General features: G+C 38.7%; 2 protein-coding genes across 2 annotated transcripts; one reads left to right on the top strand and one right to left on the bottom strand.

Annotated features, from left to right (window-relative positions):
• The first annotated feature begins 761 nt into the window (after positions 1-761).
• LOC110122254 (putative selection and upkeep of intraepithelial T-cells protein 1 homolog) lies at positions 762-33,123 on the top strand. Its single transcript, XM_020869688.2, has 9 exons — positions 762-955; positions 3,931-4,011; positions 15,858-16,205; positions 19,647-19,925; positions 22,333-22,443; positions 23,405-23,497; positions 24,535-24,642; positions 28,422-28,544; positions 32,821-33,123. The coding sequence occupies exons 2-9, from the start codon at positions 3,936-3,938 to the stop codon at positions 32,835-32,837; spliced, it is 1,155 nt and encodes a 384-aa protein (XP_020725347.2). The 5' UTR covers positions 762-955; positions 3,931-3,935; the 3' UTR covers positions 32,838-33,123.
• Positions 33,124-45,224: 12,101 nt separating this feature from the next.
• On the bottom strand, positions 45,225-56,404 carry LOC110122249 (selection and upkeep of intraepithelial T-cells protein 9-like). The gene is made up of 5 exons (XM_020869679.2): positions 56,129-56,404; positions 54,110-54,229; positions 51,861-51,956; positions 46,424-46,546; positions 45,225-46,058 (listed from the first exon to the last, which is right to left on the bottom strand). The coding sequence occupies exons 1-5, from the start codon at positions 56,355-56,357 to the stop codon at positions 46,030-46,032; spliced, it is 597 nt and encodes a 198-aa protein (XP_020725338.2). The 5' UTR covers positions 56,358-56,404; the 3' UTR covers positions 45,225-46,029.
• Between the last annotated feature and the right edge of the window lie 15,685 nt (positions 56,405-72,089).

Consider the following 72,089-nt stretch of genomic DNA (forward strand, 5'->3'; position numbering starts at 1 on the left):
CAAGAATACTGGAGTGGGTAGCCATTTCTTTCTCCAGGGGATCTCTCCAACCCAGGGATTGAACCTATGTCTCCCACGTTTCAGGCAGAGTCTTCACCATCTGAGTCACCAAGGAAACACACATGTATATATTTATGTATATAGCTATGTATTATAATACCTAACTATTTGTGTTTCCTATATTATATGAGATTTAAGTATATATATATATGTGTCTACATACACTTAAGTATGTATTATAGATATTTCTTAAAATGACAAACTTTATAATTTTACTTTTGTTTCTCTCTACAGTTCATTTCCCATCAATTTCACATCATATCTCCCATTATGGCCACAGCAAACTACTTCAAGTGTTCTGAATTTGCCATTTCTGCTGCTCCCTCAGCCTGGAAAACCTGCTCTGCTCCTTTTCTTCACATGGCTAACTGTCCATTTTGTCTCAAGAATCTTCTCTGAACCTTTGTCACCTCGGTGAAGCTTCCTCGATGCCTAATCTGAATTTAGTGTCTCTTACTTGTGCTTCCACAGCTCCCTTCCTTTCCCCTCTGGGTGCAGGTATGGCATTCAGAATAAATGTCTTTATCATGGCCATTTTACTCAGCACAAATTACTGGGAATGTCTCAATCAGATCATGTGTTGCTTTCAGAGCGAGGCGGGTCATGTTAGTACTTGCAATGCTAGCAGTGATGCCAGGAGCAGTCGCTGAACGTGAACAAAGACTTCTACCCACAGAGGGAGGTAGCCAGGCTCCTCGGAATTTCCCTTGGAAAGGAACGTCAGGATCAGGCTGACAGCATCAGGAGCTGGGAGTGGGATGGGCACAGTGAGAAGGGACTTTGGTGGGTAGTTTGCCAGGTGCCCATCAGACTCCACACTGAGGGAGCCCAGGTGACCCGGCAGGAGCTCTTTCCCTAAGGACAACGAGGGCTGACTCAGGATCTCCAGGCTCAAGTAAGTGGAAGATTCAGGGACAAGGTCCTCTCTTCACAGATGGTTATCACTACTTCCATCCCTTCTTCTTCCTTGTGTCTTTCAGGAAGTCTTTGATCCCTGCATTTCTAGAGTCTTGACAGACCTATGTTTGAAGACTATGAGATTAGGGGGCTCCAAAGGATGGGGTGACCAGAGAAGTCTCAGTCACCTCTAGGGAAAATCTTTTTTCAGTTTTTAAAAATCACCATAAATATTCCACAGTGAGGTATTTTTGTTTGTCTCTGTTTTTCCTTAATTGTGTGTGTGTGTGTGTGTGTGTGTGTGTGTGTGTGCCACAGCAAATGCCAGGCTCAACTGCTAGAGTCTGTTTTGATTAGGAGCAAATAAAATATTATTCTTATGCATGCCATTTCTTAGTCATACAGTAGTAGTGTGAGCAGTCCCCATTGCACAGTACTCTTTGCAACTAACATTCCTCTTCTCTAATATTACTAGTTAGGATGAAGAAAAATAAATATAAACAGAAACACCTCACTGTGGAATATTTATGGTGACTTTAAAAAATTATATCTGTAGAATTATTGGCTTTCAAAATGTAACACGAATAACCTTCATAAAAATATTTTCACTCTGTCACCCTAAACAGGTAAGGAACATATATCAGAAACACTTGATTTAGCTTAAAAAAAATTTAGGAGAACAGGGGTCAATTTTACCGCTTCTATAATATGGGAAATTTTCCTATGATCCCCCTGGCTTAAAAATCTCTTTTTCTGTGATCTGATTCACTTTCCTGGCAGGTTAAACATGATTTATGTTAGATTTATAGTCTTTTGTTGGCCTATTTGCTTTTTGTTTAAACATTTAAAAATCTTTTTATGTTAGTAAACTATTACATAACATAAAATTTACCATTTTAGTCATTTTTAAGTGCACATTCAGTGTGCATTTAAAGAATTGATTGTCTTGGCAAGGATCTACAGTCTGGCGTATGGAGCAACAAGCTCTCCTGGTTGACCATTCAAATGTATTAAAGCCTGAGACAGTACTTTAGTGCACCTGGCTGAGGTGATTTTACCTGCTAGACATTTAATCTGTTGCTTTAATATTCTATTTTTTCTTTTTACTAACCCTACTGCTTGTGGGGTTTAAGGAAGGTGGAATCTCCGTTCAATGTTATGGACTTTTGCCTAGTCTTGCATAACATGACATTTGAAACATGATCCCTGATCACTGTTCAATGAGGGTATCCTGCATGGTACTGTTTTCATATTGCCCTAATGGTGACAGCCTGGCTTCCACAGGGACAGAGGAAAGCTTGGGTTAGGCCAAATACACTGCTACATATAGCAGGGCAAACTTAGAACCCTCATCTGGAGGGCAGGAGCCAATATAGTCAATTTACCAATCTCTTACCAGTTGGAAAGTCTGCTGGAATACCCCAGACTCCTTTGGCAGTTGCCTTGGATATTATTTAGAATATACAGGATATAAAATTACTACATTAACAATGTCTCTGTATTTCATTTTTGGCAATGTGCCATCCTACCTGACCACTCTTTTTGTGCACCCAATCTGCTCTATCTACTGAAAGATCAGTTGCCAGGACACATACCCAAGCTAGGGCATCAGCTTCTTGTTGCCAGGGGGTGTCAGCATATTATAATCAGGGACATGGAAGATACTGAGGACTACCTCAGGCTCTTGAAAGTAAATCCAAATATCTTTCTACCAATCCTGACCCCATGAGGGCTTATTCATGACCATCCGCTCCTCGGCTTCTCATTGTCCAAGCTAAGGAGTTCATCCCTTCAGAGCAATCCAACTGTCAGTGCAAAGGGTGAACAGCCCAGGGTCAACCTGAGTGATCACCAACCAAATTGCTCTGAATTCAGCCTACTGGCTTCTGTGGCTCATTTCTATTTCCAGACATCTGTATATCAGGCACATAGCATGGCATTTTCACATTACTATAACCATTCACTGTTCATTTTATTATAATCCCCTAGCATTTAACAAACCTTTTTTTTCCCCCTGAGGGCAAAAAAGATGACTATCACATTTGTGTGCTGAGTCAAAAGCCAAGTCATTATAGAACTGGCAAAAAGCTTTCGTGATTGGCTGAGAAATACCGTTTCATTCTTCCATTGCTTTTACCGGCCGTATAGGTCCACAAATAAGTTTCTAACTGTGAGTCTTCCAGGAACAGAAAATTCAGAGGGACTGTGCCAACTAAAGGGAAGAAAGTCATATTCCCTTCTAAAATGGCCACTTGGTTCATCACTCCAGACAGGCTAAATCTGTCTTTAGGCTTTCCTTTGTAACTAAATGTCATGGACTGTGTCTATGTTTAGAGCACTGGGACCTTGAGGCTAGGACCTACTCCATAAACAGACAGCCACTTTCCCGGCTTCCTTGGTGGCTCAGACAGTAAAGAATCCATTTGCATTTCAGGAGACCTGAGTTCGATCCCTGGGTCAGGAAGATCCCCTGGAGAAGGGAATGGCTACCCACTCCAGTATTCTTTCCTGGAAAATCCCATGGACGGAGGAGCCTGGTGGGCTGTCGTCCTTAAGGTCACAAAGAGTCAGACATGACTGAGGGACTAACACATTTTCCCTGGGGAAGCAGTTCACCAAACGGAGTTTACAAACCAGAAGACCAATGACATCTAACCTGAGAGGAAGCAATCTTTTAACGGGAAAGAAACCAGTGGCTGGACTTGGTGATTACAATGGCCATTCTTAAGAGCAAGGTTGCTAGATTTAGTAAATAAAAATTACAGGATGCCAAATGTTGTACTGAAAGTATGTATACTAAAAAACTGTCACTGTTTTATTTGATATTAAAATATAACTGGGAGTCTTACATTTATCTGGCAACACTATTTGGCAGTCCATTACTGCAGAAAAAAAGATGTAGAGATATGTGATTTCTGCAACTTCTTGCTCCTCTTAACACTGTCTCTAAACTGGCCTCATTTCTTATCACAGGCTTAATGGAAATGACAGGACAATCTTTCTCTAGATCCTTTGTTTCCATGCTCCTCCTGCAGATGATAACACCAAGTTCAGGTATGAAGTTTTCTCCTACTTTTCTGAGCCACACCAGTATCAAGTATGTCAGGGAAAACAAGAACCAAACAAAAGGGACCATTGTTTCTAGATTTAATATGTAGTTATGATGATGTGTATGGTAAGATCCAGTTTATGGTTAGAAAAACTAAATATTTCTAATCAGCAAGTCTTCTTTATCATGTCCCCAGATTTTCCTTACGTTCCATGGAGAAGAGACAAATAAATACCTAATACTTGCCCTTGAGAACTAAAATTCATATTTAGGAGACATTTAAGTACTATTTATACCTTGAGGAAGTGGTCTAAGTCACAGATCCATACTAGAATCCATGTGAATTATTAGCAAAATAAGGATGGGATAGGTTGGTGGAAACTTGACAGGTGATGAAAATTCACATTTGTAAAGGGATATATACAAAGCAGAAATAATAGTATACTTCAGTTCAGTTCAGTTCAGTCGCTCAGTCATGTCTGACTCTTTGTGACCCATGAATCGCAGCATGCCAGGCCTCCCTGTCCGTCACCAACTCCCAGAGTACACCCAAACCCATGTCCATCAAGTCAGTGATGCCATCCAGCCATCTCATCCTCTGTTGCCCCCTTCTCCTCCTGCCCCCAATCCTTCCCAGCATATAGGGTCTTTTCCAATGAGTCAACTCCGTGTCAGGTGGCCAAAGTATTGGAGTTTCAGCCGAAGCATCAGTCCTTCCAGTGAACACCCAGGATTGATCTCCTTTAGGATGGACTGGTTGGATCTCCTTGCAGTCCAAGGGACCCTCAAGAGTCTTCTCCAACACCACAGCTCAAAAGCATCAATTCTTTGGCACTCAGCTCTCTTTATAGTCCAACTCTCACATCCATACATGACTACTGGAAAAACCATAGCCTTGACTAGACAGACCTTTGTTGGCAAGGTAATGTCTCTGCTTTTAAATATGCTATCCTGGTTGGTCATAACTTTCCTTCCAAGGAGTAAGTGTCTTTTAATTTCATGGCTGCAGTCACCATCTGCAGTGATTTTGGAGCCCCCCAAAAATAAAGTCTGACACTGTTTCCACTGTTTCCCCATCTCTTTCCCAAGAAGTGATGGGACCAGATGCCATGATCTTAGTTTTTTAAATGTTGAGCTTTAAGTCAACTTTTTCAGTCTCCTCCTTCCTTTCATCAAGAAGGCTCTTTAGTTCCTCTTCACTTTCTGCCATAAGGGTGGTATCATCTGCATATCTGAGGTTATTGATATTTCTCCCAGCAATCTTGATTCCAGCTTGTGCTTCTTCCAGCCCAGCGTTTCTCATGATGTACTCTGCATATAAGTTATATAAGCAGGGTGACAATATACAGCCTTGATGTACTCCTTTTCCTATTTGGAACCAGTCTGTTGTTCCATGTCCAGTTCTAACTGTTACTTCCTGACCTGCATACAGGTCTTTCAAGAGACAGGTCAGATGGTCTGGTATTCCCATCTCTTTAAGGATTCTTCACAGTTTATTGTGATCCACACAGTCAAAGGCTTTGGTATAGTCAATAAAGCAGAAATAGATGTTTTTCTGGGATTTTCTTGTTTTTTCTATGATCCAGCGGATGTTGGCAATTTGATCTCTGGTTCCTCTGCCTTTTCTAAAACCAGCTAGAACATCTGGAAGTTCACAGTTCACATATTACTGAAGCCTGGCTTGGAGAATTTTGAGCATTATTTTACTAGCTTGTGAGATGAGTACAACTGTGCAGTAGTTTGAGCATTCTTTGGCATTGCCTTTCTTTGGGATTGGAATGAAAACTGACCTTTTCCAGTCCTGTGGCCACTGCTGAGTTTTCCAAATTTGCTGACATGTTGAGTGCAGCACTTTCACAGCATCATCTTAATATATTTAGAGATAGATAATAGAAAGCCTATCTAGTCTTTGGCAAAATGCCAAAGAATTGATGCCTTTGAACTGTGATGCTGAGACTTCTGAAAGTCCCTTGGACATCAAGGAGATCAAACCAGCCAATCATAATGGAAATCAGCCCTGAATATTCACTGGAAAGACTGATGCTGAAGCTGAAGCTCCAGAATTTTGGTTATCCAATGTGAACTCACTGGAAAAGTCCCTGATGCTGGAAAAGATTGAGGGCAGAAGGAGAAGAGGGTGTCAGAGGATGAGATGACTGGACAGCATCACCAATGCAATGAGCATGAACTTGGGCAAACTCCGGGAGATGGTGAGGGACAGGGAGGCCTGGCCCACTGTAGTCAGTGGAATCACATAGAGTTGGACACAACTGACTAAACAACAACAACAATAGAAAACCTGAGACATCAAATGGAGTATAAGATCTAAACATTTCTAGCAAAAGCTGCTTATTAACTGACAGAAATCTAAGTGATCCACATTTAGGTGGGATCCAGCCTTTGCTGATAAAATAGTGCTGCTACCAATGTCTTTAAACATATATTTTTTAGCATACCTGTGAGTACAAAGGTAGCAAATATTCCAGTGAATAGACCTGCTGGTCAAAGGTTATGTGTTTTTTTAATTATGGTATTGAATATGCCATTCTGAAATCATTACTAATCTACATTTCCACCAACAGGTAATATCACTATTACAGATATTACAGGTACCAGAGTTTTTTTATCTTTTCCAAACTTACAGATAAAAAATAAATTCTCATAGAGATTGTATTTTACCTTTTTGTTAATGAGTGAGACTTAATATCTTTCAAACAAAAATTGTATTTCATTTTCTCTGAACCACCTGCATAGGTCTTTACTCCACATCTTCTTTGTACTGTTGGTTTTCCCTCACTGCTGTTTAAGAATGCTTAAATATTGGGATTTTTTAACCTGTTATACCTACCCCACTTATTTCTTACCAGTTTATAATTTTCTATTGACTTATTAATTATATTTTGAATATGCAGGGAGGTTTTTGCTTTGGATTTTTATTTTATTTTGTAAATTATGATGTTTCCAAAGTCCCCCTTTATCTTGTCCTACTTGTTATCCTCATTGACTTTTTCCATTTTACTACTTTCTTTTCTAAAGCAGTTTTATCTTTACAGACAAATTGTGTAGAAACCACACAGAGGGACTTTCCTGGTGGCCCAGTGGCTAGGACTCCATGCTCCCAAGGAAGGAGACCCAGGTTTGATCCCTGCTCAGGGAACTAGAACCCATATGCTGCAACTAAGAGTGTGCATGCTGCAACTAAGAGCATGCATGCTGCAACTAAGACCTGGCACAGCCAAATAAATCGATAAATATGTGTTAAAAAGAAATTTCATAGCGTTTCCATAAAACCCCATTCTCCCTTCCTCTCCCTGCCCCTCCAAAGTTTCCCATACTACGAACATCTTCTATAGTGAAGTATCAATACATTTACTACAATTGATGAAAATGAACCAATTGGTTCATCAATTGTAGTAAATGTACTATTAAATCAAGTTCACATTAAGGCTTGCACTTGGTATTATAAAATTCTCTGGGTTTTAACAAATTATTATATAAATGAAGGAAAGTGGCCTCTGCATACTGGTCCTCCATTGCTTACTTCTTTAAGCCTGAGACCCTCTCACTCGAAAGCTTGCCAGTGTCAAACTCAAATTGTGACACATTTGTTTTAAATATATAAAACATGAGCATACTTTTAACTATGTAATGCCTCTCTGCTTTGTATGTCTCTTGGAATTGCAGCCAGCATCTGCTAGCCATAGGTAAGATAAGCCCTGTAGCTAGAGAGACCCCAAGCCACTGCTGTCCTACAGAGCCTTTGACTTCTCACTGTGCTGTGGAGTGACATTTCTAGACGCACAAAACTTCTCCCTAACTCGTCTTTCAGCTGTGAGTTCCCTTGCCCTTCTCCCCTTTTTGCACGCTGCTCCCTCTGCCTCTAAATGGTCGCATACTGTGGGGACTGTCCCCATGTGTCTGTCAAACTGCTTCTCAAATACAGGTGCTACTGCCACCTTGTGGTTGTATCTTTCTCATTGCTCAGCTCTTAAATCCTCAAATGTGCTGTATTAATACATGCATAATGCCACGTGTCTACCATTACAGTATCTCACAGAACCATTTTACCCCATATTAAAAATATCCTACGTTCACTGTGTTCATCAATCCCTCCTGCTGAAGTTCTAGTAGCCACTGCTGTTTTCACTGTTCCCATAGTTTTGCTTTTTTCCAGAATGTCGTGTAGCTGGGATCATACAATACATACATAGCATTTCATAATGACCTCCTTACTTAGCAATATGCATTTAAGTTTCCTCCATGTATATTCATGATTTGATGGCTCAGTTCTTTTACCACTGAATAATATTACATTGTCTGGATGTACCAGAGTTTGTTTATTCATTCACTTATTGAAGGTTATATTGTTTGCTTCTAATTTGAGGGCAACAACTGAGTGACTGAACTGAATTAAACTGATAAATAAAAATGCTAGGAACATTGATGTGAAAGTTTTTGTGTGGATGTAGTTTTCAACCAATTTGGGTTGCATACCTAGAAGGGTGATAGCCAAAACATATAGTGATTACATATTGAGCTTTGTATGGAATTGCCAAACTCTTCTGTTAAGTGGCTATACCATTTTGCATTCCTACCAACAATGAGTGAGAGTTTCTTTTGCTCCACATCTTTGTCAGCATTTGATGTTGTCAGTGTTTGAATTTCAGCCATTTTAATAGGTTTTTGGTAGTATTTGATTACTTTAATTTACAGTGACTAATGATACATGATATTAAGCTTCTTTCATATGTTTGTTTCAGTTCAGTTCAGTTCAGTTGCTCAGTCATGTCCGATTCTTTGCAACTCCGTGGACTGTAGCATGCCAGGCCTCCCTGTCCATCACCAACTTCTGGAGTTTACTCAAGCTCATGTCCATTGAGTCAATGATGCCATCCAACCATCTCACCCTCTGTCATTCCCTTCTCCTCCCGCCTTCAATCCTTCTCAGCATCAGGGTCTTTTCAAATGAGTCAGTTCTTCACATCAGGTGGCCAAAGTTTTGGAGTTTCAGGTTCAGCATCTGTCCTTCCACGAATATTCAGGACTGATCTCCTTTAGGATGGACTGGTTGGATCTCCTTGCCGTCCAAGGGACTCTCAGAGTCTTCTCCAACACCACAGTTCAAAAGCATGAATTCTTTGGTGCTCAGCTCTCTTTATAGTCCAACTCTCACATCCATACATGACTACTGGAAAAACCATAGCTTTGACTAGACAGACCTTTGTTAACAAAGTAATGTCTCTGCTTTTTAATATGCTCTCTAGATTGGTCATAACTTTCCTTCCAAGGAGTAAGTGTCTTTTAATTTCATGGCTGCAGTCACCATCTGCAGTGATTTTGGAGTCCAAAGAAATAAAGCCTGTCACTGTTTCAACTGTTTCCCCATCTATTTGGCATGAAGTGATGGGACCAGATGCCATGATCTTAGTTTTCTAAATGTTGAGCTTTAAGTCAACTTTTTCAGTCTCCTCCTTCCTTTCATCAAGAGGCTCTTTAGTTTTTCTTCACTTTCTGCCATAAGGTTGGTGTCATCTGCATATCTGAAGTTATTGATATTTCTCCTAGCAATCTTGATTCCAGGTTGTGCTTCATCCAGCCCAGTGTTTCTCATGATGTACTCTGCATATAAGTTAAACAAGCAGTGTGACAATATAAGCCTTGATGTACTCCTTCCCTTATTTGGAAACAGTCTGTTGTTCCATGTCTGGTTCTAACTGTTGCTTCCTGACCTGTATACAGATTTCTCAAGAGGCATGTCAGGTAGTCTGGTATTCCCATCTCTTTCAGAATTTTCCACAGTTTATTGTGATCCGCATAGTCAAAGGCTTTGGCATAGTCAATAAAGCAGAAATAGATGTTTTTCTGGAACTCTCTTGCTTTTTCAATGATCCAACGGATGTTAGCACTTTGATCTCTGGTTTTTCTGCCTTTTCTAAAACCAGCTTGAACATCTGGAAGTTCACAGTTCATGTACTGTTGAAGCCTGTCTTGGAGTATTTTGAGCATTACTTTGGTAACATGTGAGATGAGTGCAATTGTGTGGTAGTTTGAACATTCTTTGGCATTGCCTTTCTTTGGGATTGGAATGAAAACTGACCTTTTCCAGTCCTGTGACCACTGCTGAGTTTTCCAAATTTGCTGGCATATTGAGTGCAGCATCATCTTTAGGATTTGAAATGACTCCTTGGAAGGGAAGTTATGACCAACTTAGACAGCATATTAAAAAGCAGAGACATTACTTTGTCAACAAAGGTCTGTCTAGTCAAGGCTATGGTTTTTCCAGTGGTCATGTGTGGATGTGAGAGTTGGACTAAAAAGAAAGCTGAGCACAGAAGAATTGAAGCTTTTGAACTGTGGTGTTGGAGAAGACTCTTGAGAGTCCCTCGGACTGCAAGGAGATTCAACCAGTCCATCCTAAAGGAGATCAGTCCTGAATATTCGTTGGAAGGACTGATGTTGAAGCTGAAACTCCAGTACTTTCGGCTCCCTGATGAGAAGAGCTGACTCATTTGAAAAGACCCTGATGCTGGGAAAGATTGAGGGCAGGAGGAGAAGGGAATGACAGAGGATGAGATGGTTGGATGGTATAACCAACTCAATAAACGTGAGTTTGGGTAAACTCTGGGAGTTGGTGATGGACAGGGAGGCCTGGTGTTCTGCAGTTCATGGGGTCACAAAGAGTCAGACACAACTGAACAACTGAACTGAACTGTAGTGTATTGAAATTCCATCACCTCCACTAGCTTTGTTCGTAGTGATGCTTCCTAAAGTCCACTTGACTTCTCATTTCAGATGTCTGGCTCTAGGTGAGTGATCATACCACTGTGATTATCTTGGTCATGAAGATCTTTTTTGTATAGTTCTTCTGTGTATTCTTGCCACCTCTTCTTAATATATTCTGCTTCTGTTAGGTCCATACCATTTCTGTCCTTTATTGAACCCATCTTTGCATGAAATGTTCTGTTGGTATCTCTGATTTTCTTGAAGAGATCTCTAGTCTTTCCCATTCTATTGCTTTCCTCTATTTCTTTGTACTGATAACTGAGGAAGGCTGTCTTATCTCTCCTTGCTATTCTTTGGAACTCTGCATTCAAATGGGTATATGTTTCCTTTCCTCCTTTGCTTTTTGCTTCTCTTCTTTTCACAACTGTTTGTAAGGCCTCTTCAGACAGCCATTTTGCTTTTTTGCATTTCTTTTTCTTGGGGATGGTCTGGATCCCTGTCTCCTTACAATGTCATGTACCTCCATCCATAGTTCATCAGGCACTCTGTCTTTCAGATCTAGTGCCTTGAATATGTTTCTCACTTCCACTGTATAATCGTAAGGGATTTGATTTCAGTCATACCTGAATGGTCTAGTGGTTTCCCCTACTTTCTTCAATTTAAGTCTGTATTTGGCAATGAGGAGTTCATAATCTGAGCCACAATCAGCTCCTGGTCTTGTTTTTGCTGACTGTATAGAGCTTCTCCTTTGGCTGCAAAGGATATAATCAATCTGATTTCGGTGTTGACCATCTGGTAATGACCATGTGTAGAGTCTTCTCTTGTGTTGTTGGAAAAGGGTGTTTGCTATGATCAGTGTGTTCTCTTGGCAAAACTCTGTTAGCCTTTGCCTTGCTTCATTCTGTACTCCAAGGCCAAATTTGCCTGTTACTCCAGGTGTTTCTTGACTTCCTGCTTTTGTATTCCAGTCCTCTATAATGAAAAGGACCTCTTTTTTAGGTGTTAGTTCTAGAAGATCTTGTAGATTTTCATAGAACCATTCAACTTCAGCTTCTTCAGCATTACTGGTTGAGGCATAGACACGGATTACTGTGATATTGAATAGTTTTCCTTGGAAATGAACAGAAATCATTCTGTTGTTTTTGAGATTGCTTCCAAGTACTGCATTTCAGGCTCTTTTCTTGACTATGATGTCTACTCCATTTCTTCTAAGGGATTCTTGCACATAGTAGTATATATAATGGTCATCTGAGTTAAATTCATCCATTCCAGTCCATTTTAGTTCACTGATTCCTAAAATGTTGATGTTCATTCTTGCCATCTCCTGTTTGACCACGTCTAATTTGCCTTGATTCATGGACCTAACATTCCAGGTTCTTATACAATATTGCTCTTTACAGCGTAGGACTTTACTTCCATCACCAGTCACATCCACAACTGGATGTTGTTTTTGCTTTGGCTCCTTCTCTCCATTCTTTCTGGAGTTATTTCTCCACTGATCTCCAGTAGTATATTGGGCACCTACTGACCTAAAGATAGGGAGTTTACCTTTCAGTGTCCTATCTTTTTGTCTTTTCATACTGCTCATGGGGTTCTCAAGGCAAGAATATTGAAGTGGTTTGCCATTCCCTTCTCCAGTGGACCACATTTTGTCAGAACTCTCCACCATGACCCATCCATCTTGGGTGGCCCTACACGGCATGGATCATAGTTTCATTGAGCTAGACAAGGCTGTGGTCCATGTGATCAGATTGGTTAGTTTTCTGTGACTGTGGTTTTCAGTCTGTTTGCCCTCTGACAGAGAAAGATAAGAGGCTTATGAAAGCTTCCTGAATGGATAGAACTAACATATGTTCTAGCAATCCCACTTCTGGATATATATCCAGAGAAAACCATAATTCAAAAAGATACATTCACCAGTTTTCATTGTAGCACTATTTACAATAGTCACGACATGGAAGCAAACTAAAGAGCCATTGACAAATGAACGGATAAAGAAGATATGGTATGTATATGCAAGGGAATATTACTCAGCCATAAAAGTTGAAATAATGCCATTTGTAGCAACATAAATGGACCTGGAGATTGTTGCACTGAGTGAAGTTAAGTCAGACAGAAAGAAAACTATCAGATGATGTTGCTTATATGTGGACTCTAAAAAAATAGTAAAACTTATTTTTAAATCTAAAACATATTTACAGAACAGTCCCAGATGAGGAAACAAGCTTATGGCTATCAGGGAGGAAAGGATGTGGGGGGTGAACTGGAAGATTGGGATGGACATATGCACAACACTGTATCTGAAACAGGGGCTTCTGTGCTGGCTCAGGTGGTGAAGAATCCACCGCAATTCAGGAGCAGGTTCAGTTTCTGTGCCAGAAAGATCCCCTGCAGAAGGAAATGGCAACCCATTCCAGTATTCTTGCTTCAGAAATCCCGTGGACAGAGGCTACAGTCCATGGAGTCACAATAGTCTGACATGACTAGTGACTAAACCACCACCACATGTGTGAAATGGATAAATAGTTAAGGACCTGCTGTATAGCAAAGGGAACTCTTCTCAACACTGTATCATTATTAAGGACAGAGTATTAATACTCTCTCCTTTATTAAGTACCTAGCCTGGTGGACTTTTAGCTGGTCTCTGCTTCTCTATTTTCTTGAAATTTATGTCTTGATCCTATTCAAAGGGAAAATTTGGGAGTATCTAGAAAGATACTAGAGAAGACTACACATGGACATCACCAGATGGTCAACACAGAAATCAGATTGATTATATTCTTTGCAGCCAAAGATGGAGAAGCAAAAACAAGACCAGGAGCTGACTGTGGCTCAGATCATGAACTCCTTATTGCCAAATTCAGACTCAAATTGAAGAAAGTAGGGAAAACCACTAGACCATTCAGGTATGACCTAAATCAAATCCCTTATGACTATACAGTGGAAGTGAGAAATAGATTTAAGGGACTAGATCCAATAGACAGAGTGCCTGATGAACTATGGACAGAGGTTTGTGACAATGTACAGGAGACAGGAATCAAGACCATTCCCATGGAAAAGAAATGCAAAAAAGCAAAACAGCTGTCTGAGGAGGCCTTACAAATAGCTGTGAAAAGAAGAGAAGTGAAAAGCAAAGGAGAAAAGGAAAGATATTCCCATTTGAATGCAGAGTTTCAAAGAATAGCAAGGAAAGACAAGAAAGCCTTCCTCAGCGATCAATGCAAAGAAATAGAGGGAAACAACAGAATGGGAAAGACTAGAAATCTCTTCAAGAAAATTAGAGCTACCAAGGGAATATTCCATGCAAAGATGGGCTCTAATAAAGGACAGAAATGGTATGGACCTAACAGAAGCAGAAGATATAAGAAGAGGTGGCAAGAATATACAGAAGAATTATACGAAAAAGATCTTCATGACCCAGATAATCATGATGGTGTGATCACTGACCTAGAGCCAGACATCCTGGAATGTGAAGTCAAGTGGGCCGTAGAAAGCATCACCATGAACAAAGTGAGTGGAGGTGATGGAATTCCAGTTGAGCTATTTCAAATCCTAAAAGATGATGCTGTAAAAGTGCTGCATGCAATATGCCAGCAAATTTGGAAAACTCAGCAGTGGCCACAGGACTGGAAAAGGTCAGTTTTCATTCCAATCCCAAAGAAAGGCAATGCCAAAGAATGCTCAAACTACTGCACAATTGCACTCATCTCACATGCTAGTAAAGTAATGCTCAAAACTCTCCAAGCCAGGCTTCAGCAATACGTGAACTGTGAACTTCCAGATGTTCAAGCTGGTTTTAGAAAAGGCAGAGGAACCAGAGATCAAATTGCCAACATCCACTGGATCATCGAAAAGCAAGAAAGTTCCGGAAAAACATCTATTTATGCTTTATTGACTATGCCAAATCCTGTGACTGTGTGGACAACAATAAACTGTGGAAAATCCTTAAAGAGATGGGAATACCAGACCATCTGACATGCCTCTTGAGAGATCTGTATGCAGGTCAGGAAGTGACAGTTAGAACTGGACATGGAACAACAGACTGGTTCCAAATAGGAAAAGGAGTACGTCAAGGCTGTATATTGTCACCCTGCTTATTTAACTTCTATGCAGAGTACATCATGAGAAACGCTGGGCTGGAAGAAGCACAAGCTGGAATCAAGATTGCCAGGAGAAATATCAACAACCTCAGATATGCAGATGACACCACCCTTATGGCAGAAAGTGAAGAGGAACTAAAAAGCCTCTTGATGAAAGTGAAAGAGGAGAGTGAAAAAGTTGACTTAATGCTCAACATTCAGAAAACTAAGATCATGGCATCCGGTCCCATCACTTCATGGGAAATAGATGGGGAAACAGTGGAAACAGTGTCAGACTTTATATTTTTGGGCTCCAAAATCACTGCAGATTGTGACTGCAGCCATGAAATTAAAAGACACTTACTCCTTGGAAGGAAAGTTATGACTAACCTAGATAGCTTATTAAAAAGCAGAGATATTACTTTGCCAACAAAGGTCCATCTAGTCAAGGCTATGGTTTTTCCAGTGGTCATGTATGGATGTGAGAGTTGGACTGTGAAGAAAGCTGAGCACCGATGAACTGTGGTGTTGGAGAAGACTTTTGAGAGTCCCTTGGACTTCAAGGAGATCCAACCAGTCCATCCTAAAGGAGACCAGTCCTGGGCATTCACTGGAAGGACTGATGCTTCGGCTGAAACTCCAATACTTTGGCCATCTCATGTGAAGAGCTGACACATTGGAAAAGACCCTGATGCCTCGAGGGATTGGGGGCAGGAGGAGAAGGGGATGACAGAGGATGAGATGGCCGGATGGCATCACTGACTCAATGCACATGAGTTTGTGTGATCTCTGGGAGTTGGTGATGGACAGGGAGGCCTGGTGTGCTGCGACTCATGGGGTCGCAAAGAGTTGGACACGACTGAGTGACTGAACTGAACTGAGAAAGATACTAAAAAAAAGTAGGGTGGTCCTATAGGTGGTATTTAGAGAGAATGTTAAAAGCCCATTGATACCTAGAAAGCTAGGAACTCAGCAGGTACATATATGAATCAAGTACATGGTGTGTCCTGGCTCATATCTCACCTTTTGGTTACTATCTCCCTTCCCAGAGAAGTTCACAGTGAATGGCATAGAGGAGCCAATCTTGGCTCCACTGGGTGGGAAAATGGAGCTCAGTTGCCAGCTGTCCCCACCACAGAGTGCAGAACACATGGAGATACGCTGGTTCCGGAACCACTACAAAAAACCTGTTCACCTGTACAAGGATGGTAAAAACTTGTATGGAGAAACCATCTCTAATTATGTGGAGCGGACAGAGCTCCTCACAGACGCCATTGGAGAGGGTAAGGTGACCCTCAGAATCTTTAGGGTGAATGCTGATGATGATGGGACGTACCACTGTTTCTTCAAAGATGGTGATTTCTATGAGGAGGCCATCACAGAGGTAAAGGTCACAGGTAAGGATGGATCCCTCTGACACTTCTATGCATTCATGATTCTCAGTCCATCTGAGGCTGAGTATTAAGAATATTCTCAATGTTTCTAACCATTTCATAGTCAGGGTTTAGTTAGCAAGTTCAGATTCATATATTTAGTCTTTAAATGGGGAAACGTGGAGGATTAAGAATGCAAACTTTGTCTGTGCACACATTACCTTTATCAGCAAGAACTGCCTATTTTCCCATGTCTATATACACTGTTAGATCTGTAAAGTATCAACAGAATCCTTTTAAGGATTTATTGCTATTTTTTCCAATTATTTTTGGCAACACTTTGGTAAAACCTGACTCTAGAAGTGACCTAACTCTTTATAATTGTCTTTTTAATGATCATTCTTCTTCCCATTTCTCCTTGACTCAATTTACTGACTACTTAGTTTTAAATCAAACTAATGAAAAGGAAAGGAGAAAAGGAAAGATATACCTATCTGAATGCAGAGTTCCAAAGAATAGCAAGGAGAGATAAGAAAGTCTTCCTCAGTGATCAGTACAAAGAAATAGAGGAAAACAACAGAATGGGAAAGACTAGAAATCTCTTCAAGAAAATTAGAGCTACCAAGGGAACATTCCATGCAAAGATGGGCTCTAATAAAGGACAGAAATGGTATGGACCTAACAGAAGCAGAAGATATAAGAAGAGGTGGCAAGAATACACAGAAGAATTATACAAAAAAGATCTTCATGACCCAGATAATCATGATGGTGTGATCACTGACCTAGAGCCAGACATCCTGGAATGTGAAGTCAAGTGGGCCGTAGAAAGCATCACTACGAACAAAGTGAGTGGAGGTGATGGAATTCCAGTTGAGCTATTTCAAATCCTAAAAGATGATGCTGTGAAAGTGCTGCATGCAATATGCCAGCAAATTTGGAAAACTCAGCAGTGGCCACAGGACTGGAAAAGGTCAGTTTTCATTTCCAATCCCAAAGAAAGGCAGTGCCAAAGAATGCTCAAACTACTGCACAATTGCACTTATCTCACACACTAGTAAAGTAATGCTCAAAATTCTCCAAGCCAGGCTTTAGCAAGAACTTCCAGATGTTCAAGATGGTTTTAGAAAAGGCAGAAAAACCAGAGATCAAGTTGTCAATATCCTCTGGATCATCAAAAAGCAGGAGAGTTCCAGAAAAACATCTGTTTCTGCTTTATTGACTATGCCAAAGCCTTCGACTGTGTGGATCACAATAAGCTGTGGAAAATTCTGAAAGAGATGGGAATACCAGACCATCTGACCTGCCTCTTGAGAAATATATATGGAGGTCAGGAAGTAACAGTTACAACTGTACATGGAATGACAGACTGGTTCCAAATAGGAAAAGGAGTACGTCAAGGCTGTATATTGTCACCCTGCTTATTTAACTTATATGCAGAGTATATCATGAGAAACGCTGGGCTGGAAGAAGCACAAGCTGGAATCAAGATTGCCAGAAGAAATATCAATAACCTCAGATATGCAGATGACACCACCCTTATGGCAGAAAGTGAAGAGGAACTAAAAAGCCTCTTGATGAAAGTGAAAGAGGAGAGTGAAAAAGTTGACTTAAAGCTCAACATTCAGAAAACTAAGATCATGGCATCCGGTCCCATCACTTCATGGGAAATAGATGGGGAAACAGTGGAAACACTGTCGGACTTTATTTTTGGGAGCTCCAAAATCACTGCAGATGGTGACTGCAGCCATGAAATAAAAGACGCTTACTCCTTGGAAGGAAAGTTATGACCAACCTAGATAGCATATTAAAAAGCAGAGATATTACTTTGCCAACAAAGGTCTGTCTAGTCAAGGCTATGGTTTTTCCAGTAGTCATGTATGGATGTGAAATTTGGACCATAAAGAAAGCTGAGCACAGAAGAATTGATGCTTTTGAACTGTGGTGTTGGAGAAGACTCTTGAGAGTCCCTTGGACTAAGGAGATCCAACCAGTCCATCCTAAAGGAGATCAGTCCTGGGTGTTCATTGGACAGACTGATGTTGAAGCTGAAACTCCAATACTTCGGCCACCTCATGCGAAAAGTTGACTCATTGGAAAAAGACCCTCATGCTGGGAAAGGTTGAAGTCAGGAGGAGAAGGGGATGACAGAGGATGAGATGGTTGGATGGCATCACCGACTCAATGGAGATGAGTTTGAGTATACTCCGGGAGTTGGTGATAAACAGGGAGGCCTGGTGTGCTGTGATCCATGGGATCGCGAAGAATCGGACACGACTGAGCGACTGAACTGAACTGAACTAGTTCTAAATCTAGTTCAAAAAGCCTTATCCACAATCTTCCATGTCCTCCAAAATTGCCTCAGCCTTCAAGTTTTCTGACTAGCACAGAAATGGTGGGGAAATGGAAGACTCGAAGTTAATTGAAGGGGTTCCCCAATGTGAGGGCATAAGGGTAGTGTCCAAGGCCCATTCACACATAACATTTTCATTGGCTATTGTGACACTCATCTGTATTGCCTAGAACTAACCTATCCAATGTGATAGCCACTAGCCATATGTGGCTACTTCAATTTTTATTTAATAAAATTAAAAGTAAAAATTAAACAAAATTGAAAATTAATTCTTTAATGTCATTGATTTCATTTTAGGTGCTAAAGTATCCTGTAGCAAAACACTACTGATTGGACCACAGATATATGGAATATTTCCATCACTGCAGAAATTTTAACAGACATTAAATTAAAATAACTTTAATATAAAGTAAAATGGAGTAATTTTTTAAATCTCTGCTCATTCTTTGTTCACAGTTTAGGCAAGTCTTACATCCCCAGCAACATACTGAAATTTTTCAAAAATTTGTTTATTTTCTCTAAACTGATACATAGAAATTTATTTTGATAATATTGGGTTAGCCAAAAAGTCTGTTCTGGTTGGCCAAATCAACTTTTCGGCCAACCCAATAGTAGTATGTGACCTATTTTATGCAAAGAGCACATAAATTAAAGTTTCAATTATAGCTGCAAAGTAGACTTTATGCTATTTACTATTTAATAATAAACTACTGTAGTGCATATGAGACTAATGATGAAAATATAAGAAAAATTTTACACTATAAATTCTATGAGGACTGAGATCTTGATTGTTTTTGTTCATCCATGACCTAACTCAGTCTCCTAGGTTTAGAAAATTATCAATAAATATTTTTGACTGACTAAATGAATAGATCAAACAAATATACTGTCCTGATTTTTTTAGGACTGGGGTGTTAGTTTGTATAGTACAACCCTTCAGTCTGGCTTAGCTTGTTTCCCTTTTGATTAGCTCGTAGAAACAATCAGAACCTTACAGTGCTTAGCAGTCAGTATATCTACAGGCATAAGATTTAAAGTGGAAAGAGGCTTTTCCTACTCTCTCGTATTTCCCCAACCCATCACCTGAATCTTGTTTTCCCTTTTCTTTCCAACAGCTACAAGCCTAGAAACACAGATTCTGGTGCATCCTCCTAATACCAAAGGTCTTTTAGTGGAGTGCAATTCAGGAGGTTGGTTCCCACAGCCTCAAATGGAATGGAGAGACAGCAGAGAAAATATCATCCCACCTTCCTCAAAATCCCATTCACAGGATACAGACAAATTGTTCAACATGAAGATGACCCTTCTAATACAGAGCACCCATGGGAATATCACCTGCTACCTTCGAAACCCTGTAACTGGTCAAGAGGAGAAGACAAGCATTGTCCTATCAAGTGAGATCTGTGTGTTTGTTCTTCAGGTGATGGCCATTGTCATCAAATTTATAAACTAACAAGAAAAATAAATATACTCTCTTCACTTGGTTTTTTAGGATACTATATTCTCTGGGCTTTGTTCACCTACTTGCTTATTTTCTTCCTTATTCTCTTCTGCTACTTCATCTTTTTAACTCTGACTTCTTGATAATACAAGTTTCCCAAGGCATAGTCTTTGAGCCTTTTTTTTTTTTTAAATTTTTATCTACTGTGGGCTTCCCTGACAGCTTAGTTGGTAAAGAACCCACCTGCAATACAGGAGACACCAGTTCAATTCCTGGGTCAGGAAGATCTGCTGGAGAAAGGATAGGCTACCCACTCCAATATTCTTGGGCTTCCCTTGTGGCTCAGCTGGTAAATAATCCACCTGCAATGCAGGAGATCTGGGTCCAATCCCTGGGTTGGGAAGATCTCCTGGAGAAGGGAAAGGCTACCCACTCCAGTATTCTGGCCTGGAGAATTCCATGGACTGTATAGAAGATGGGTTCGCAAAGAGTCGGACATGACTGAGCGGCTTTCACTTTTCTCTAGTGTGACTTAATTCCATCTCATGGTTTAACACGAAATCATAACAACTCCTCAAATGATATATTTTATCCAGACCTCTCTCCCAAACCCTAGTCTCATCTTTAAATTCAACATTTCAGTACTGACATCTAGTAAATATTGCGAATGAAACAGATCTATAATTAAACTCTTAATTACCTGTTAACTTGTGTGATTTACTGCCTTTCCAGTCACACTCCATATTTTTAGTTTCTTAGAAAAAAATCCTTGAAGTCATCCTTAACTCCCATTTTTCTCTTATATTCTATATCACATGTGTCAAGAGATAATACTAGTTTTACTTATAAAATATACCCAGAGTCTCACCACTTCTTACCACCTGTCCAAATAAAAAACACTATTGTCCATGGTCTGAATACTGGCAATAGCATCTATAAAGTTCTCCTTACTTCTTCTCCTGTCCACAATAGTATATTCTCATCATATGGATATCAGGACCCATTTAAAACATGAAATATATGTCACCCTTTGTTTAAAACCTGCAATGATTCCCCATTTTATTCTAAGTAAAATGACCCCAAATTCCCTGCACCACCTATCCTCCTGTTCCCTGCCTGACCTGTCTCTTACTGTTCTCTTGTGTCTCTTCTAGTTGAATCGCACAGACCTCCCTGCTGTTCCCCAACTGAGACAGAACTGTTCCTGCTTTGGGGTCTTTGCTCCCATTGTTCCCTCTTGCCAGAATGCTATAATTCCAATAAATTACCTGTCTCCTTCAAGTCTGTATTCGTCTCACCTTTGAATTCAATTTTGAATTAAATTTATTTGAATTTATTAAATTTATTTGAATTAAGTTTGAATTAAAGACCATTTTGACAAACCAATTTGAACAAAAACACAACTTGTACCACTCCCTCTATCTGGGATTTCCTATCACCTTATCGTCTTTTCATTTTTCTTTTTTATATAGTAGTACCACCTTTTAACCTACTATATAGATTATTTATTATGTTTTTTTTAATCACTTATCTATCTCCTTTTCTAAAACAGAGGTAGAGATCTTGGTTGTACTTGATATACCCCAGCCACTTCAAACATTTCATGGCACGTAGTTGATAAGCAAAATATAATAGATACGTGAAAGATTGAAATAAAACAAAATGCGTGCCTTGGAAACTGCTAAGTAACTGTACATGTATTAGTATTTGTATATGTCTGTGAAATTAATATTGGAGCCAAATACTGAGAGGGATAATCTCAATTAAAGAGAATTGAGACTGAATAATTGAATAATCCCAATTCAAGATTATTATAATAGGAATAAGGCCCTAACAGGTTTAGCAATTTACTACTTTTAGAATACTTTTGTGTTTATTTCTCTGGGGAGAAAAATATCACATTCCCAGTGAAATGACAGGTATCTATGTACAGTATGTGCAAATCAGCAAACAAAAGCAGATGCTTGTTCATGTGAATAGGAGAGAAGGAAAGTTTACATAATCTCTAAATGTATTCAAGAAGAATAATGCCAGACCCAGGAACACATTGGAGAACTCAGGACTACACATAAACTGGTTGCTTAAACAAAAAGACTAAAGGACTGAGTTGGCCTGAGGCTTAATGGGAAGAAACCAGCCCTACCTCAAGGGGAACATGAGATGAATGGATGGGAAGAATTGGAATGAGCAGTCTTCACTCACCTTTGCTCCAGTCTCAAACTAAATCATGTTTGGCTTAGTCCCACTTCAGACTCTTGGTCGCTTTTCACTCACCCAGTTATAACTGCCTCCCCAAACTTGCTTAGGTCTAATATCTCAGCATTGTGAGGTCTTGAATGCTTTGGATGAATCTATTTCAGATAAACTGTTTCTATGGAGTACGGTTTGGAAGTTGATTCTGGGCTTAATTCTGGCTCTACTGCTGACCTCCACCATGGTCTCCAGTGTTGCTCTACATCGTAGATTGCAAAGTAAGTGGGTTTGAAGGGTGGAAGATGTAAGGGGGAAGGGGGAGCTAAAGCTGCATGACCCTTGATTTCCAAGCCTGTGTCCTCAGAAAGTTCTGAATTCTTAGGTCCTTACTAGATGTATGCTCTTCACCATTCCTCGACCTTTTAACAATGCTGTGTGTCTGAAAGTCTTGGGTTTCTTGTACCTCAATCAAATTCAAATTATTTTGTTTCCTATGGTGATAGCTTTCCCAACAAACTGGGAGAGCTTTTAAACATTTAGCATTTAACACAGTTTACACGTTATCTCTCACTTGACTGCTTAAATGGTACAATGACTCTGTCAAGGCAGGAAATAAAGTCCTGATTGCACAGGGCAGAAACAGCTGCATAGAGGTCACTTAAATAGTACACAGCATCAGGAAAATAGAGCATGCAGGGAGACTTACTCCAGGTAGCTTACCTTTCCCAAGGGGAAAGTTTTCATCCATCTCAACCAAGCTGCTCTGGGGGAAATGGACTTGGAGGATTTAGGGGGAAATTTTAACACACACAAAAAATAGCTGTTCATGACTTAAAGGTGTACTCAGTTTTAAAACCTTCAAATTCAACATGTCCATTATCCTATGTAAAATAGATGACCAGTGCAAGTTTGATGCCTGAAGCAAGGCATCCAAAGCCAGTGCTCTGGGACAGCCCAGAGGGATGGGGTGGGGAGGGAGGTGGGAGGGGTTTCAGGATGGGGGGGGGACACATGTATGCCTGTGGCCCATTCGTGTTGATGTATGGCAACAACCATCACAATATTGTAATTATCCTCCAATTAAAATAAATAATAAATTAAACCTTCAAATTCACAGATCCTTTCTGGTATAGCTCTATCTTTCAAGACTACATTCTTCTGAGGTCTCTTTCTAGCTGAAAACTTGGACTTCCACAAAGCCTCTCTCTTTAGTAGCTCAGTGTTCTGCATGTTCTCTAGGAGCACAGATAAGAGCAGCCAGAAACAGCTCACAATCTCCACTACGTTCGAGAACCTGTACTGAATACTGTCTACCTGTTACCCGACACACAGGTGAGCAGAACTCCTCCCAGGTCCCTTGGTGTATGGTTCTGTGTCCTATAGAGGTACTTCTCTTTATGGCTGGATGCCACATTTTTGATGTTGATAAGGAGACAAAAATGAGAGCCATTTATGCCACCATGATGCTCATGAATCTTTGTATCCCAGATTTTAACATTAAGTTAGACTGTGCATGTGTGTCTGCTAAGTTGCTTTAGTCATGTCCGACTCTTTGTGACCCTATGGACTGTAGCTCACCAGTCTTATCTGTCCATGGGATTCTCCAGGCAAGAATACTGGAGTGGGTTGCCTTGCCCTCCTCCAGGGGATCTTCCCAATCCAGGGATCGAACCCACATCTCCTACATTGGCAGGCAGATTCTTTACCCAGTGAGCCATCTGGGAAGCCCTAGACTATGCATAATACTCCACAATGGAGGAATGGGCACCACTTGTGATGTTAAGCCCCCATGTAATAGAATATTTTCATGGGAAGACTAGATAGCCAAATGACACCACAATGATGTGTGCTAAATAAGATTTTAAGCAATATGTTGTCTAATAACCCTTTCATGAGATTCTTACTTTCAGAGCTCTTATGATCTCTTAGGCAGTTTAGAGGTCTCCAGACCTATCCTACTCTGGCCTATTTTGAATCTAGATATAATAAGGACTAGTGCATAGCTCTGTCTCACTCTCCCTAATGCGGCACACTGATTGATGGGCTAGAGGAAGAAAAAGAAAAATGAGTTACTTTCCTCTGGGTCTGTTTAGCCTCAGCCCCAAACCACTCCCATCCTAGAAACAGCTCTGCTTTTGTCCCAGTGACCAACAGCTTTAGACCTAAGCCTTTAGATACTTGGGATCTGCTAGTCCTAAGCCTTAGCCCTATATTTCCTGCCCCACCCCCCTTAGTCCTATTCTAAATAAATACAAAGGGATGGCATTAAACTATAAATCTCATTTTTCTGGTGCATTTCCCCCAATCTGAAGTGTCTCCACACCAATAACTGATGGTGATCTTCCTCTTTTTTTTTTTTTTTTTTCCAGGTTGCTCCTGCAATGCAGTACCTCCTTGGTTAGTGGGCATACTAATAGTCTCGACTTCATTCATTATGATTGTCTCCCTCATTTTCTATTTGCATTACAAAAAAAGAGGTATGTGGGACCAAAAAGATGAGAACTTTGTGAAAATATCTCCAAGTGCTCAGTATCTGGTAAAACATTTAGCCAAAGAAGAGTAACAAAGCTGTTTATCTGAAAGCTTGGGTTTCTTCTTGTACCTCAAATATTTGCTTGAATTCCATGAACAATAAATTTTTGGACCTCATGTCACTGGATTTTTATTCCAGCCTCCAGAATTTTGTTGGTTTAATGATACGAACTGCTGATGCCTCTTCTCCCAAGCAAAAGAAAATATTTCCTTCAATAAAACAGCTATATTTTGCCAAAAATCCAGCCAATTCTTCCTGTACTTTTAGCTTAGAGGAGATAATAATTCAGTATATCTTAAATGTTGGGGGTTATAGATTACTTTAAGAGACTGATACAAAGAAAAAAGTCTCCTTCTCAAAATGATTTATATGTCTACAGATATTTTGCTTAAGTTTATGATCTGTTCTCGGGTTTCCCTGGTGGCTCAGATGGTAAAGAATCTGCCTGCAATGCAAGAAACCTGGGTTTGATCCTGGGTCAGGAACATCCCCTGGAGAAGGGAATGGCTACCCACTCCAGTACTCCTCCCTGGTGAATTCCATGGACGGAGGAGCCTGGCAGGCTATAGTCCATGGGGTCGCCAAGAGCCAGACACGACTGAGCAACTAACACTACTAATACTCATGGTCTGTATGGACAACGGAAACTGATCCTTCTCGTTGACTCTCTTTGAAGGTGAAGTTGAAAGGGCAATTGTAAAAGTTTGGGGATAGCTGAACCCAGCATATTTTAAAATGGGTCCTTAGCTCTATCTTTGAGGTCCCCATGCACAAAGTGGGGCTGAGCTATTCAGAGGTTTTTATTTATTAATTTTCTCCTATGCAATAAAGACAAAATAGTCTTAGATAAGACTAGACTGAAACTGCTTTTATATTTCACTTTAAGAAAAGCCATACCTGAATCTTGCTTTGCATGTTAGCCAACTAAATACTCTCTCCATTTGTGCTTGAGGAAAGGAGCAAGATACTATGATAATAGCTAGTACATATTAAATATTTATTATGTGCTGTATGGATTTTATAATGTTAATACATTTACTCTTCAGTGAACTAGATTTTAAATGTGATAAAATCTGGAACACAAAGAAGTTGAATAACTATTCACACAGCTAAGTAATGGCAATGCCCAGACCCCAACCAGGCACTTAGACCTCTGTTTCAATAACTCTAGTGTACTGTTCCTCTATGGAAAGACTAAAAATAAAATTTAAAAGAAAGAGATATTTAGTCAGCAGTCTTGTGAAAAAGAATTGATCATTACAGGGAAATATTGCCTGGGTACTTAGCGATTTATGAGGCTTCCGTTGGATAGAACAGAAAACCCCAAGAATAGGTTGCAAGTCACTGTCACTGTCGAAGCAGACCTGGAATCCTTAAGAGTGAATCTGGGAATTAAAATTTTGTTTTTGCTTACTCTAACTTGAAGACCTAAAACTAAGTCATTGATCACAGAGGCCTCCACCCACAGTGCTCACAACTCCTGGTAATTAGGCAAGTAACACCTCTCCACTAATCTCTTTTCTAATTGCTACTGAACTTTCTTCTCCTTACTTAAAATGGACTTTTCCCCATGAATATTGCGTCCTCTATAACCATCTCATTTAGCAGCCTCATTCCTAATTTAGACAACTTTCTGTTTGTGGTGACTTTCTGGATTGATTTTCCTTCTTGATGTTTATCAATTCAGAAAGCATTTGTCAATTCGTTTAACAAATACAAATTTCCAGGAAATTCCACAAACATTGTATATTTTAATTCTTAACATCTTTATGCAGTGTTTATTATTATCTTCACTTTGGAGCTGCAGATACAGCAGAATGTAAAATTTGATCAACTTACATCAGTTGATCCAGCAAAAAATAAAATTATTACTGGGATTCAAATCATGTGTCCCTTATTCTGAATATTTTACAATAAATCAGATTGCCTTTCTAAATGCAAGTAAATGTTTCTTCACGAGAAATAGCCAGCATTTGAGTCTCCAACAGATATATTCTGCTCTTCTTGCTTTCTGTGGAGGTCATGCACAGAGAAACCTGCAAGAGATGTGTACTATTTATTTCCAAGAATCAGTGCCAGACTAGAGTCAGGCTATCTTGGCTATGCTACTAACTGTGTGAACTTGAGGAACTTATTTAAAGTCTCTGAACTATAGTTTCTTCATCCTTAAAATATTGATGATAATGCCTATTTCATAAGGTTATTTTAGGTTAAATTAGTCAATACATTGAAGTCATTTAGTCTAGATTCACACATAGTGCAAACCACACTAATGTTTGATACTATTATTACTATCATTATTATTAGCATTGTCTTATGGATTCTGCCACAATTCCCTGTCTTGTGTCTCAGCTGGTGGGAAGATTGGGCTACACATGTTTGCCATCATCCTTCTTCCCTTTTCTCCTAAGCTCATGGCATGTCTTTCTTCACTTGCACCCCACCATGACCTTAACTTTCCTTCTAAGCATGGACATCCCTAGCCATGTAGGAAGGAAAGAAAATTAAAAAGTCAGCATAGATTTAAACACACACACACACACACACACACACACACACACACACGATCTTCTGATACTTTTAGCATCCTAGAACTATTTTATTTCCAAACTTTTCTTTCAATTTTATTTTAAATTTTGTTCTACCCCTTAGGAGAAGAACTTTGAAGTTCTCCTTAATGTTAAGCTGAGAAAAATAGAAGTGTGTGACCCAGAGAAAGACTTGTAGACTCTTCACTCTCTGATCATTTTGCACATACTCCCAGAGCAACTTGTCTATTTTTAAAGAATTCAAGCTATCACCCTTACTAAAGGGGCCTCTGATCTAGTCAAGTGCCAAGAATTTATATCAAATTATGGGTAAAGTAGATATTAATTAGGGAAATGCTTTACCCTCCACTTGTACAGTCTATGACCATATGGAATATATTGTGAGGGCAACAATTTTGGTGACTTTTGAGTTTTCTTTTCTCCAAGAAGAACATTGTTGATTATTTCAACCATTATTTCAAGGATGTGGATTTAAGACTCCTGACTCCTGTTTCCCCATCCTTACTGTGTTGGTTGTCCTTCTCTACAAGATAGTATGAATCAGTGAACAATCATGTCAGTGAAGCAAACTAGAGTTAATATAGAAAAGTAATTTTTAATAGGCATAGCTGACCAGTAATGAAACAGATACCCTAACTGTTGGTAATTGTGCTCCCATCACAAGACATATTAATCAGTATTATGAGGTGGGGATATTCCCCACTTTTATAATCACCCAGAAAACATACTTTACAGAAGATGTCTGCTACAGATAAGAGGATAACTTTTGAGAATTATAATATCTTTTTCATCTCAGAGATTCTGCTCATTCCAGATTATTCTATTTTACCATATTTCTCAAGAGGTCTAGAGTTCCTGAGGGCCTGCAGCACCTCATGAAGTAGACAAAAGTATAATGTGTGTATCCATCTTTCAGACTCTGGCCAACCAGAGCAAGTGTCATGATGCTTGGGTGGAAGAAACAATATCTGCCTCTTTGCAGCCTTCTTCCACACTTAGCTCAAATGTGCTCATCTCCAGGATCATCTATACAACCCAGCCTACTTCTCCTTCCCCCTCATACAAGCCCAGAAGTATGGAGCCATAGGAATGTGAAAAGCAAACCCATTGTGAGTCTGTAATCCAGTCCTCCGTTCCCTGCTGTGGTTCTTTTAATGCTTGCATCTCTCTACAGTCCCCGTTTCAGATCCACATTTCGAGTTGGATGTCATGTGGCTGGAGGATATGACTGTGATCCTGTGTGTTTTGACGGTCTTCATCACCATGATCATTTCCTCTGCTTACTTTAGACTCAGAGGTAAATGGAATGGGAAGGGTGGTAACTCAGAAGGCATCATTCTTCTAACTGATCTCCAGATACAGTCTCTGATTGTAGCTTCTTGAGTCTCCTGGGTTTCTACAAAAGTGACCTTTCCAGTCCTTGTGCATTAGTAGCTGGGGGAAAAACAAAGACCTGTTCATTGTCGTTTGATCTGTTTCTGTATGAAGCTCTCAGTGAATTTGATGTAAGAATAAAACCTTAGAGATTTTCTTGCCAGAATTTATACTTTTCTAACATGATGTGTTTGGTACATGTAATGAAATTACATGTGCAATGAAGCTGCCCAAGCAAGATAATAATAGTCTCAGGATAACTCTAAATTCAACTAAATAGAATTTTGGAATAAAGAAAAAAGAGGTGGGGGGAGTGTCCTGTTTAATAAAGTGGTTGGGGAGGGGGGGCTGAAAGAGGTAATTTTAAGACAAGGTTATACTCAGCCTAGAAAAGGATGGTTGCTTAATGAAAAGAACATAGTTTTTAAATCCGATAAGCTTGGGTTTTATCCTGGCTTAACCATGCTGAGTGATCTTGGGTAAATGGCTTCTCTCTTCTGATCTAATTTTATTTCCTCCACAAAATGGGGAAGATAAGTCATGCCTTAAGAGATTATTCAGCTGAGGAATTTTGATGTAAAGATCTAACATTGTGTACTCAAGTAAATATCACATGCACACACATGTGCATATACCTGCTCCTACACACACAGCAGAGAGGCAGCCAGAGGGGAGGAAGACCAGAAGTGGTCAGATTCTACCCCAGTGAAATCTGTCTTTTCCCCTCTGCTTCTATACCTCTTGAAACATCTACCTCTACTATCTCTCACTGTCTCTGCCTGTTCGCTCAAAATCTTACTGTGATATCAGCTGATATATCGCTGAAAAGAAATGAACACAATATAGTCTCTTCACAAAAAAGAGAAGAAAGAAAGAAAAGGAGGAAAGAAGGAAGAGAGGAAAGAAAGAGGGAAGGAATGTCAGAGGGAAAGGAGGAAGACTTATGCCCTGTATAAGGGCTCTCTGATTGTAGCCATCTTGAGGCTCCCTGGGGTTTCCACACGTGCAAAGTTAGCGCTTCAGATTCCAGTGACAGTCTCAGTTCTGATTTCACACTTGTGATAATTCTAGTAGAACTGGAAGGTCCAGGTGTTTCATCCTGTGATGAAACCAATCAATGCTATGCATTTTCTTCTATTTTGATCTCAAAGACAGAATTAAAATTTTAATATTATAGTTGATAATTGAACATTATAGAAACTCGTAGGCATCTACAAAGGCTGAACCAGGAACATTTCTGAAGCTATGTTCACAGTAGAGTGTATATTTTTGAAATTCCCTAACATCCAACATTGAAAGTCCTGGCATTATGTGCAAAATATAATCTGCTTATGAAATCAATGGAAGGAAATATAAAACTAGTCATGTGAGAAGAAAAATTTTAATACTTGATTCTTGTTTTCCACCAGTAACCTACAATCCTAAAATGTTCCATTAAAAAATGTATGCAGGGTTATGAAAATATATACTCTTAATTACTAGCAGGCTCTTTCCCTTAAATACAGTGCAAATCTATGATGAGTTATTGTGGACAATACATACAAGCTTTTTACTTAAGCTTAAAAAGGCCTAGAACCACAACAAATGGGTAGTTTGCTCTCCCATCTTTGCATTCATTGACTCGGGTCTCTCTGGACTACCTGTCGAGAGCTGCTAGAGTAGCTGATTAGGATGACAAGAGAAACTAAAGGTAACAGTCATCATTTTATCCCCTTACTGTGGGTGTGTAAGAGGCCAAAAAGGAAAATAGCGCTGGCTCCTCATAGTTCCAGCACTGGACAAGGGTCAGGTGACCTGCAGCACAGGTTGGGGAAATAGTGCCTCACTATAAAGACCACTAGGGCTTCCCTTGTAGCTCTGGAGGTAAAGAAACCGCCTGCAATGCAGGAGACCCCCGTTTAACTCCTGGGTCAGGAAGATGCCCTGGAGAAGGGATAGGCTACCCACTCCAGTATTCTTGGGCTTCTCTGCTGGCTCAGTCAGTAAAGAATGCACCTGCAATGCAGGAGACCTGGGCTTGAAATAGTGTCTCACTGTAAAGAACACTGCACAGAAGACTCCTGCCATTTTATAGACTCAGGGGGAGAATGGATGGGAAGGAGAAACAGAACTAGAATGGAACAATCCTGAGTCAAAGTGGAGAAGAATAATTTAATCAAGATGCCCTCCCCCAACAAAAGGTCTCAGCAGAGGGTACTAAAAATAAAAAAGGCATTTAGGCTGAGGACCCTAGTAAGGAAGCCTCCAAAAAGAGGTACCTGGGCTAGGAATGCAGGTATGCATATGAACATGGCTGCTGGGAGTGAAGGACCTAGTCCTGGATTGCACCTCCCTCCAGAAACTGAAAGGTGCTGACTGTGCACCAAGTCTGGTGTGAGGAGCCAGCGAGGCAAATCTTTTGTCATTTCCTATGGTCTGACATAAGGAATCACATATAGTAACCTGGACTGGAGTCAGACCCTTCATTACCTCTCCAATGTTGAGAAACATTCCACCTTTTAAAATTAAACAATTGCAAGGACAAATGAGTGCTTCCCACAGTACAGATTTATGCTTCTCAGGCCTAGTATCTACCACTGAGGAAAACAACTCAATCACTATCCTTGCATCCTATGAGACACAGATTAGTGATGGCTGAAAGCAGAAAGGAGCCTGTAGCCAATATTCATCCACTCAAAAGCCAGGCTTACCTGCTGACCGAGTGGGATTAAAAGAAGAGTTAGAATCAAGGAGAGGTTTTATTGTCTTTCACACTGGAGACCAGAGTTATTAAAAAATGAATCCTGTTTTCAGCCACGTGGTATCATAAGGCCATTTCTCAGCACTGCTCCTCTTTGTCCGATGGAGACCATTGAAGGAGTTGCTTTAGCCATTCAAAGATTTTGTCAGTTACTTTTTTGCTTTCCCAGGTGTTTATGAATAAATCAAGAAAATATTCTAATTGATTTGAAAGAGAGATTGTGCAATGTATTTGACTGAAAAGACTCAATTCATTCTACTTATTACCATTTACAGTCTATTAATTCTAATATATCTCACGTTGCTAATATTATAGAATCTATAGCAGCAACCTCACAACAGGCCAAAATTGGAAAAGATCAAACTTGACCATAAATTGAAATGCTCTACATTAGCTACTGCTGCTGCTGCTAAGTCACTTCAGTCGTGTCCGACTCTGTGCGACCCCATCCCTGGGATTCTCCAGGAAAGAACACTGGAGTGGGTTGCCATTTCCTTCTCCAATGCATAAAAGTGAAAGTGAAGTCGCTCATTAGATTTTTAAGTTTAAAAAAATTGGGAATTCGAGAGGTTAGGACTCCACACTTCCACTGCAGGGTGACTGAAGTTCGATCCCTGCTCTGAGGAACTAAGATCCTGCATCCGTGGGGTGTGGCCAAAAAAAGAGAAAAGAAAATCAACCATTTCTCATAATCAGGTCAATTTTGTTTTACAAAGAAAAAATAATTGCCTCAAATACTTTTCCAGCAATTTTTCTTAATGTTTTCTCCAGTTCTACCAAGTTTGTATTAGGGTTTAGGATGAATCTCATTGCTTTTTCAGTAACAACTTTCTATGCACCCTTTCACTGAATGAGTTTATCTCTTCTCTTATTTGAAAAGTTAAATTTTCCAATTCTGTCTCTTATGTTTCACAACTTTTCAAGTTCCAGAAGGTTAAAGGGATACATAAGAATATTTAGAAAAATTTAAAAAAGCAAGTCCACAGATTCACTGCAGTTTCTGATGTGCCTTGTGACATTAAGCATCAGATAACATTGTGCAATGATAGCCTTTTCCAAGCAAATGCACATAATGTAGAGTGATTTACTGCTCTTTGAGTTATGAGAGTGAAGGAGAAAAGAGAAAAAAGACAGAAAGAGATAGTTTATGTGTGTGAATATATATTGATTATAGTTTCACCAGCGTATCCATTTACTTCAGTTGCAAAGCAATACTGTGCAAATTAAATCAGACTCCTTTCTAGAATACCTTTATTCCTTACACACATCCTCCCAGCAGAGATTTTCCTCTCATTGATTTAAGCCAGAGAAGTCAAGTTAATGACTTCTAAATAAAAGTTGTTTCTCATGGCTTTTCCAAAGATGACTTTGGCATCTTGGATGTGTTTTTATTTCAACTAGTTGCCTTTAGTAAAATGTGAATTTATAATAGCTTGAGTACATTTTATTTCCTCAACAGGTTTCCTACAAAATTAAGGGATTAAGCAAGCACCGAATGTTTCATCTGGGACAATGGATAGACTACGGAGGATCAATAGTCTACGATCTCCAAGAAAAGTAGCTAAGCCCTCACAATTTAATTTTTCCCTTGCAATTTTATATGCAGCCAAATAATTGCCAGGTGTAGAGCAAATAAAATATGTTTGTTCACTCAAATTTGCATTTCATTTGTAGCTCTTGTACAAACTATGTTAAAGTTAAAATGGATAGAAAAGTAATCAGAAGACAGAAGATAACAAATTAGGGTAATGACTGAAATAAAGTCAATAATCTACATGGGAAAATGAAAGTAACTCTGAAAGTAGAAATAAATCTATACCTATCAGAATTAAATGTCGTATCTATCAGCAATTAAACATATCTGGGACATCAATCAGGGAAATGCATCAGAAGGCTCTTAGCATGAGAGTCCATAATAAAAATTAAATAAACAGGTAACACATCTTCTGTACATTGAGCTAAAAGAATGATTTTGTATATTAAATTAAATATAAGAAGGATAAAGTTTTCAAGTGAAGCCAGAGTACTTACTCTGATAAGGGACACAAGGAAAATATTAGGATATAAATTTATTTCAGGATTGGCTTTCATAATGACTGAAGTAACAAAGGCCATGGGTAGAAACAAGCTCAAGTTATAACCTAGAAGAAATTTGGAAAAAATTTCCATTCATTGGGTAACCCACATGGTAGGTATCAGGAAGATGTGTGTGTGTGCTAAGTCACTTCAGTCATGTCCAACACTTTGTGACCCTATGGACTGTAGCCCACCAGAGTCCTCTGTCCATGGGATTCTCAAGGCAAAATACTGGAGTAGGAACCTGTGTCTAACTTCTCCTGCATTGGTAGGTGGGTTCTTTACTCTACCTGGGAAGCTCATCAGGGTAATAACTTTCTGAAAAACTACAAACCTTCTAGTAGAGACACTGACCTACAGAAATACAGGCACTGACTGTGGTTTTCATGCCAGGATATAATGCTTCCCTGGTGGCTCAGCGGTAAAGAATCTACCTGCCAAAGCAGGAGACTCAGATTTGATCCCTGGGTCAGGAAGATCCCCTGGAGAAGGAAATGGCAACCCACTTCAGTATTCTTACCTGGGAAATCCCATGGATAGAGCCTGGCAGGCTATGGTCCATGTGGTTACAAAGAGTTGGACATGACTGAGTGACTAAACAACAAAAAAAATAGATATATAACCTTGTTTAATTTGATTTAAGAACCAAGAGATTTGGTTGCTGTAAATTTCTCCTTTAAAAAAGTAGAATAATTCTCCCACACCTCTATGGAATCATATTTAACCTACATTTTTAAAGGATAGTGTCATCTAGAACAAAATCCTGGTTGAAGCTTATTTCCTTCCAACATGTCAAGTAGATTATTCCATTATTTTCTGCTTTTTGTATTACCTGTTGAAAAGTCAATTATTTGCCTTATTGTTGCTTTTTTGAAGACAATATGTCTTTTATTCTCAGATTGCTTTAAACAGATTTGCGTCAATTTGGTTTTCATAGCCTGACTACAATGTGTTTGATATGGTTTAATTTATATTGATACTGCTTGAGATTAATGTACCTCCATTAATACATGGGTTTAAAAATAACGTTCCAAAATATGATAATGTTTCAGTCATTGTTTCTTCAACTATGTCTCCTGCTTTTGGGTGTCTAGTTGTATGTCTGTTAGATCCTTCACTGTCTCTAATCTCCCTATGTTTTTTTCTTTATTTTATATTCTTTTTCCTCTCCGTTCTTCAGTTTGGATATTTACAATTAAAGTCTCCCAAATCACTAATCCCATGTTATTTCAGCTGAATAAGCTGCTAAACTCTTTTTAATGAGTTTTTATTTCAGAAGTTATATTTCTCCCTCTGGGAATCCCAAGTATTTTCCTACTATAGACTCCACTTCTATGGTAATGCTATCTATTAAATATCTTTTCCTCAACATGCCAGGACAAACCAATTAAAGTTATTTTAAACTTATCAGCTAATTTCACCATCTCAGTCAGCTTTGGTCTATTAGGTCTCTTTTTACTGTCCATTTCTCCTCTTAGTTTATGTTCAGATGATTCTGTCCTTTCTCATACGTAAAAACAAATATTGATTTAAGGACATTGTGACGGTATCATTATATGTGTGTCAACTTGACTACACTTTTCAGAAAGTCCTTTTTGTGTGTGTTTCCAGTTAGGGTAGGCCATAAGAAAAATTCTTGGGGGATGGAGAGTGAAAAGGAAGCAGCAGCCATTTTGCAGCTTGTATTATATATGTTACTGCTGATCTGCTGATTCCTCTCATTGGCATGATGCAGAAGCTAGATCTGAAACTGCTCTACTTTCCCATGAATCCTCCTTTGACTTCTCTGAGTCCTAAGTCAAATGTGTATGTCAACTCTGATGAAGGGCTCTAGTTTCTGCAATATATTTTCTTCAACAAGTTGCTGCTGTTCAGTTGCTAAGTCATGTCTGACTCTGTGACCCCATGGACTGCAGCACACCAGACTCCCTTGTCCTTCACTATCTCTTGGAGTTTGCTCAAATTCATGTCCATTGAGTCAATGATGCTATCTAACCATCTCAACCTCTGCCTCCCCCTTCTCCTTTGGCCTTCAATCCTTCCTAGCATCAGGGTCATTTCAAAGCAGTCAGCTCAGTATCACCTGGCCAAAGTATTCTGTCTATGGGATTCTCCAGGCAAGAATACTGGAGTAGGTTGCCCTTTCCTCCTCCAAGGGATCTTCCTGATTTAGAGATCAACCGGCATCTCCTGCATCTCCTGCATTGACAGATTCTTTAACACTGAGCCATCTGGGGAGCCCTCTTCAACAAGATCAGAAATAATAATACATATTTCTGCTTCACTGACTATGCTAAAGCCTTTTACTATGTGTAAAATTTCATTTACAATGAACTGCAGAAAATTCTTAAGAGATGGAAATATCAGACAACCTTACCTGTCTCCTGAGAAACATGTATCCAGGTCAAGAAGCAAAAGTTAGAACCAGACATGGAACAATGGACTGGTTTAAAATTGGGAAGGGAGTGCATTAAGGCTGTATTTTGTCACCCTGCTTATCTAACCTCTATGCAGAGTACATCATGTGAAATGCCAGGTTGGATGAATCACAAGCTGGAATCAAGATGTCAGGAGAAATATCAATAACCTCAGATATGCAGATGAAGAAAGTGAAGAAGAACTAAAGAGTCTCTTGATGAAGATGAAAGAGGAGAGTGAAAACCTGCCTTAAAATACAACATCTGAGGAGAAAAAGATGGCAGAGGAGTAGGTGGATGTGGTGTACATCTCTCTCCATGGATACATCAGGAATACACCTTCAGACACAGAAGTGCATGAAGAACACCAGCTGAGAGCAGGCAGGAGTACCTGACCAGCAGAAAAGAATACATAGAACTACGCAAAACTTGGTTGAACAAAGGAACTAGGGGGAAAAACACGAGTGTTAGTAGGACTGGACCTGCCCTTGGTGGGTGGAGGAACCGAAGCAAGGGTCTGATCCCTACATCAGGGCAGTTGTCTGCGTCAGAGGAGAAGTATTTAAGGCTGAGAGTGAAACAGCTGATCAGTGGCAGCCTAAATGGAATAAGAATCAGACAGTCCTTGCCACAGCCATACATACCCTGGACAGTTACGCAGGTCCCCTAGAAGGCACAGCAGCTAGGAGCTATTTAGTGATTGTGGAGCAATCCCAGGGTGAGGGCTGCTGTTGACTGCAAAGAGACGGATCTAGGGGATGTGAGGGAGGAGATTGTGGTGGGAAATGCTTGTGGAGGAAAGCCAGGAAGCCATGGAAGCAAGACAATACTGCTGAGTCATGTGTAGGGGGTGGAGCCATCACCATAGCCCCTCTCTCCCCACATGCTAGCACCGGCAGCTGAACAATAGATAGGCCGGCCCATCAAACGCCTGAGGCGCTGAACTACAGGGTAAGACCCCAGCCGGGATGCCCCTTCCAAGTGCCTGACGCGCTGCCCTACAGAGAAGGGCCCCAGCCGGGGTGCCCCTTCCAAGTGCCTGACGCACTGACCTACAGAGAAGGGCCCCAGCCAGGGGGCGGGTGCACTATGTGCCTGATGCACCAAACAACAGAGAAGGACCCCAGGCAAGGGGGCCCTCTAAGTGCCTGAATGGGTAGAGCTGTAGAGAAAGACTGGCCAAAGAGGTCTTCTGATTACCAGCTACAAGAGGCTCAAAAAAACACTCTGATAGGGCCATAACGCCTGGGGCAGAGGCAGTCAGTGTCCCTGCACACTTGGCGCCTCCAGGGTCCCTGCAAGCCAAGCAGCTGCACCACCTTCATGCTGAACACTCACTGGGGCAGAGCTGCCACAGGCAAAAAAAAAAAGTCTTCAGTTGTGTCTGGCTCTTTGTGGCCCTGTGGACTGTGGGTCCCCAGGCTTCTCTGTTGGGGCGGGGGGGTGGTTCACCAGGCAAGATACCAGAATATATTGGCCAATACTAGTTACCATATCCTTCTCAGTTCAGTTCAGTTTAGTTCAGTCCCTCAGTCATGTCCGACTCTTTGCAACCACATGAACCACAGCACGCCAGGCCTCCCTGTCCATCACCAACTACTGGAGTTTACCCAAACTCATGTCCACCGAGTCGGTGGTGCCATCCAACCATCTCATCCTCTGTCGTCCCCTTTTCCTCCTGCCCCCAATCTTTCCCAGCATCAGGGTCTTTTAATGAGTCAACTCATCTCATCAGGTGGCCAAAGTACTGAAGTTTCAGCTTCAATATCAGCCCTTCAAATGAACACCCAGGAATGATCTCCTTTAGGATGGGCTTGTTGGATCTCCTTGCAGTCCAAGGGACTCTCAAGAGTCTTCTCCAACACCACAGTTCAAAAGTATCCATTCTTTGTCCCTCAGCTTTCTTTATAGTCCAACTCTCACATCCATACATGACCACTGGAAAAACCATAGCCTTGACTAGCCGGACCATTGTTGGCAAAGTAGTGTCTTTGCTTTTTAATATGCTATCTAGGTTGGTCATAACTTTCCTTCCAAGGAGAAAGTGTCTTTTAATTTCATGGCTGAAATCACCATCTGCAGTTATTTTGGAGCCCCCCCCCCCAAATAAAGTCTGACACTGCTTCCACTGTTTCCCCATCTATTTCCCATGAAGTGATGGGACCAGATGCCATGATCTTAGTTTTCTGAATGTTGAGCTTTAAGCCAACTTTTTCACTTTCTCTTTCATCAAGAGGGTTTTTAGTTCCTCTTCACTTTCAGCCATAACACCTACCCTACCCCAAACTCCAGCAATAGGATTTTGTCAACAATCTGCATCCCTTACTTTTCTAAGAATTATCCATGATATAGTGTGATTGATATGATTTTTCAGTAATTTTGTCCATAGAACAGTCTCTATCATCAGAATAAAGGTTTGAAATAATACATTATTAATCATTTTTTCTATTTTGTCTTCTTCATGTAATTTACTCCATTTTTAAACACGAGTAGGGCTATCATCTGCAGATTTTTCATATAGATGGTATCAATTCCTATCATTTCCCTGTTCCAAAATTTCTAATATACTTGCCCTCCTCAGAGTTCCCAATGTGATTTTCCAACTTCTCATTAGTGAGAAGTACTTCTAAAAGGCATAGTCTAAAGGAAAAGTGAACAGTATTGATGAAACAGGAGGATGTGTTGGGCAGGAAAAGAGTCTGAGAAGAGTAAAGAAGTTAATAACCATGCCCAGATGTATTTTTTGAAAAATCATAAAAATGGAGATACTGATACTCAACACAGAAATACAGGAGGTGGGAAAACAGAATTAAGAGCACTGAAGGGAAAGGTATATCAATTCTGAGTACTGATTTTGATATGTCTATGGTGAAGACAGCTAGCTGGCAAATGTATCAGGATCTGGTCTCAGGTCATGACTAGTGAGATAATGAAATTATCAACTTAACAGAAATATATGAAAGCATAAAATTAGATGATATTGCACAAGAAAATGAAACTATAGGGTAGCAAAGGTAAAAGAGCTTTCTGTAATACAAACATTTTAGAGAACCATCAAAACAGGATTATGGGGAGAAATATCTGACAGATTACAGGGTTATTGAAGCCATTACTGCTTTTATCAGAAACTTTGCTAAACTAAATCTCATGTTGCTTCTTTGGTACAAATTGCTAACTGCTAGAGAGTGAAAGTTATGACCAACCTAGATAGCATATTAAAAAGCAGAGACATTACTTTACCAACAAAGGTCTGTCTGGTCAAGGCTATGGTTTTTCCAGTGGTCATGTATGGATGTGAGAGTTGGACTGTGAAGAAAGCTGAGCGCCAAAAAAATGATGCTTTTGAAATGTGGTGTTGGAGAAGACTCTTGAGAGTCACTTGGACTGCAAGGAGATCCAACCAGTCCATCCTAAAGGATATCAGTCCTGGGTGTTCATTGGATGGACTGATGCTGAAGCTGAAACTCCAATACTTTGGCCACCTGATGCGAAGAGTTGACTCATTGGAAAAGACCCTGATGCCATGAGGGATTGGGGGCAGGAGGAGAAGGGGACGACAGAGGATGAGATGGCTGTGATGGCATCACTGACTCAATGGGCATGGGTTTGAGTAAACTCCAGGAGTTTGTGATGGACAGTGAGGCCTGGTGTGCTGCGATTCATGGGGTCACAAAGAGTCGGATATGACTGAGTGACTGAACCGAACTGAGAGAGTGAAAAAATCCACTCCTTGTGACTAGTCGTGCTGGCCATAATACTTGAAAATTCAGTTCACTGAATTTTATACTAGTGCTTTATCTAACCTGAGGGTATTATTAAAATGTAATGGGGCATTGTGGTAGAATGTCATATTTCAAGGATGACAAATAAAATTCTAACACTTCAATACAAATTAGTTTATCAAAACACAGTAATGACCAATGAGGAAATGAAGCCCAAGACAATGTGACTTTAATGAGCTCATTTACTTTCTTGTCACACATCTTAATTGTGAAAAACAACATTGCATTTCAATCAAGTGAAGTTCTTTTCTCCAAGAAGCAACAGTGATGTTTGTAAAAGTTGGAAATGTTTCTAGATCTGACCAAGGAAGAGGCAGTAAAAAACATTTTCCTAGGTCATTTTAAGTATTTTCCTTAACTTATATATAGTGTTTGTGACTCTAAAATTTAGGTATAACAACTTAAAATAGTGTAATAATATGTATATTTTAAAATTAATATATGAATTGCAATATGGACCATGATGGTTTCAGGCTTAGAGAAAAAGAAGTGAATAATCTGTATACCTGTACAACCCTAGGAAAAAATGTCCTTTTCAATTTACTCTTCAGACCTAACTATACTGAACAAAGCATTCCTATTATAAAATTTCAGTCCTGAAGGAAAGTGAAGGATTTCCAGATATAACATATTCTCAGAAAGATGCTGAACTCAAACTCTATGACTCATTTAATTCTATCATCAGAGAACTATATTAACATGTTCCTAATTCTCATCCACCATGCATATCTCACAGAGGAACTTTTCAAATCACCGGGAACCTAAGAGAGGAGCAAGACTGCTTAAAAAAAGCCATTCTTACAACAGTCCTATTTCTTAGCATCACTAATTGTCTTCTCCTCTTGCTTTATTTCTCCTGATTTCTGAGCCCAAAACATTAATAATCTTAAAAGTCCAATTCAAACTCCACCTCCAGAAATCTTTCTTTGAGGTGTTAGGTCCCCATCAAACTTTTCCTTCTGTAATCTAGCATTTTGGATTACAGTATAACAGTTCACTCTCTTAAAGTCGCATGTAGACATTTATGCCTTGCCCTGGATTGTTTTTTGTGCTGTGAAAGACAAGCATATCATGTCTAAATGTGTTCCTTTTCCCAATACATTTCACTAAGTGTCATTTGTCATTATCACATAAATACAAATTAAGACCCAGTGAGATAGTACCACATGCCAACAAAAATGGCTAAAGTTTAAAATGCTGTGTAGTAATCCTGGAGATCAAAACAGTCAATCCTAAAGGAAATCAACCCTGAATATTCATTGGAATGACTGATGCTGAAGCTGAAGCTCCAATACTTCGGCCACCTGATGTGAAGTCGACTCATTGGAAAAGAGTTTGATGCCGGGAAAGATTGAAGGCAGGAGAAGAAGGGGACAACAGAGGATGAGAAGGTTGGATGGCATCACCAACTCAATGGACATGGGTTTGAGCAAGCTTCAAGAGTTGGTGAAGGACAGGGAAGCCTGGCATGCTGCAGTCCATTGGGTCACAAAGAGTCGGACACGACTGAGCAACTGAACAACAATAGTAATCCTCTTCATCTATATGAATTATGTTTTCTTTATAATTACAAGTAATATCAGTATGCATGTGTGTGCATGCTAAGTCACTACTGTCATGTCTGGATCTTTATGACCCTATGTATTGTAGCCTGCCAGGAATTTTCCAGGCAAGAAAGCTAGAGTGGGTTGCCATGCTCTCCTCCAGGGGATCTTCCTGACCCAGGGATCAAACTCACATCTCTCAAGACTCCTGCATCAGCAGGGGATCCTTTACCACTTGTGCTACCTGGAAAGCCCTAATATCAGTATACAGCTATTATTTTCCAGGTTTTTTTTTAATCCCTTTACACTGAAACTGCTTTCATCATTATGTTTTAAGTATATATACTAGTCATTATTCTCCAGAGAAACAGAACCAGTAGGATATATGTAGAGATATATAACTTATATAATATGTTATAGGAATATGTTATAAGAATGTGTTATAATATGTTATAGGAATTGGATCACATGGCTGCAGATACCAGTTGAAGTACCACAATCTTCCAACTGCAAGCTGGAGAACCAGGAAAGCTGGTGGTATAATTCAGTCCAAATTCAAGACCTGAGAACCAGGGGAACTGATAACTCCCAATCTAAGGCCTCAGAATCGAGGGTCATTGGTGTTAAGTTCTGGAGTCTGAAGGCCTAAGAACCAGGATCTCTGATGTCCGAGGTCAGGAGAATGTGGACATCTCAGCTTAAGAAGAGACAGAATTTGCCCTTCCTCCACCTCTTTGATTTATTCAGACCATCAACACATTGGATGATGTCTTTCCATCTTGGAGAGCTCTAACTGCTTTATTCAGTCTACTGATTAAGATCTTTTTTTTTTTTTTTTACTTTAACCACGTATCTATTTTTTATTTTTTTTTAATTAAAATTTTATTTATTATTATTTTTTTTCCCATTTATTTTTATTAGTTGGAGGCTAATTACTTTACAACATTGCAGTGGTTTTTGTCATACATTGAAATGAATTAGCCATGGATTTACATGTATTCCCCATCCCGGTCCCCCCTCCCACCTCCCTCTCCACCCCATCCCTCTGGGTCTTCCCAGTGTACCAGGCCTGAGCACTTGTCTCATGCATCCAACCTGGGCTGGTGATCTGTTTCACCCTAGATATACATGTTTCGAAGCTGTTCTCTTGAAACATCCTGCCCTCGCCTTCTCCAACAGAGTCCACAAGTCTGTTCTATACATCTGAGTCTCTTTTTCTTTTTTTGCATATAAGGTTATCGTTACCATCTTTCTAAATTCCATATATATGTGTTAGTATACTGTAATGGTCTTTATCTTTCTGGCTTACTTCGCTCTGTATAATGGGCTCCAGTTTCACCCATCTCATTAGAACTGATTCAAATGAATTCTTTTTAATGGCTGAGTAATATTCCATGGTGTATATGTACCACAGCTTCCTCATCCATTCATCTGCTGATGGGCATCTAGGTTGCTTCCATGATCTGGCTATTATAAACAGTGCTGATTAAGATCTTAAACTCTTCAGGCAACACACTTACAGACACACCCAGAAGTGTTTTGTCACTTATCTGGGGGTCCCTTAGCTCAGTCAAGTTGACACATAAAATTAACCATCAAAGCATATGTCCTGAAAACCAACCATCTTCTATTTTGTAACTTCATCCAATTTAAGTCTCAGTTTGCAAGTCAAAATTTTAGTCCTTTTATATTTCTGACTATGGTATGTTTGGATTATTTAAGGGAAACATTTAGATTTTATGATATATTTAGTTGTTTCTCAGCATACCACTTTTCCTATATATGAGATAGTCTCCTAGCTTGAGATCTTAATTATGGTACAATTGTACTTGGCTTAGGTAATTTCTCACATAAATTTGCAAGGAAGGCACATAGGTGATATATTTTAGGAGTCTTAGAATATATATGGAAATTTTAATTTGCTCTCATACATTGGAAATTATTTGGGTTTACACAAAAGTATAAGCTCTTGGTCCAAAATGCTTTTTCCTCAAAATTTTATACTGCTGGTTCTATGGCCTTCAAGTGTCCTATGTTTTGTAAGAGAAGTTGAATGTCCATCATTGTAGAAAACTTGTTACAGAAGCAGTGAGTAATATTGAAGGTGTATAAGTTCAAGTCAAATTAGTTAGATATGGGGAGAGTGTACACCAGAGGCCATGTTGGTACTCCATGACATCCACAGAACAGTGGAGATCAAGGTAAAGGTCTACATTTTCTAGATAAAACAAAATTGGAGAAAGAAGAACCCCTTTGATTGTAACATTCTGTACAGTTAAGTTCTAGTGCATAAACCAATATTAGCAATCATTTTTATGTAAATTATAAGGGTCATTCAAGAAGACTTGAAAAATAGAGAGATACATAGAGACAAACAAAGATAATGCTTTAAGTATATCATGCAAGCCACAAAACTTGAGAACTGCCTACAATAAACTTGGAGTGTACAATTTTGAAAAGAGAATAGAGTCTCTCCCAAGACAGACATAATTCTAATTCCATATTGGAATATTTGGAATATATTTTTCAGGGAAAACATTAAGTGGTATTATTTGGAAGTAGAACATTAACTCAAATATCATAGCTATGACCCATTTCTTTGGCAACTGCAGTCTAGGTAAAGGAAGCCTGATACTTCTGAAACTGCTTCACTTAGAAACAAGTCAGGACAAGACACACTCTGACACCTCTCAGAAAAGGAAATTCCTGATTCACAAGCTTAGGGAATTGATGGGTATTTTGGACATCAGCAAATTAGGACCAATTTGGACTCTTATCTGATCCTCTTTTGCCAGAAGGGAAAACCCTTGAACAGTAGCAAGAAAGGGACAAAAGGAGTTTATGTTAGAGTGAGCACAGCCCTTTTCTGTCTCTTAGCTGTCACTTTGTTCTTTCTATTGTTGGCATGCTATTCTTCTGGAGACATTGTTTAATATACAGATGGTGTCCTACCTCCCTCTCCGTGTGGACTTTGATTTTCATCTCTAGCGGGAAGCAGAGCCTTAATGTAAGTCTCCACTGGGACAAACACTCTTTTTTTTTTTTTTTTTTTGTCATATCTAAAAGTTTTATTTTGTTCTTCTTTTAATATAACTGGTCAATGAGAGAGTCACTTTTTTAATACCATCAAATTTATAATCCCCTGCTTTATTTCTTTTTAAAATTAATTTATTTTTTATTGAAAGATAATTCCTTTATAGAATTTTGCTGTTTTCTGTGAAACCTCAACATGAATCAGCCATAGGTATACATATATCCCCTCCCTTTTGAAACTCCCTCCATACTGAAGAATTTATTTACAGGGCAACAGTGGAGAAACAGACATAGAGAATACACTTATGGACATGGGGAGAGGGGAGGAGAGGGTGAGATGTATGGAAAGAGTAACATGGAAACTTACATTTGCTGTATGGCCCAGGGAACTCAAACAAACACACTTTTGTCCTGTCTTTCTTTCCCTTGTCCTGATTTTTTTCCTGACTGCTGTGCCCTGTTGGACTGGCCTTCCTACACAATTGTAGTGGGAAAGTCAACAGGGCAGATCATTGTTGGGTTTATGGGTCTAAAACATTTGGTGCCACTTTAGTTCATGATATGAAGCTCAAATCAAATTTAAATGGCAGTAGGCTCAGTCTCCACTGACTGAAGTTTAACTCTTTTGCAGAAGTTCTCAGTACCTTGGAGTGGTAACTTTCCTAGCCATGTCTCTGTTTCTTACTTGCCTTGGGAATACTGTCTGTGTAATCAGTGGATAGTAAGTAACAAGCAGAGAGGATTTAGATTCTGTAAGCTTGCCTAAATATCTCTACTTCTTTTCTATTTCCTGTATCTATTATTGGAAGGACTTATTATAAGAGAGACTAATGTTTAGGTATCTATGGCCCACAAGAAGATAAAAGCCTCTAGAATTAAAATATCAAACTTTCAGCAAAATGAGAAAGAGTTTCAGTAAGTAGGATTTTTCTTTCATTTATTCTTACTAGTTGGAGGCCAATCACTCCACAATATTGTAGTGGGTTTCGTCACACATTGACATGAATCAGCCATGGATTTACATGTATTCCCCATCCCGATCCCCCCTCCCACCTCCCTTTCTACCCGATCCCTCTGGGTCTTCCCAGTGCACCAGGCCCGAGCACTTGTCTCATGCATCCAACCTGGGCTGGTGATCTGTTTCACTATAGAAAATATACATGTTTCGATGCTGTTCTCTCGAAACATCCCACCCTCGCCTTCTCCCAGAGTCCACAAGTCTGTTCTATACATCTGTGTCTCTTTTTCTGTTTTGCATATAGGGTTATCATTACCATCTTCTAAATCTCATATATATGTGTTAGTATACTGTAATGGTCTTTATCTTTCTGGCTTACTTCACTCTGTATAATGGGCTCCAGTTTCATCCATCTCATTAGAACTGATTCAAATGAATTCTTTTTAATGGCTGAGTAATATTCCATGGTGTATATGTACCACACAGTAAGTAGGATTTTTTGCACATTTTATTCATGAACTTGAAAGTGCAGAATAGGAAGATTAATGTGATCTCCACTCTTATTCACTATGTAGCCCCCAAATTCTTAAAGACACTACACTTGTTTACTAGTCCCAGAGAAGTATAATGACTGAGTAATGAATTAGGGTTTGGAACTGTGGCATTCAGAAGGGCATGAAATGAATCTGCTTTTGTTGCTCTGGCTCTTATGCTATTGCATCTGCTCTTTCTTTTTGCTGATGTGTGACTCTTAGATGGAGATTGCTCATGTTTTGGATTATATGCTACTCCTCCCTGTATGTGTGCTTTCATCACCATGTCATAAGCTTCAGGTGAAGGAAGAGTTCCATGGAGATATCAAAGAGGACCTTCCCTGTGGGTCTTCCCTGTGAAAAGAGAATCTTCAATAATTAATTGGTCAACAGCTAGGTGTGATTGGGCTGAGGTCTTTCTCTAGTGACACTAACTCTTTATTTAATATAAATGGTAAAACCCCTATTCTCACACTTCTGTGTTCTTTTATCAGGGAAGGGGAATTTTAGAATTTAATGGAATGAGCACTTAACAAGGCATGAGGTTAAACCCTAAAATGCCCTTGTTCTGCTTGCTAATGTAGAAGAAAACATGAATAATCCAAGCTACCTTTTTTCCCCCCTTGTGCTTATTTAACCATGTAAGAGAAGTTTCAAGAGTGCAGGTTTAACACTCAAGTGATTCAGCTGGGGGTACCTCCCACTGCTGCCTCACTTACCTTCCAGTGTCTGCAGTATACAAAAAATGAGTATGGAGAAAAATGCCATCAGTACCGTCAGGATCACACATATATCACATATCCAAGTACTATACAATGGGTATAGGTCATCTGAATCAGTGACTGGAAAAGAGGGAGGATTTTTTAGAAAATGTATTTTTGAAACAAAATGAAATAGAATTGGAAAAGATGCACAAATAAGGGAAACATGTGTAGAGCCCACTTGATAAGAAGATGGAGCATTGATAAACGGAAATCTGCCTTCTAGCCCTCATTTACTTGTATTTTCTGAGCCCAGGTTGTGACAGCACCTCCAGGCTTTATGACAAGATAAGACTTGCTAGTTTGGATGAACTAGGGTGCACGTGCAGTTTGGACTGAGTCTTGAATGCAAACTGTGAAGTTCCATCTCTACTCACTCATCCACAGATAACTGAACACAGACTCTACTTTGTTTTTATACTCTTGGTTAGGAGATATAGAAGCAAAACATTCCAGAAATGTCATAGATATAATACAGTGGGCCTCTGTGAAGGTGGCTAAAACAAAATTATTTGTAACTGCAGCTCAGTGGTGGAAGGCAAAATTTGAATATGCACTGGATATGATCACAATATTGAAGGAGCTCAATCTATTTAAATAACAAATGGACAAACAGTGATAAAAGGGAGTCATCATCATCCAGTTCAAATCTTTAAAGTCTGTCATAGTGATAAAACCCTGGAAGAACAAACTGAAAAGTTAGAGATAGTAGTCTTCATTTCATTAATGCCAAATGTTGTCACTAAAATGTACACTCCAGGAGGTCAGGGTCTTCTCATTTTTTGTTTATTACTGAATCCCCTGTTCTTAGAAATAAGTCTGGCCATTATTAAATATTTGTTGAATGAATTAGAACTACAAAAACAATATTAAGCATAAATCCAAAACAGATTCCAAATAATTTTAGATATTTCAATTATAAGACAGAATCTTATAAAACATTATGCATATTATATTCCCAAAATTAAAATAAACAAGAAATATTAGATAAGTAAGAAATATATGCAGTACAGAAAATGAGACTTGGTACCTGTGGAAAGTAGTAAATAGATGAAATTGAAACATAACATCTAAAATAGAGAATTTGAAGGTGGGTTCCAAAACAGTGTAGTTATATTTCAGGAGGTAACTGATAAACTAAATAAAAGATGGGAAGACACGAACATGAAGAGAAAACAGAAAATAAAAAAGAGAAGGAAAGAGACATATACCATGGAGTAGAAAGTTCTGATTGATAGTTATCTACAGCTGTAAAAAAAAGAGTTAAAGAATGGAAAAAGGGAAGAATTTGAAATAATGGTAGTTGACAATTTTTGAGACCTCATTAAAAAAACACTAATCAGAAAATCAGGGAACCCTAAAAATACCTATTACGAAAAATTTTCTAAATCCCACGGTAAGGTATGTACACGTGTGCACACATGTGCGCGTGCGCACACACACACACAGGCCAAAAAAATTTCTTTAATCAGTCAGAGGATAAAACAGTTCACATTCAAGAGTCACAGTCAAACTGACAGCAGATTTCTGAATAGAATAGAAGCCAAAATAGTGACATAATATATTCAATGCACTGGAAGAAAATAACTTCCAACCTAAAATGCTGTAACTATTGAAATAAAGTTGAGGTAAATGTTGCCAGTCAGAATGTTAGTATTTGTAAAGTCTGAGATGCAAGAAAGAATAAATGTATTTAAAAAACTGTAATTATATAGATAAACTTAAATAAACAATGGTATATAAAGCAATGGTTGTAATAACCTCTTCTGAGGCTTAACTATACACAGCATTAAAATTCCCAACAACCACAATATGTAACTCAACAAGGCTAAATGCTATTGAATTAGTCTAAAGTTGTTTTATCTTCTAATGGTGTTTAAAGTATTAATTCACTTTGGACTTGGTAAGTTAAGCGTATGTGTTACAATTTCTAAGGGAATCACTTAGATAATAGAAATGCTGTATAAATTATATGCCAACTATAAGTGAAAACAGATGGAATTGTTTGAAATTATAAAAATAAAAATGGAATTACTAAAAATATACAACAAAAGTGAATGCAAGAATGGAAACATACATAAAAGAGGATGGTCACAAAATATTAATAAGCACAAAATATTATTAGGGATTTGAAACATCAATAAGCAAAAGGGATAAATGATCCATTTAAATGACAATTATCAACATCAATTTAAACATTAAAATGTAATTATATGATTTTTTGCAAGAAGAATATAAAAACATAAGCACACAGACAAATTTAAATAAAGATTTTTATAAGATTGAGGGTTAAAAAAAATATACAATGCCAACAAAAGATTACCAGTGTAGCTATACTACATTTAACAAAATAGATACTAAGGCAAGAAAGCATTATTACCTACACTGTAATGATTAATATTCTCTTTCATCAGTAACATCTATCAATTTTAAATGAATGTATAACTAGTATGGCTTCAAATTAAAGAAGTCTAAAGAAAAATTGACAAATTACATTATTTATATTCAATGCAATTTTGATATTTTGGACTTAAATTTTTATCATTTTTTAAAATTTACTTTCTATATTTCTCCTATTTCTTATTTCTGTTTCCTGTTTACTGAATTTTTGAAGTACTTTGAGCTTTTTATTGTTGTATTTTAATTTATCTTTTGTGTTTTGAAATTCTATCATTTTACACAGTTTTGTTTATTTTTTCTGTTTCAATGATTGCACTAGGCATTAAAATATACATATTCAACTTTCTACAACTTACTTGGAATCACAATTTTACCACTACAATTAGGTCCATTTAATTATCACTACTTTATGTTGTAATTGTCTTATACATTACGTCTATATCTAGATACATTAAAATCCAGTGCAACAATATTGATTTTTGTTTTCCACTATCAAATGTTCTGGAAGGTTTTTTTGTATGTTTGTTTGTTTTTACTTACCTCCATTACTATGATCTGAATTTTCCTGTCCCTCTCAAAATTTATATGTCAAAATCCTAACACCGAATGTGATGGCATTAGTAAGTGTAGCTTTGGGGAAGTCATGAGGTTGGAACCTTCATGAATAGGATTAGGGTTATTATAAAGGAGACCACACTAAGTTCCCGGGGCCCTTGTGCCATGTTAGGACATAGTGAAAAGGCGCCAGCTGTGGAACACGAAGAAGACCCTCACTAGAATATGATCATCCTGGCACTTTAACCTTTGACATTTCAGCTTCCAAAACTGTAAGAAATTAATTTCTATTGTTTATAAGCTGCCAGATCTGTGGCGTTTTATTATAGTAGCCTCAATGGACTAAGACCAAGCCAGTGATTTCCAGTGATGGTATCTTTGTCCAGAGTCAATTCATAGGACAACATAGAGAGAAATAGCCAATGGTTTTTCAAGAACTCAAGAGAAGGACATAATAGATTTATCCAACTATTTACCATTTCTCTTGTGCTCTGCTTAGTCACTCAGTCGTGGCCGACTCTTTGTGACCCCATGGACCATAGCCCACCAGGCTCTACTGTCCATGGAGATTCTCCAGGCAAGAATACTGGAGTGGGTTGCCATGCCCTCCTCCATGGGATTTCCCCAACCCAGGGTCTCCTGCATTGCAGGTGGATTCTTTACCAGCTGAGCTATACAGGAAGCCCACCATTTCTCTTACTCTTCCTTAATCCCTAATGTTCATATTTCCTTCTGGTATTATTTCCCTTCTGTTTGAAAAAAATTTTTAAGCAATGCTTCTCAATAGCTAACCTGAAACTAATGGTGTGTAGGTACATGATAGATAGATGATAGATAAATATGTAGATGTTAGAAAGTTAGATAAATAGATAGATACATAGATAGTTATTACAGCATGTAAATCATAGTCTGACATCAGTTTTGTACAGTCTTACATAGTTTTACTACTTTCTAATTAACTTCATAGGATTGGCCTTTGTGTTCATCTTTGTAAGGATTTGAGACTTGGGTTTATAAATTGAGGTGCAAATGGTTTATACATACCTGGACATGCAAATAGTTTATATATAACTGGAGATGCAAATGATTTATAACTGGAGATGAAAATGTGCTTTGTTTGTGGGCAATTAAGAAATATGTAGTAGATTGGGAAAAGCCCTAGCAAATAATAAAGGAATTCTTTTGTTTACTTTGACAGTCATTGTTCTACATAAATATTTCCCAGTGATTGCAACTGATGAAAAGTATTGCTAAATTCTCAGATATTAGCATCATAAGGCATATGGCATAGTATAATTGTACTTCTAAATGACACCTAAATATATAGTAAAGAGAGTTAAGAGAAAACTTTCAATAGTTTTGAAACTGAGTAGATAATAAAAACAAGCAAAAATTTACATTTTAATTTTTTCATTAATTTTTCAAAGAAGATCTCTAACTCAAAACTGCTTATGAATCATGATTTGGAGTCAATCTATAGGTAGCATCAATAATTGGGTTTTACAATGGAAAAAGATATATAAACGTGTAACTAAATCACTTTACTGTACAGCAAAAAGTAACTTAACATTGTAGATCACCTATAGTTCAATAAAATAATTTTTTTAAAAAAATTGGGTTTTGTCCAAGTGCCCCTCCACAGATGATTGGTTTAAGAAGATGTGAGATACACACACACATACACAGGAAAGTTACTCAACCATAAAAAAGAACTAAATATTGCCACTTGCGGCAAGATGGACAGACCTACAGAATATCATATAAAGTGAAATCAGACAAAGACAAATACTATGTGATATATGTGGAACCTAAAAAAATACATATGAATATATATATATATAAAACAGAAACAAAGACAAAGAGAACAAACATGGTTACCAAAAGGTAAAAAGGAGGCAGGAGAGAGATAATTTAGGAGTGTGGGACTAACATATACAAACTACTACACATAAAATAAATAAGCAACATGGATTTAGCCTACAGCACAGGGAGTTATTAATATATTCAATATCTTATAATAACCTACAATGAAAAATAATTTTGAAATGTATATATATAAGCTAATTACTTAGCTATATACCTGAAGCTAACACAACACTGTAAATCAATAACACGTCAAAGAAATAACAATTGGGTTTTTTAAGTATGTGCCTGGATTTGATAAATTTGGATGAAATGGCTATAAGGCCTGAAGGAATGTATATTTTCCCTTGGAACACAAGCAAACATGACCATAAGTGGTGGCAGAAATACAGCTATCAGTACAGCCTAAAACTCTGGGCCTCAGACATTTCAGGGAGCAGAATCTAAAGCCTCTGGCATGTCACCTAAGCCCCAACTCCTTATCCTGTTGCTTTTACAAAGATCACCCAGCTTTATTTAAATACTACTAATAACAAGGGCACCAGGCAAGAGAGACCTGTTTCATAGTGCCGTTTACCTCCATTCTTGAATATCAAGTAGATAGGGGAGATGCCAGCATGTATCAGGAAAGGGATACAGTCTGAAAAGAGAACGAACCATCTGTTCTGTGAAACTGAAAAAAAAAAAGTCAAAGAGAAAGAGAGTTAGGAAGATAGGCCTTTGGGGATACATTGGAATAACAACAAACATTCTGGTTACAGGAAACTTTGGAAAGGTCTCATTGCTATATCTACTCATGTGTGTTTAGCCTATGTCAGAACTCAGGCACAAAAATTAGGAGTTGGGTTGAAGTTGGGCTTACAGACATTTACATTGAAGATAGAGAAGGGTTAGGAAGAATTACCTCCCTCTGCACAATGCAGCACATGATCAGCCTTGAAATAAGATCTAGAAAGGGTAGGGGCCTGGTTACTATAACCTTGTAAATGCTTAAGGGTCTAAAGTTTATAGAATCAACAAAGTGGTACTTTGCGGAAATTCTGAATTAGCTAACAGGACAAAAGTACCTTGGAAGCCAAGAATTTAACAGATGTAAGAGCCTTAAGGTAAAAATGAAAGCCCCTCCCCTACAGCATCTCTGTCATTTAGCTACTTAATCTTTGCTTGAATAGTCATGTACTAAGAAGCTTACAACAATGTAAGATCATTTCAAGACTAGACAACTCTTCTTATTAAACCATGAGTTCCTACAGCAAGCAAGATGAAAAAGATTCATTTATTGATTCTTAACATTTCTACAGGAAAATGACAAGGTTGTTGGGTAATCCTGAAATACACTATGCAAGGAACAAATAACTGAATGCTTGGCTTAGAATAGAAAAGGTCCAGAAAGTGTTTGCTTTTATTTTTGCCTTAGTTCTTTGTTTTGTTTTTTAAATCACAAATACCAGAAATTACCAAAAAGAAAGTTCCAAAAGGAAGAGTTTTCTCATGTCACCCTAGAAGTAAACTCTACAAGGGCAAAGACTTTTTGGCTTTTTCCTTGTACTTTATTGTCAATGTCTAGAACAGTACCTAGTATCTAGGAGAGGTTTAATATAAATATGTTGAATAAATAAGTCAATTTTGTAATAAGCCAGTGACCTCCCCCTCATTGTAAAATAAGCAAAGCATAACCTTGATAAGACACAACATCAACATGAAGACAAGCATGGTGGCTGGAGCAAAGTGCTTGACGTTTGAAACATCTGGGTTCCAATCTTGCCTCTATATTTATAGGTCATTTGAACTTGAACAAGTCGCTTAAAAACTCTGCTCCTTAATTTCTTCATCTAAAGAATAATTATAATAAATAGAGCCTACCTTATAGGAATGTTTGGGTAAGTTAGTAAGTGGTTTACTACTTATTGTTGGTTGCATCGGTTGACATATGATAAATACTCATTCAAGGTTATAGAGGGATTTATGAATTAAGTAGAAGCCTGGACAAGTTGAATCCTATGTTCTTTTTTAGCCTTGTATTTCCTGAGTCATAGGTAAGTCTCATTTTCATGACAGCTCTCAGAAGGAACCTGTCTTGTGAACTGTGTTTGTGTCATTTTTTCACCATATATCAGATAATCTCCCAAAGTCTCTTGATCCATCTCTTCCTTCTTTCAGAAAAGCCTAGAAGGTATGACAGCTTCTTTCTCTCAGAAAGTCTAAAGTATTTGAGGTCATAAGCAGTCACTTCTATTATTCATCTTGCATGGTCTGAAGTTCCTAAGGTCAAAGTCATTCTCCAACATATCTGATAACTTCAACTGCCCTCTGTTTTCAGTTCACTTAAATTAAGCCTCCATTTCCTACTTCTAATGGGGGGAAAAGAGTGTATGTTCAGGTTAATTTATAGGAAGAGAAAAAGTGGAGTTGAGAGCAAACTGAGAAGGGACAAAAATCTGGGTATTGGTCCATATGTTTTTCTTTTATTCTTGTTATCAGGTAAAATATTCTGAACCATTCTAGTGATAAGTTTAAAGATCCATGGCTGCCTATGGGAAAGGACAGATTATTATCATTAAGATTTCAGAAAATGGCCCAAGTGATGGGAAACAGTATCTCTGAAAGGACCAGGAGATTTTGGTAGTGCTAGACACTATAGCAGCAGCAGTGCTGGAGAATCACATAAGGAGAGAAGATGGCAGCCTAACCCAATATAACTCAAGACATTGAGACCGTCTTTGACAGAGGAGTGGGATACATTGAGGTGTGGGTTTATAATTTTGTATGAGCCTTCCCTGGGCATTTGATATCAGGTAAATAAGGGGTGACTTCAGAGCTTTTTACCTTTCCTGGGTAAAATACAGTTTATGCTGAAACACAAAAGAGCAAGTAAAATGATCAGATATATCAGGAGGTATAAGTTCTCACATAACATCCCCGCACACTTTGATTTGAACAGGATATCTGAAAGAGAGAGAAAGATGTGATAAGCAGGGCAGTGGTATCACAAGCCTCCATGGGCATAGACTACTGCTGCTAAGGAAGCAGGACCCCCTCTCAAGGCCCCCATTACACTATGTACTATGTACCAGGCTCAGATGAAGGCTACTGTCCTATGAAGCTGGAGTGGGGCATAGACTAAAATTAGGCAATTTAGGTGCCAAGGATGGGGCAGGCTTGGATTGGACGGGGGAATAACTTCCTACTTTTTTCCTTTTAATTCTAGGGGACAAATCATGAAATGAAAAAAATTATAGGACAGGGACCTGGGCATGACAATACATGTAACATTTGGGGTTGCCAGTGGCCATGGAACTAGATCAGGACATGCCTCAGTGAAATTTTATAAAGTTTCAAAAACTGCAAAATCTCTGAAATTCTAGAAATAAAACTGAGTCGCCTAACATTCAGTGTTTAAATTCTCTCTAGTTTAGGACTGACATGATAAAACTTCCCCTAGGAAAGAAAACCTAATATCCTTCTCAAAGTATTTTGTAAAGCTATGAATTGCTCAGTGGAAATAAATCAAGGAAGTCCTCGAACTCCCCAAAATGCATAAAAGTGTAATGCCAGCATTTGCCCCATCATTACTATCAACTACCAGTGACCTGAAGTTGTGGTTTAATTGCTGTTGTGTCTGACTCTTTTGCGACCCCATGGACAGAAACCCCAATTCTAGCTATTACAGTGGCATATGGTCACCAAGTGAAATATTATACAGTATCAGTCTCTTCGGCAGTTAGCTGTGGCAATTAATATTAAGTCAATGGGAGAGAACTGGAGTGATAGATGCAACTTCCAAATGTGAAAGGAAATTGCTTTTTTCCTGCTTCTTCCCTTTCTACATCCCCAAGACTTGGGATAAAGTTGTAATGATGAAAATCAGACCTAATCATGCAAGGAGGACTAGAACCTTTGAGGCTGCAAAGCAGCAAGGTAGAAAGAACCCAGGTATCTGAGTATCTCAAGGAGTATAGAGAGCCTCGTAAACTATTTGACTATTTCTGTTGTGTTTGAACTACTGCTGGGGATGGTAATCTTTCTGTATAAGAGTTGAACTGTTGTTCTAACTAAATGGGCCTTTTCTCTCCTTCTGTCATTTCCATCCACCTTGACTTCTTTGGGGCCTGTACCTAGTCACTGGCTGAAGCACAAAGGACACAACTCATTGTGTTTACCTCTGACTTCCCTGATCACACTTACCCTTTGTCAGAAAAAAAAATAGCCTTGCTTAGATCATAGGTACTCACCATGTGAACTGGGCCCCAATCTTAGATTTGTCACTTACTGGTTGCTGGATATTTACTAACTGTTCTGTATATCTATTCATAAGGTGATAATAAAGACCACTTGTGGCATCCGTAATTGTTAAGTCAATCTGTTTTGCATTTTGCTTTATGTCTTGTAAAGCCATTTCATTTGTAATATTTCATTTCAAATTCAAAATGCCATCTATCTATGCTATCATCTCCAAACGAGAAAAATGAGTGGTCTTAAAGGTTAAGTGGATCTAGAAATCTAGAAAGAGTAAATATAGCACTCAAATAATAAAGTTCACAAGGCTAGAAAATAGTGGATCTAGCATTTGAATGACATATAATTTTTGAAGCCTTAACATGTTAAACAGAGTAAGGGCTCTTTATCTAATTAATGTAATTATTTCCATTTAAAAAAATATCCCCTTTAACATCTTATGTTTTCCCTGCTCCCGGGAACTTAATAAAGTTTAAATATTACATGTCTAGAGCAGTTTGTAGTTTATAAAGCAATTTCACATTTATTTATTTCAGTCAGTTTTATCTTTCGCCTGTCACATAGATGAAAACAGTTTCTCCTTGATAGAGCCAAGCCGCAAGCACTCACCTGGTAGGATAACACCTGCCCTTTTCTCTTGACCAGTGACTGGATTACAAATGCAGCAAGTGACAGGACTGTGGGTGCTGTTTTTGAGAAGAACACTCATCTTCAGGTGCAATAATCCAGCTCCATCCACTGAGGAGGACTTTGATGAGTATGGAATTACGTTTCCCCTGCTGTCTCTCCACTCCATCTGGGGTGATGGGAACCACCCTCCCGAATTACACTCCAGCATGAGCCCTTTTGTGTCAGGAACATGAACATTAATCTGTACATCCAAGCCTAGAGCTGAAGGAGAAGACAGAAATACTATTATATTTATTGTTGTGGACTCAAAAGCTGAAACATAGTTTCCTCTGATTCTCTGTGGTCTGTTATATACACCGTAAGTTTAATATGGATGGGCAAATTAGGGCAAGGGTAATACTCTAATCCGGGAGTATATCAATATCAATAACCTCAGATATGCAGATGACACCACCCTTATGGCAGAAAGTGAAAAAGAACTAAAGAGCCTCTTGATGAAAGTGAAAGAGGAGAGTGAAAAAGTTGGCTTAAAGTTCAACATTCAGAAAACTTAGATCATGGCATCCAGTCCCATCACTTCATGGCAAATAGATGGGGAAACAGTGGAAACAGTGGATGACTTTATTTTTCTGGGCTCCAAAATCACTGCAGATGGTGATTTCAGCCATGAAATGAAAAAACGCTTACTCCTTGGATGGAAAGTTATGACCAACCTAGACAGCATGTTAAAAAGCAGAGACATTATTTTGTCAACAAATGTCCATCTAGTCAAGCCTATGGTTTTTCCAGTAGTCATGTATGGATGTAAGAGTTGGACTATAAAGAAAGCTGAGTGCCGAAGAATTGATGCTTTTGAACTGTGGTGTTGGAGAAGACTCTTGAGAGACCCTTGGACTGCAAGCAAATCCAACAAGTCCATCCTAAAGGAGATCAGTCCTGAGTGTTCATTGGAAGGACTGATGTTGAAGCTAAAACTCCAATACTTTGGCCACCTGATGTGAAGAGCTGACTCATTTGAAAAGACCCTGATGCTGGGAAAGATTGAGGGCAGGAGGAGAAGGGGATGACAGAGGATGAGACAGTTGGATGGCATCACTGACTCAATGGACATGGGTTTGTGTAGATTCCAGGAGTTGGTGATGGACAGGGAGGCCTGGCGTGCTGTGGTTCATGGGGTTGCAAAGAGTCGGACATGACTGAGCAACTGAACTGGACTGAACTGAATATTTCAATCCAAATCCAGGATAGCAGGGCACTAAAAGTATGAACCATAGAAGAAAAGATTATCATTATGTCTATAATCCATAAATTAGACTTTACAGTGGTTAATAATTTCTGTCCATCAAAACACAACAGGTAGAAGGTGAAAAAGCAAGTTATAGACTAGGAGAAGATGTTCATGATACATTTGAGAAAGAATCTGAGTCCAAAATAAATTTTTTAAATACTATAAATCAATAAAACAGCAAACCTGGTTGTTAAGATTAGGAAAGATTTGAAGCATTTGATTTTATACATATATATATATACATATATATGTGTGTATATATATCTTCAGATGGTCAACAAATACATGCAAAGATGCTCAACATCACCAGCTATCAGAGAAAGGCAAAGTAAGATCTCAATGAGATACCACTTTACCCCCAACAGAATGTCTACATGTTTACAATGCACAGGACTGGGACCAGCATTACCAAGGGACAGGGGATGGCAGAGGTCTTCTACACAGTTGGCTCCAGAGAACTAAATGGGTCAATCTCTGTGGAAAATTATTAGTATCTACTAACATTAAGCATATACTTATGACCCAGCAATTTCACTCCTAGTTAACAATGTAAGAGAAATGAGTATTAATGTCCACCTAAAAGGATTTTCAAGAATATTCATGGCAGTGTTATTCATTAATAGCCCCAAACTGAAAATAACCCAAATGTTCGGTCATAACATAGACTACTACAAAGAAATACAGAAGAAGAAACTTCTGCTAGTTACAACATAAATGAATGATGGTGAGCAGGTAATGGTAATCATAAATATTAAGCATATGTTTTCACTTATATCAAGTTCTAGAAGAGGCAAACTCATCTATGGTGATAGAAGTTAAAGGACTATTTCCCTCAGTAGGAAGAGAATGGCATTAACTACGAAGGAGCAAGATGGAACCATCTGGGTAATATCTTCATCTGAGGGGCAAGTTCATGGGTATCCCAATATATAAAAATTCACTGAGCTGTACTTTAAGATTTGTGCACTCTACTGTGTGTAAAGCATACCTCAATACAAAAAGAAAAATATTTTTTAAAAATCCAAAGCTAAAACCAAATTCCACTAGGTATCCCCATCTCTATAGAGGCTATTTTGAAATTTGCATCACTCTGAGCATAGAAATGGAATCAATTTATTTGGAGGAGTAGATAAGTATACAAATAATAAATACAACTTAAAAATATTAATGGTGTGCTCAGAGTAGTAATGATGATGCAGTATTTTGAACCAATTTTTCTGCTGAAGACAACCCAAAGGTGGATGAAATAACAAAAACTCATCCCCTAAGATTTTCTCGAATGTCTAACAAGACAGAGAAATTACAAGATTTGAACAGGTAAAGGGCTTCCCTGATAGCTCAGCTGGTGAAGAATCCTCCTGCATTGCAGCAGATTCCGATTTGATTCCTGGGTAGGAAAGATCCCCTGGAGAAGGGATGGGCTATCCATTCCAATATTATTGGGCTTTCCTGGTTGCTCAGATGGTAAAGAATCCACCAGCAATGCAGGAGACCAGGGTTCAGTATCTGGGTTGGGAAGATCCCCTGGAGGAGGGCATAGCAATCCACTCCAGTATTCTTGCCTGGAGAATCCCCATGGACAGAGAGCCTGGCAGACTACAGTCCATGGAGAGGTAATGGATTGGAATTCAGGGAGGGTATAGCCATTTCTGCCTCTGGTCATAGCTTGTCAGGAAAGTAACTCATGACCTTGGGTTTTTGTTTTTGTGTTGTTGTTGTTTTTTTTTTTTTTTAAGAGAACTTCTGGGAGTAAAAGAGAAAGGATTGGAAACTAGAGGCCCAGGAGGGTGAAGATCCTGGTATATTAACCCCACTCCATACCCATATAGATATCATATAGTTATTGGCCTTTCCCCTGGAGACCTTTTCTGATTACCTAGAGGCAATTTGAAAATAATGAGCAGCTTGGAGTTCCCTAAAAGTAGAAGAGGCCCTTCATTAAAGGAGTTTGGCACCTATCAACACAGAAATTTAGAGTTCATACTGATGCAGGAGAATAAACTGTACCCCATGCTGAAAGAAATATCAGTTCTCTCCAAATTTCTCTGTCAATTTAATGAAGTCTAATTAACAGCCCTTTTCATCATACAGGACTGGAATGCAAAAGTAGGAAGTCAAGAGATACCTGGAGTAACAGGCAAATTTGACCTTGGAGTACAGCATGAAGCAGGGCAAAGGCTAACAGAGTTTTGGTCAGAGAATCCACTGGTCATAGCAAACACCTTCTTCCAACAGCAAAGAGAAGACTCTACACGTGGACTTCACCACATGGCCAATACTGAAATCAGATTGATTATATTCTTTGCAACCAAAGAGGGAGAAGCTCTATACAGTCAGCAAAAACAAGACTGGGAGCTGACTGTGGCTCAGATCATGAACTCCTTATTGCCAAATTCAGACTTAAATTGAAGAAAGTAAGGAAAACCACTAGACCATCCAGGTATGACTTAAATCAAATCCCTTATGATTATACCGTGGAAGTGACAAACAGATTCAAGGGATTAAATCTGATAGAGAGAGTGACTGAAAACTATGGATGGAGGATTGTAATATTGTACAGGAAGCAGTGATCAAAATCATACCCAAGAAGAAGAAATGCAAAAAGGCAAAATGATTTTCTGAAGACACCTTACAAATAGCTGAGAAAAGAAGACAAGTTAAAGGCAAAGGAGAAAAAGAAAGATATATCCATGTAAATACAAAGTTCCAAAGGATAGCAAGGAGAGATAAGAAAGCCTTCCTAAATGATCAGCGCAAAGAAATAGAGGAAAACAACAGAAAGGGAAAGACTAGAGATCTCTTCAAGAAAATTAGAGATTACCAAGGGAACATTTCATGCAAAGATGGGCACAATAAAGGACAGAAGATATGGACCTAACAGAAGGAGAAGATATTAAGAAGAGGTGGCAGGAATACACAGAACTATACAAAAAAGATCTTAATGACCCAGATAACCACAAAGATATGATCACCCACCTAGAGCCAGACATCCTGGAATGTAAAGTCAAGTGGGCCTTAGCATCATTATGAACAAAGTGAGTGGAGGTGATGGAATTCCAGTTGAGCTCTTTCAAATTCTAAAAGTTGAGGCTGTGAAAGTGCTGCACTCAATATGCCAGCAAATTTGGAAAACTCAGCAGTGGCCACAGGACTGGAAAAGGTCAGTTTTCATTCCAATCCTAAAGAAGGGCAATGCCAAGAATGCTCAAACTACTGCATGATTGCACTCATTTCACATGCTGGCAAAGTAATGCTCAAGATTCTCCAAGCCAGGCTTCAATAGTATGTGAACTGTGAGCTCCAGACATCCAAACTGGATTTAGAAAAGGCAGAGGAACCAGAGATCAAATTGCCAACATCCATTAGGTCATAGAAAAACCAAGATAATTCCAGAAAAACATCTACTTCTGCTTTATTGATTAATACTACTTCTGCTTTATTAAGTCAAGGCCAAAGCCTTTGACTGTGTAAATCATGACAAACTGTGGAAAATTCTTAGAGATGGGAATACCAGACCATCTTACCTGCCTCCTGAAAAATATGGATGCAGGTCAAGAAGCAACAATTAGAACCAGACATGGAACAACAGACTGTACAACAAAGAAGTACATTGAGGCTATATATTGTCACCCTGCTTAGTTAACTTATATACAGAGTACATCATGCGAAATGCTGGGCTGGATGAAGCACAAGGTGGAATCAAGATTGCTGGGTGAAATATCAATAACCTCAGATATGCAGATGACACTACCCTTATGGCAGAAAGCAAAGAGGAACTGAAGAGCCTCTTGATGGAAGTGAAAGAGAAGAGTCAAAAAGCTGTCTTAAAACTCAACATTCAGAAAACTAAGATCATGGCATCTGGTCCCAGCACTTCATGGGAAATAGATGGGGAAATAATGGAAATAGTGACAGACTTTATTTTCTTGGGCTCCAAAATCACTGCAGATGGTGACTGCAGCCATGAAATTAAAAGACACTTGCTCCTTGGAAGAAAAGCTATGACCAACCTAGACAGTATATTAGAAAGCAGAGACATTACTTTGCTGACAAAGGTCTGTGTCTAGTCAAATCATGGTTTTTCCAGTAATCATGTACAGATGTGAGAGTTGGACCATAAAGAAAGCTGAGTGCTGAAGAATTGATGCTTTTGAACTGTGGTGTTGGAGAAGAGTCTTGAGAGTCCTTTGGACTGCAAGGGGATCAAACCAGTCAATCCTAAAGGAAATCAGTCCTCAATATTCGTTGGAAGGACTCATGCTGAAGCTGAAACTCCAATATTTGGCCACCTAGTGGGAAGAACTGACTCCTTGGAAAAGATCCTGATGCTGGGAAAGATTGAAGGTGAGAGGAAAAGGGGATGACCAAGGATGATATGGTTGGATGGCATCACCAACTCAATGGACATGAGTCTGAGTAAGCTCTGGGAGTTGGTGATGGACAGGGAAGCCCGGCGTTTTACACTCCATGGGGTTGTAAAGAGTTGGGCATGACTAAGTGACTGAACTGAACTAAATTAAAAGCCCCCAAAATATAAGTGTGTGTCCACATGTTTGTGTGAGTATATGTGTGATTTGACAACCCGATGCTAAAATTTTATACACAGACACACACTCGGACATGCATGAAATTACATATGTAGTAATTTATTTAAATAATTAAATAGAGTATTACTTGCTTATCAAAAGGTTGAAAACAACCTATATGTCCTTTAATAGGATATGGGTAAAATAATTCTGAATCAGCCACGCAATGGAAAACTTTGCAACCATGAAAGGACTAGGAAAAAAGATCAAAAACTGATATGACTTCAGTTTACACTATTAAGTTAAAAAAACAAGTTGCAAAACAAAGTATATACTGTATTAGCATTTAGAAAGAAGATATGGATATATAAATATTTATATAAGGATAAATACTTGCATGTCTATATGTTTGCAAGGACATATACATATGTATGTATACGCACATTATGCACATATATAAATAAGTAAACTATCTCTGGAAGTGGTTCAGGGTAGTGTTACCAAGGAAACGTGGAGATGACTTTTTTTGTCCTTACCTGCTACCCTCAGATGCATGATGGCCTCTTCAGAGGTCACCATCTTTAAGAAACAGTGGTACTGTCCCCATCAAGAACACTGACATTATGGATCCTGAGGGTGACTTTGCCTTCTCCTAGGGTGTCCTCAGGAGTACCGTGTGATTCATATAGTTGTAAGTGCTTTTTCCAGAAACTGCTTCCCCATCCTTGTACAGGCAAACCAGCTGGGAACAGTGCTCATGAAACCAGCCCACCCCATGCGCTCTGCACTCTGGTGGGGACAGCTGGCAGCTGAACTCAGCATGCCCACCCACCAGAGCCACCTGGTGGCTCCTGGAGCTGCTCACAGTGAACTGCTCTGCGCAGAAAGTCAGAGATCAAGGATTTATTCTGAAGCCCACAGGAGAAAGCTTTACCTGGGTCCCTCTGCTCTGGACACATTGGCCTAACTCCTAGTTCTTGATGCCAAGTCCTTTCCGATTGTAGAACTTTGCTCTCAAAGATACCTTCACACTGACAGCAGTGCTCTTCTTTCACACCCTCCCACCCCTGCTTCCTTCTTAATTCTCAGGTCCCAGCTTCGATGTCAACTTCGTAGGGAAAACTTTTATCACCACCCACTTAACATTTCCCCTAGTCATGTCTTCCTAGCACTTATTATTACTGATATTTTAAATTCCTATCTTATTTCCTCTTATAACCAACTAATATGTAAGCTGTACAACAACAGAGTCTCTATCTTTTAAAAAATGCTCTGTATTATCCCCAGTGCATAAAACATTGCCTGAACATGGGAGGTACCTCATAAATATTTAATAAAGGAATGTGAATAGCTCACACCATTGAGAGGCAGGATATGGACCACTATAGCTGAATAACAGCCTTTACTTATCAAATACACCAGCTGCTTTTTTCAGTATCAGTTTTTGGTGCATTAAAGATGGCCACAAATTTTCTGATGCTCCATCCCTGAACAGAAAGTGCCTATGTCCCCTCCTTTTAAAACTGTCCTCTGATACTGTTTGCTCAATAGAACATGGCAGAAGACTACCTGTAATCATTCCTGGATTTGTCTTAGGAATGAGCAGGTCTCATTCCTCTTTTTTTTTTTTTTTTCTCATTCTTTCTGGAAGCCATCAGTAGCCATATACGAAGTCTGATGAGCCTGAGACCATCATAACGGAAAGGCCATGTGTTAACACGCCAGTTGACAGTGCCAGGGGATCCCAGCCTTCCAGCCTACTCTGCCAAAATGCTAGACATTTGAATGAAGCCACCTTGAGCCCGTTGGACCACTCTGCCCACAAGCTGAATATATGAAGAGATCTCAGTCTATCACATGGAACACTGAACATTTCCTTCAGTGTATTTTATCTTCATCATTTTCCCTTATAGATGTAACATACCATGAAAAAGAAATGGATAACCCTACCTGAGGGGAGTACTACCATTTGTAAGAGGAGAATGGCTACAGAGTATCCAGATACATAGGAAAATGCAAGCTCCATCACACCTGGAAAATGAAATAGCAATTGTGGGTAACACAGGAAAACAATAAACAGAGACAATTCTGAAATCCTGCCTTTTGAGAGAATTCTCTTTGACGTGCCACTGAATAACTTAGCCAAACCACAGGTGTCAGACCCACTGAGATTAGGTCTTTTCCTCTTGCTTTCCTTTGCTTTTACTGTGACTCATGCCTTCATTAGATGACTACTATGGAGGGCAGCTGTGGTAGACAAAAGCATAAACAGTGTACAGAACTGAGCTACGCACATCCCAGATTCACTTGGCCTCAACTGCATCTTGGCTTAAGCCACTCCCTCAATTCAGAGCCCTGGCTGCTGCCTCTGATGTTGCCTCACTTCCTAATGGAAACACTCATGTGCCTTCTGCTGTGGGCAACAGGCCAGTTTTGGCAAAACAGTCATAATTCCTCTATTACAGACAGGGTCTGCCTGGATCTGCGACCTTCTGGCTCCACCCACTACTTCCACATTCAAAGGAAATGCCACATCAGAGGTAGGACCTGGACTCCCCAGTAGCTGCCCAGAGGACCTGCAGAAAAAAGCTCAGCTATAAAAGTCTGCTAACTGCCTGGCAGAAAGTCTTGGATCAATCAGATACAAGAAATAAGAAGATTTTTTTTTCTTCTTCCAATATTATACTCAAACATGTGGAAACCTGATCCGTGATAACACTAGGACTGCAAACTGAAGAAAGAATTGCTGTTCTGTGAATGGTGCTGAGACAATGCACAGGAAAGCAGAGCCTTGGAATCTCCCTTCATACCACACACAGATCAAAGACACGAATGTGAAAACCAAAGCTATGCAAATATTAGACCACTTTGTAATAGACTCTTTATATAATTGGGATATGAACAAATTCCTCAACCCGAATAAAATGATGGCAAATGTTAGATTCAACTTCATTAAAGTGTGTTTATATCAAAAGATATAAAGAAAGCAAAATGACAAGTCCTGATAAAGAAAACATTTACAACTACTAGAGCTCAAAAGGCTCAATATCGAAAATATATTAATTAATCCTTGCCATTCGAATTGCTGGTTGTCTTTTAAAAAAGACAAATCTTTCCCTACTTAGAGAGACTATCCAATGTTCATTAAGTAACTTGGACAACACAAAGATTACACTTTTCAGATTCCTTACAGTCAGGTGAGCTATAGGACTGATTTCTGGTCAATGCGATATAAATAGAACTATAAAGAACTTACTTTAATCCCTAAATTCAGAAGAGAAACCTTCCCTCCCTCTTTACAGCCAGACTGAAGCCCATCCTATGGCTATACCTAAGATAGAACCTGGACCTTGAAGTGAGAGTCACAGGCTGAAGATGGAGCAGAAAGTAAAATAGAAGCTTGGTCCTTAACTTTATGAAGCTGTCTCTTGGAAACTAACTTTGGTCTTCTTTTACCTCATTTAATGATGAAACATGTCTTTTTACTTAAATGGATTGCAGTTACATGGTTGTTCAGTTTACTGTTATTCTTTATAATGCAAATATATTATAAATAATATTTATATGAATTAAATATTTATCTTTAAAGTTTTCTTAAAATGAAAGACCAAAGGCAAGCATTTCAAGACTGGTAAGCCAGCTTTCCAAAATTGCTTGAAGACCTACGTCCCTTCCAGATACTTTGAATGTATCTCACCCACTCTTTTTTTTTTTTTTTCACATAAAACATTTTAGATTTATATTTTTAAATAGCCAAATAAAACAGAACATCAAGTCGCAGAACACATGTATTTATATTAATTCAAATGTCCAAAGTACAATATAGTGGCATCTCTTTAACAGTTCATATAATTTGAGTTCATATAATTTATACACACACAAGCATATAGACAAATACTAGTCTCCTAGAACAAAGGCTGAAGAAGTTACTCAGACATTTTGGCATTGACACCTACATATTTATGGCAACAAATAATGATGGCTTTAAACTTTCAATAAGATCTTTTGTACAAGGATAAGAGATGTACAGAATGGAAAGAAGACAGTCAAACAAATGCACTTTACTGTACTATTTATCTAATACCATATGCAATGTGGCACTGCTCAGCAAATTTGATCAGAACTGTCTATTTACTCTGGTCTGCAATGATAACATGAACCGAAGTATCCCCAAATCTAACTTTACTTTGTGCTTTATAAACAACTGCTGCTTGGTTTTTCCTTCTGCATCTTTTAAAAATGAACACTTTTCTTTAACATAACTCAACTTTGGTCCCAATAAGTTAGTAAAATCTCTAATACCTAAAATTTAGCTTTTCTTTCAAGAATCCTGAGTGAAAGGACAATGTCAGTCACGTCGCCTCCAGGCCAGCTTTGAAATTATCAGTGGTCTCACCCACTCTTAAACACACACATATAGGCTAAGAATCACTGAAATTATATCTTACATGTGTGTGAGGTTTATATTTATGATTTATAAGAAGTCGTGAAGCATATTTATATACGCAAATATGTATATATAAAGTGAATCACCTCATTACAATTTTGTTTTAATTCTCAGAGACTTAGTTACTTAAGGCACAATTTCGGCTTCTACTCTATCTAGAAATGGAACAATTAGTTTAGTCTGTTTTAGAGATACCTTGAACAGAGTCAATTTTTTTTATTACTATCATCAATCCAAAGGAATGAGTAGCACACACTTGTTGGTACTCAGTATACATAGAGTTATTTCTAAGCTCATTTCTAGTGGAAGTTGAAATAAGTCTACTCTTTAAAATACTAGAGACCTACTGGACTTATAATTTTCTTAACCTCTAAAGCAAATTACTCTCAAGGAAAGAAGTGAAAAAGGAGCAAAAACAAAAACAAAGAAAAATTAACATCAAAACAAAACCCAGACAGGGTAAAAAGGACCTAAGGTCAAAAACACTGGATAGCTTTATATGCAGCTTATATAGTGAAGCAAAGGAGTAATGAAAGAAATAAGCCAAATAGAAGCATCTCAAATTTTCTCATTTACCTTTCCCCAAAATAAAAGACAGATCTAAGAAAGACTCCAGGCTCTTCAGAAAGGACCTCACCCAAATGCCTGGATCAGCTGGGCTCTTGCTGTCCCCAAAACCAAGCAGATGTGCTGTAGTCCTGGCAACCCGCAGGACTTTCTATAAGAACCCCAACAGATGCCTGTGTGCTGCAGCTTATTTTCCCGGCATAAAATACATATTCCCCTCACAAAGGAAATGCGAAGGTGGCAGCCTCACCCAGTGTGTAGGACTGCTCGTCCAAACTCATTTCACCATTAGGATGCAACAACAATTCTCAAACAAGCACAGGTTTCAACTTGACTCGCCTCCCTTTGAAAGTAAAGCATGAAACAATGTTTATTATGTAGCATGTCATTTGGATCAATTTAAACTATCTATGAAGGAGAAATAACACTATAATGTCTAAGGAATATTATATAAGGGAATATTGTGACTGTAGTCTTTGAAAATGGAAATAGGAAGGATCTTCCTTATCTTGATAAAGGCTATCTTTAAAAATCTCCAAAAACATTATTTTTAATGAGAAAAAAATCTTTGCAATCTTTCTCTTTTAACTCTGGCACAGTCTTAGTAATTTTTTTTTTTAATCTGTCTCCTCTGGCAAGGGAAAGAAAAACATAAATGGCACTTAAAATCTTTTAAACAGTGAGAAAATCCATCAACAAAATAAAAAGGCACCCTACTGAATGAGAGAAGATATTTGCAAATGATATGTCTGATAAGGGGTTAATATCCAAAGTATAGAAAGAACTCATACAACTCAGTATAAAAAATTAAAACAACTTGATTTTAAAAATGGGCAGAGGACCTGAATAGACATTTTCCCAAAGACATACAGATGGCCAATAGGCAAGTGAAAATGCTCAACATTACTGATCATCAGGAAAATGTACAATAAAACCACAATGAGATGTCACCTCATACCTGTCAGAATGACTCTTGTCAAAAAGACAACAAATAAGTGTTGGGGAAGACGTGGAGAAAAGGGAACACTTGTACACTGTTGTTGGGAATGTAAATTGGTACAGCCAATATGGAAAACAGTATGGAGGTTCCTCAAAATATTAAAAATATAAATAGTATATAATTCAAAAAATAAATTAAATAAATAAATCTAAATAATTAAATGTTTTTATCTAACATGATCAGAAAATGAAGCTGTCAGAGTAGTGCAAATATGAGAAAGGAAGGAGAAAAATGAACAAATGTGGATGAAATAATTTACATGGAAAGAAATAAGAAAATAGAGAAATACAAATTTTTAAGAAATACAAATTTCTAGTACTTTTCTCTAACTTAAGTTAAATAATGTGTGAGATTCTTTAGGAATTTTAAGAATATTTTTCTAAACCTAAAAAACTGTATAGCAATATCATGTTCATGGAGGAGGAAAATATTAACATTTTAAAGATTAAAGTTGCCATTGTATTAGTCTACAAACCATAAAATTCTAATACAATGGTAGCAGAATAGTAGGAGCAATAGGGTAGCTTAACCTCAAAATTATGTGGAAGAATTAACATTCACTAATAACAAAGATAACCATAAAACAGTAAAGAGAAACGTTTCTAAATTCACTGTACTAGACATTAACATATATAATAAAGCCACAGTAAAAGGACACAGAGTGGTATTGGTGCAAAAAGACAAATCCAAATGGAACAGACTAGAGATATGAGAAAAGTAAATGTGGTATTTGATGTAAGTGGTGTATGTAGGTCTTTCTCCATTTGTCCCCTCAGATCCATTCTCTTCTTTCCTTTATTCTCTAGCCTGCAGAGCTGCTCTCTACCAAGTCACCTGGGGTCCCTTCCTTTCTGGCCTATGAGAGTCATGGGAGACCGAAGGATGAGAAGAGAAAGAGGCCAAAGCATCTCTTTCCTTTCTCCCTTCCTGTTTCGTTGCCACACGTCAGGGGGCTCATCCCCCTACAAATACAGCTCCTGCCCTTAGCCCATCACCCATGGCTCCAGATCATCCAGGCTCTGACAACGCTCTTTCATCATTTGTCGTTAATGTATGAGGAGTGACAAGTTCCAACAGTAGCCAGACCTTGAGGATCTTGTTGACTCACTTAATTCCAATCACTCTTAAATAAATATGTTCTTCATTTGATGATATTCAGAATGTCATTTGAATCTGTCTTGTAGTTCCTTGCCAAAATCCTGAATAAAAACAGGTGGAATCACATATCAGTTGAAAAAAGAGGGGTTCCAGAGGAAAATTTGTTCACTCTATGGGAAAAAAAGCACACAAGTAAAAACTCAGGATAATGCCTTTGAGATATTGGGGTGCAAAATATTTCTTAATAGAACCCCAAAGTACAAACTGTATGAGAAAAATTAATTTGACAACCTTAAATATATATGCTAAATTAAGGACATTATAGACAAAGTTAGCAGATGTCTGACATGACAGTATGATATTTTCAAAGCCTAATGATATCAAGGGATCAATACCTAGATAGGAATGCCTGCAAATCACAGGGGAACAAGACAAAATCTGACAAATAATTTATTATACTGTGTAAATAAGAAATCCACAAAGGGTAGGACTATCTAAACTTGTATCAAGAAGTTAATAATCTTGCTAGTAATCAGATAAAGGCATATAAATACAAAAGGAGATACAATTTATTACCCATTAGATAAGCAGAAGTAAAAAGTTGGATAACACTGAGTACTGATAAGGATTAGGACACTGGGCATGTGAAAATAAACCCATCTATTCTGGAATGTTTTTAAGTGTTAGTTGCTTAGTCATGTCCAGCTTTTTGCGACCCCATGGACTGTAGCTTCCCAGCTCCTCTGCCCACGGAATTCTCCAGGCAAGAATACTGGAATGGGTAGCCATTCCCTTCTCCAAGGGAATACCCTTCCTGACCCAGGGATCAAACCCAGGTCTCCTGCGTTACAGGTGAATTCTTTACAGTCTGAACCACCAAGAAAGCCACTGGAATCTCTTAACAGCATTAAATTAAGGATTTAAGTATTCATGACATACTAAGGACATATTATGGGCTTCCCTGATAGCTCAACTGGTAAAGAATCCACCTGCAATGCAGGAGATCCCAGTTTGATTCCTGGGTCAGGAAGATCCTCTGAAGAAGTGATAGGCTACCCACTCCAGTATTCTTGGGCTTCCCTGGTGGCCCAGCTGATAAAGAATCCACCTGCAAAGAAGGAGACCTGGGTTCAATCCCTGGGTTGGGAAGATCCCCTGGAGAAGGGAAAGGCTACCCACTCCAGTATTCTGGCCTAGAGAATACTAATTTTTAAAAAGCCCCTAATGCTGGGAAAGATTGAATGTGGGAGGAGAAGGGGATGACAGAGGATGTGATGGCTGGATGGCATCACTGACTCAATGGCTATGAGTTTGGGTAAACTCCAGGAGTTGGTGATGGATGGGGAGGCCTGGCATGCTGCAGTCCATGGGATCACAAAGAGTCAGACATGACTGAACTGAACTGAAGGACATATTTGGATATACACCTCTGAGAAATTCTTTTGAAATTGTCAAGGTGACATGCAAGAGAATGTTTCTGACATAAGAAGGCTAGAAGCAGTCTCTGTAACAATCATTTCAACAATGGGGAAGAAAAAGCTATCTGACAACTCTGAAAGCAGGAGAAATACAAAGGAAAACACTCGAAGGCAAGTAATGACTAAATTGCTTAAAAGTAAAAGTAGCCAGAGAAATGAGACATGTTATATACAGTGGCCAAAAGATAAGAATCACTACTGACTTCTTAATAGAAGTGAAACAAGACATAAGAATACGGAAATGAGTAACAGGTTGCAAGAGAAAAAAAGTCAGCCTTAAACTCTGTATCAGGTTAAAATGTAAGTCAGAAATCATCAGAAAAATTAAAGCAGAAAGAATTCTTTGCCTGCATTTCTAGGCTACCAGAAGTATAAAGTGAAGTTTTCAGGATGAAGGAATATTATTCCATATGTAAATTCCAATCTATCAGAGGAGAAAAGTTCTAGAAATAGTAAATGGGTGGGTAAATTTAAAGACATTTTCTTCTCTCTTAATTTTCTTTATTAAAATACTATTGGCTGATTACTGAAAAATAAAAATATAATACAGTTTATAACATGTGGAAGTAAAAAAGAATAACAATAGCACAAAAATGGGGTGAGAAGAGAACAGAAGTATACTCTTGGGTGTTTCTTATGTTATACATTAACTGACATGATGCTATTTTATTTGTTTTCTTTACTTTCTTTTTTTAAAATTTATTTTAATTGGAGGCTAATTACTTTACAATATTGTGGTGGTTTTTTACCATACATTCACATGAATCAGCCATGAGTGTACATGTGTCCCCCATCCTGAACCTCCCTCCCACCTCCCTCCCCATCCCATCCCTCAGGGTCATCCCAGTGCACCAGCCCTGAGCACCTGGTCTCATGCATCGAACCTGGACTGGCAATCTATTTCACATATGACAGTATACATGTCTCAATGCTATTCTCTCAAATCATCCCATCGCCTTCTCCCAGAGTCCAAAAGTCTGTTCTTTACATCTGTGTCTGTTTTGCTATCTCGCATATAGGGTCATTGTTACCGTCTTTCTAAATTCCATATGTATGCATGAAAATACTGTGTTGATGTTTTTCTTTCTGACTTACTTCACTCTGTATGATAGGCTCCAGTTTCATCCACCTCATTAGAACTGATTCAAATGCATTCTTTTTAATAGCTGAGTAATATTCCATTGTGTATATGTACCACAGCTTTCTTATCCATTTGTCTTCTGATGGACATCTAGGTTGCTTCCATGTCCTGGCTATTATAAACAGTGCTACAATGAACATTGGGGTACATGTGTCTCTTTCAATTCTGGTTTCCTTGGTGTGTATGCCCAGCAGTGGGATTGCTGGGTCATATGGCAGTTCTATTTCCAGTTTTTTAAAGGAATCTCCACACTGTTCTCCATAGTGGCAGTACTAGTTTACATTCCCACCAACAGTGTAAGAGGGTTCTTTTTTCTCCACACTCTCTCCAGAATTTATTGTTTGTAGACTTTTGGATAGCAACCATTCTGACTGGCATGAGATGGTACCTCACTG

Source organism: Odocoileus virginianus, chromosome 5, assembly GCF_023699985.2.
Source record: "Odocoileus virginianus isolate 20LAN1187 ecotype Illinois chromosome 5, Ovbor_1.2, whole genome shotgun sequence".
Classification (NCBI taxonomy): domain Eukaryota; kingdom Metazoa; phylum Chordata; class Mammalia; order Artiodactyla; family Cervidae; genus Odocoileus; species Odocoileus virginianus.

Bases quoted from the DNA above. Each gene is read 5' to 3' on its own strand.
- LOC110122254 (XM_020869688.2), top strand. From the start codon at position 3,936: ATGGAAATGACAGGACAATCTTTCTCTAGATCCTTTGTTTCCATGCTC. The intron at 23,498-24,534 runs GTGAGCAGAACT...TTTTTTTTCCAG, and splicing joins ACCTGTTACCCGACACACAG to GTTGCTCCTGCAATGCAGTA. The intron at 24,643-28,421 runs GTATGTGGGACC...ATCTCTCTACAG, and splicing joins TTTGCATTACAAAAAAAGAG to TCCCCGTTTCAGATCCACAT.
- LOC110122249 (XM_020869679.2), bottom strand. From the start codon at position 56,357: ATGCTGGAGTGTAATTCGGGAGGGTGGTTCCCATCACCCCAGATGGAG. The intron at 51,957-54,109 runs GTAAAAAGCTCT...TTTTTTTTTCAG, and splicing joins CTGTATTTTACCCAGGAAAG to TTTCACAGAACAGATGGTTC. The intron at 46,059-46,423 runs GTAAGTGAGGCA...CTCTTTTCACAG, and splicing joins TATACTGCAGACACTGGAAG to GGAAGACCCACAGGGAAGGT.